The 72,089-nt window shown below is 39.3% G+C and overlaps 1 protein-coding gene and 1 pseudogene across 1 annotated transcript; both read left to right on the top strand.

Moving 5' to 3' along the window:
* Window positions 1-839: 839 nt before the first annotated feature.
* On the top strand, window positions 840-1,740 carry LOC141511387 (ribosome production factor 2 homolog pseudogene; annotated as a pseudogene).
* A 37,759-nt stretch (window positions 1,741-39,499) lies between these two features.
* Window positions 39,500-63,497, top strand: SLC4A1 (solute carrier family 4 member 1 (Diego blood group)). Its single transcript, XM_074224290.1, has 20 exons — window positions 39,500-39,653; window positions 44,683-44,763; window positions 44,924-45,020; window positions 46,415-46,476; window positions 47,977-48,157; window positions 48,549-48,684; window positions 49,654-49,777; window positions 49,967-50,051; window positions 50,323-50,504; window positions 52,492-52,702; window positions 53,229-53,432; window positions 53,576-53,724; window positions 53,876-54,070; window positions 55,475-55,648; window positions 56,274-56,363; window positions 56,839-57,005; window positions 58,831-59,084; window positions 60,841-61,010; window positions 61,155-61,328; window positions 61,827-63,497. Exons 2-20 carry the CDS (start codon window positions 44,749-44,751, stop codon window positions 61,905-61,907), a joined length of 2,751 nt encoding a protein of 916 aa, XP_074080391.1. The 5' UTR covers window positions 39,500-39,653; window positions 44,683-44,748; the 3' UTR covers window positions 61,908-63,497.
* The last annotated feature ends 8,592 nt before the right edge of the window (window positions 63,498-72,089 follow it).

Here is a 72,089-nt window from a genome sequence, read left to right as displayed (position 1 = left end):
CTACTCAGCAGAGTAGTATCACTAGTGCTAGGGCATACAAAGATAAACTAGGATCAACCTTTGTCCCAAAAGCCAAGAAACTCACCATCCAGAAAGCAAATAACTATTAACCAGGAGAATAGAGATGGACCTTAACAAGATAAAGTTGGGAAACATAATGGAGTCAACCTAATACAGAAGAAATAGGCACTGGAGATGACACAATTTTGAAAGACTCTGGGTATCTGATTCTCAAGATATCTGAAATTGAGATGTACTCCCATTAGCGTTTATGATGTCTCCATTAGTTGCAAAGCATTAGGGATAAAAAGACAAAACAAAAAGCAATACCTACCCTCAGGGAGCTTACATTCTAATGAGAGGAAAAAACACAGAAACAAATGAATGGGACCTGTGAATTTATCAACACGAGGAGCTCCATTCCAAAAAGGAAAGGAAAGATCACTTTACTTTACTTCACAAAAAAAGTAATAGAAAAGATATTAACAATTCTGGATCCAAATGACTACTTTTTATTTCTCTGAAGCCTTTATGAGAATGGTCATAGGTATCAGATGAAAAGCTGCAAAGGGAAGCAAAAGGCAATTCTCCACAGCAAATGACTTCTTCCCGGTACACCACTGACTGAGACCAAAGAAAATGAATCTTGCTGTCATCTTTTTTTTTTCTTTTAAAATTCTAAGGAAGCATTGATTCAGTGGAATAAAACATAGTTTGTAAGGTCTTCTAGGGGAGTCGGAGCTGGGAACACTATGGTGGTTTGATTCTCTCCGTTCTGGGCGAACGTGGATGCGGTGTCCAGTTTTTGGAGCGATGGCCGAGTTGGTGGTAGTAAGGTAGTAAAGCCCAAAACAAAACGGGTGAAGAGATTCCTTGAGAAGAGAGAGCCTAAACTTAATGAAAACGTTAAAAATGCCATGCTTATTAAAGGGGGAAATGCAAATGCAATAATTACTCAAGTACTCAGATATGTATGCTTTGAAGAAACCTTACAGTGTTTTATATAAAAAAAAATTACAAGACCTTTTGAGGACCAGACGTCCCTGGAATTTTTTTTCAAAGAAGTCAGACTGCTCCTTATTCATGTTTGGATCTCATAATAAGAAGCGACCAAATAATCTCATAGTAGGTTGCATGTATGATTATCATGTCCTAGATATGATTGACCTAGGTATTGAAAAATTTGTCTCACTTAATGATGTTAAGAACAGCAAGTGCCCTGAGGGGACAAAACCCATGTTGATATTTGCTGGTGATGCTTTTGATGCAAGTGAAGACTATAGAAGATTGAAGTCTTCTTATTGATTTCTTCAGAGGCCCTATGGTACCAAATATTTGTCTTGCTGGTCTAGAGCATGTCTTGCATTTCACTTCACTGGATGGGAAGATTTACTTTCGGACTTATAAATTATTGTTGAAGAAATCTGGTTGTAGAACACCACGAATTGAATTGGAAGAAATGGGACCATCACTGGATCTGACCACGAGGAGAACCTATTTGGCATCAGATGATCTTTATAAATTATCTATGAAATTGCCTAAAGCCCTGAAGCCAAAGAAGAAGAAAAACATCTCCCATGATACTTTTGGTACAACTTATGGAAGAATTCACATGCAGAAACAAGATCTGAGTAAATTGCAAACAAGGAAAATGAAAGGGTTGAGAAAAGATCTGTAGAAAAATTAAATGATAATCAAGAAAATGAATCTAAAAAAATTAAGAGGAGAAAAATTGATTGAATTTAATCCTCAGTTGACTGCTGTTGTGGTTTACAGGAAAGAACTGTCAGATGTAAACAGTTGTAAAAAATTTATTACATGGATCTATTATGTGGTTTGTCTTTTTTTTGTTAAATAGAAAATATATACTTTACTTAATCCTATTGTAAACTCCTTGAGGTAAGAACTATCTTATTTCATCTTTGTATCAAGTGTACTCAGATATACGGGGCAGCTAGGTAGTGCAGTGTATAGAGCACCAGCCCTGGAGTCAGGAGTACCTGAGTTCCAATAAGGCCTCAGAAACTTAATAATTACCTAGCTGTGTGGCTTTGGGCAAGACACTTAACCCCACTGCCTTGCAAAAAAAAAAACACCTGAAAAAGGAGTACTCAGATATAGTGCCTTGTAAACATTAAGTCACTTAATAAATGTTTGCTAAATAAAAAAAAAAGAAAAGAAAGGTCTTCTTAGACTTGGCAGATTTGTTGTCCATGCCCTTCATTTTATAGATGAGGAAACTGAGATACAGAAAATTGAAGTGATTTTCCTCAAATCCTACAGCCAACAAATAGTAGAGCTTTTATTTAGAACCAAGGTCTTTAGACTTCAAATCCAGTGTTCTTCTCAATTTGCTATTGTTATTCAGTAATTTTTCATTCTTGTCTGACTCTCCATGACCCCATTTGGGGTTTTCTTTGCAAAGATTCTGGAGTAGTTTGCCATTTCCTTCTCCAGTTCCTTTTACATATGAAGAAATTGAGACAAATAGGGTTAAGGACTTGTCCAAGTTCACACAGCTAGTAAGTGTCTGAGACCAAATTTGAACTAGGGTATTCCTGACTCCAGGATCAGAGTTTTATCCATTGTACTACATCATGCCATTTTCCCATTAAATTCCTTGACTATATTACTTTAAGATAAAGGTCCTATGTTCTATTGGATAAGGACATTGACAATTTTAAACAGAAGCAAATGTTCACCTAAATCAGTTGACCTCATCATTTTTTTCTAGAAAATGGATTGCCATGTTTAAATTCAGTATAATCCAACAGCCTCTTACTAAGTTCTACTGAGTGCAAGGCACTAAAGACAAAACAAAACAAAACAAAACAAAAACAATTACTATCCTCAGGGAGATTTCATTCTATCACAAGGAACTCACACACAGATAATTGGTATGGATGGATGGGAAACTACTATGTGAAAACTAAATCAATCAATCTTTTTTTATTTTTTATTTTTTCAGGAAATAATATTTTGATTATTTTTTCAACTACATGCAACTGTAGTTTTCAACAATCATCTTTTTTTTGCAAGATTTAGAGTTTTACATTTTTCTCCCTCTTCCCCCAACAGAAAGCAATCTAATATAGGCACTACATGCTAGGTATAACCATTCCAAACATGGTCACAATATTAATCAAATTATAAAGAATCAAGTCCAGGGAGGCTAGGTGTCATAGTTGATAAAACACCGGCCTTGGAGTCAGGTGTACCTGGGTTCAAATCCGGTCTCAGACACTTAATAATTACCTAGCTGTGTGGCCTTGGGCAAGCCACTTAACCCCATTTGCCTTGCAAAAACCTAAAAAAACCCAAAAAACAAAAAAAAAGAATCAAGTCCAACTAGAAGAAAAGAAACAGTAGAGAGAAAAAATTGACATAAGACAATTTTTAAAATATTGAAGATAGTAAGCTTTGGTCTGCATTTAAACTTCTTAGTTCCTTCTCTGGATATGGATGGTATTTTCCATTACAAGTCTTTTAGACTTGTCTTTGATTATTGTGCTGCTGAAATGAATAAGTCCATCATAGTTAATCATTTAATGTTGTTAGTATGTATAATCTTCTAATTTTGCTCACTCCTTTCCGCATCAGTTCATCCAAGTCTTTCCAGGTTATTCTGAAGTCCCATCCCTCATGATTTCTTTTTTTTATTTAAATATTTAATTTATTTATTTTTCTAACTACATGCAATGATAGTTTTCAACAATCATTTTTTTTAAGGTTTTGAGTTTACATTTTTCTCCCTCCCTCATTTCCCTCCCCTCTCCCCTACAAAAAGCAATCTAAAATAGGTTTTACATGTATAGCCATATTAATCATGTGAAAGAAAAATCAAATCCAAACAAAAGAAGAAAAACATTAGTGAGAAAAAAAGACATACTACATAAGATAATCTTTAAAAATTGAAGACAGAAAGCTTTGATCTGCATTTAAACTCCACAGTTCTTTCTCTAGATATGATTGGATATGGATGGTATTTTCCATTTGATTATTGTACTGTTAAGTTATTATTATTAGTGTCTTTATTGTTCTTTAGTTCTGCTCACTTCACTCAGCATCAGTTTCATGCAAGTCTTTCCAGGCTATTTTGAAGTCCCATCCCTCATGATTCCTTATAGAACAGTAAATCAACCTTTTTTTTAAAGGTCAACTATATACAAAGTTATTGAGTCAGTCACTCAGAATACAAATACAAAAATGAAATAATAGCTGCTCTCAAGGAATTTACTGATGGGAGAGATAACAAGAACAATTAGAAGAGAAATAAGAAAAAATATATAAAACAGTTCAATACAAATTAGGAGAGAGGACATTAGCTCTCAAGAAGGGCTTCATGATTGTAGAAGATGTTATTTGAACTGCTGTCTGAAAGGAAAAGAGAGATTTTCTTCCTCTACTGATGGAGATCAGGAACTGTCCCTAATGTTGTCTTAGAGAATCAAGGGTCGTTGAGAAATTAACTTACAAGCCACCTAATTATTACAAGCAGAGACAAGACTGAACTCAAGTCTTGCTGTTGTCAGGGCTAGCCTCCTCTACTATACAGGATTGTTGAATGAAAAAGTGAAAGTTGAGGTTTTTTACTCAGAATTTCCTATTCCTTGGAATTCCTATTCCTTGCCTCACCATTCTCAGGTCTCTGTCTCCTAAAATAGATATAATGTGATACAATATAACATTATGATATATGATATCATATCAATATAATATGATAGGAGCAGGTAACTGCTTGCTGGATCTGGAATCAGGAAGAATCCTCCTCCTAAGTTCAAATTCAGCTTCAGATACTTAACAGCTATGTGACCCTGAGGAAGTCACAATCCTGTTTGCTTCACTTTCTGATCTGTAAAATGAGCTGGAGAAGGAAATGATAAACCATTCCAATCTCTTTGCCAATAAAACTCCAACTGAGATCACAAGAGAGTCAGATATGACTGAAAAATGAACTGGGAACTATGAAACAATGTAATGTGGTGTGATATGTTGTGATGTAAGATATAAGATTTCTCAGAGTAACTGAGGAGTCAGCAAACATTTATCAATGTTTATCAGTTTATCAATAAGAGCCAGAACCTTTGTGAAGCACTGGAAGGGAGGTGATAACACTAATAACCAGGATGATAAGAAAAGATTTCTCTTAGGAACCTTGCAGAAAACCATGAGGGAGTGCATTTCAGATATTAATGACAGACTGTTCAAAGGTACAGAGGTGAGAGATGGAAGAGAGAATTTGGCGGGAATATAAATTGAAGGGTTTGTGTCCTACATCACATACCTCATACCCAGTGACCTTTTCTCAGACTTTTTTCTCCTTGATGTCTCTGGAGTATCTATCACTGTGAACTATTCTCCCTCTTTTCTGGCAACTTTTTCCTCCCTTGATTACCATTGTTTCTTGATTTTACCACACCAATAATAATCTCATTGTTACCTCTATCTTTTTTCACTGGTCCCTCTTCCCCTTCTGGCTCACTTAACTGTTCTTGGTTACCAGACCTTAGTTACCAAACTTCTCTTCACTCTGTCCTTTACTGATTTCTTCTCCTCCCTCAGCTTTAGCTATCACTTCTTTGCAGATGACTCTCAAATGACTATCTCTTGCTCTCAGCTCTCTACAGAACTTGAGGCACCCATGTCCAGTTGTCTACTGGATAAGTCCACCTACATGTCCCACCATTTGTCTTACGTCTCCATAAATGAGATCCTCATTGTCCTCTAAAGATGATCTCCCTCCTATCTTTATTCCCAAGTCACTTAAAATTTTTTATTTCAGACACTTTTTTTGGCTCTTCTGGAATAATTTATAGAAGAATTTTTCATGTTTATATTTGTGCATTTGACTGGTTCATATGATCAATGAACCTGTAGCCTTGGTATCATCATATTTTTATTATTAATAATCATTATTACAGTATGATACAGTGAATAAAGAGGTAGCCTCAAAACAAGGAAGGTTTGGGTTTGAGTTTTGCCTCTGACACATATTGATTATGTGATCCTCTCTCAAACCTCTCTCAGCTGTGTAGGGTTTGGAGTCAGAAAGACCTGAGTTCAAATTCAACCTCAGACATTTATTAACTGTGTGACCCTAGGCAAGTCTGTTAACCCTGTTGGCTTCAGTTTCCCCCATCTATAAAAAGGAGAAGGAAATGGCAGACCATTCCAGTAACTTTGTCAAGAAAATGCCACTTTGGGACAGCTAGGTGGCACAGTGGATAGAGCATCGACCCTGGAGTGAGGAGCATCTGAATTCAAATTTGATCTCAGACCCTTAATAATTACCTATCTGTGTGACCTTGGCATTTAACTCCATTGCCTTGAAAAACAAAAACAAAAAACGAAAAGAAAGTCCCATTTTTTGGCCTTTCCTTGACAACATGACTAATTTGAAAACATGTTTTACATGATTGCCCATCTATTACCTATATCAAATTGCTCACCACTTAGAGAAGGGGGAGGTGAGAGAGGGAGGGAGAAAATTAGAACTCAATTTTTTTTGGATGACTATTAAAATTTGTCTTTACATGTAATTGGAAAAATAAAATTCTATTCAAAAAAAAAAAAAACAACCCCAAAAGGGTGTCATGAAGTCAGACAACTGAAAATTGAGTAATGATCAAAAAATGAGACCAATAATAGTCCCAAAGTCATTGTGAAGATAAAATGAGATATTTGTAAAGTACTTTGCAGAATCTTAAAATGCTACATAAATGTTAGCTACTATTATTAGAGGAATAATAAATGAAGGAACCATCCTTACTTTCTCTCAAGTCCTCAATTTACCAGCACAGAATTCTGCCCCCAGTGGCAATTTGATTCATACTTTATGGTTGTATTCTTTTAAAATTAGCAGATCAGGATCATCTGTGAAAGACTTAATTACTCTGGTTAATACAAAGATCCAAGATAATTCTGAAAGGATCATAATGAAAAACACTACCCATCTTCAGAGAGAGAAATGATGAAATCTGCGTGTGAACTGAAGTACACCATTTTCATTTTATTTTTCTTGTTTTTTGTTTTGCTATGTTTTACATTATTTCTCCTGTATATTTGATATCATATTGTTTCCCTTCTCAATGGGTCTGAGGGTAGGGAAAGGACTGAAGGGAGGGAGAGAACTTGAAATTCAAAATAAAAAAATATTTTAGATAAATAAATAATAGATTTTTTAGAAATTTAATTACTAGGTTCCTTAACATTAACAAACTTTCCCATAGTTAGTTATGTCAATCCGTGAACCACATTGCACCAAGAAAAGACAGAGTTCAGGAAAAGATAGAAACCTCTGGGGCCAAGGATGTTCCACTCTCTAAGGAAGGAAGATGAGGAAAGAAGGAGAACAAACCAAGTGAAGATGAGTGATCAATTCAGGGACCCAGCCAGGTTCTGAACATGGACCTAGTTAGCTGATGCTAACCAGTTGAAATCAGCAATATGGGATCAGATATAAAACCCAGACAAAAAATTTCTTCTTTCTTCTTATTCTTGTTGTTCTTCCTCATTTTCTCCTCCTCCTCCTCCTCTTCCTTCTCTTCCTCCTCCTTCCTCTCCTCCTCCTCCTCCTTTTTCTCCTCTGCCTCCTCCTTCTCCTCCTCCTCCCCCTCTTTCTCCTTCTCTTTCTTCCCTTCCTCTTTCTCCTCCTTCTCTTCCTCCCACTCCTCCTCTTTTTTGTCCTCTTTCTCCTCCTTTTCCTTCTTCTTCTTTGGAAATATTTTTCATTACCTTCCTTCAGAATATTTTAGTCTTTGAGTGAAGTCTATTTTCCAATTCCCAGCTCCCTGAGCAGTCTGTTTTTGTTTTGAGTTTCTCCACCTCTCTATTTCTCTTTGTCTCTGTCTCTATCTCTGTCTTTGTCTCCATCTCTGTCTCTCCTGTCTTTGTGTCTTTCTGTCTCTGGTGCTTTTTTCTTTGTCTCTGTCTTTCTCTGTATATGAGTGTATATGGAACACTTTCTACTGTAATCTTTCCTTTTGTCTACATTTCAGCATCTCTGCCTGTATCTCCTGGAATAATTGCTGCAAATATTTAGCAAGAACAGAACTATAACATTCCCATACATATACATACATGGGGGCAACCTCTCCTCTCTACTACTTTGACCTCTGGGGAGGGTAGATTTAATCAATCAATCAATCAACATTTAATAAGCAGTGCCAGGCACTTAAAGCAGTTTCTGCATAGCATTGGTTCCATCAATTTCGGATCCAAATGTGGCATTCAGAAAAATCCTAGTATTAACTCTGGCTTCCTGACTTATGGTGGCCTCTTCTGACCTTTTGAAGAACATATGATCATAGTTATTTCCAATCCTCATCACCTAAAATCATGAAGGAATGCAAGCAACTGACAGAAGTAACATTAGAGTCTTGGGCACACAGGCCATATGGTCCCCCTGGGGAGATAAAGGAATGAGGTCTTTCCTTTCCCTCCACTGAGGATTTGAGTTCTTGCCTCCTTGTTTGATAATAACCAAGATGGAATGAGGACCAAAAAATTTCCAAAATTTGTAATAATCTCATTTATTATTCCAAATCCTATCCATTCTTCCAGACTCAACTCAAGGTCCACCTTCCTGAAGCCTTTTCTGATTACTTCTGACCACAGGCATCTCTCCTCTGGACACCAGTACACTCACTATGCAAATTTATCCTTTGCATCCCCTTGGTCCACTTCTAGATTCTACTATCCCTTGTTGCTTGTGGTAGTGTCATCTCCCCAGATGTGAATTCTTGGAAGGCAGGCACCATGTACAAAGCCTCTTGGTAACCACAGCACCAAAATAATTTTGTTTATTGACTTCTCAGGTCTGTAACACAGTCTCAAAGCAACATTTTTCCTTGAGGACTCTGAAAACTCCCCTACTTTAGATTCCCTGACATACGACATTTCAGAATGAGATAATCTCAATTATAGAGAAGAGAGGCAAAAACCCTGCCTGACCCAGCTTTGGAAATATTTTTCATTGCCTTTCTTCCTTCTGAATATCTTTGTCTTTGAGTGAAGTCTATTTTCTAATTCCCAGCTCCTTGAGCAATCTGTTTTTATTTTGAGTTTCTCCACCTCTATTTCACTCTGTCCTCTGTCTGTCTCTGTCTCTGTCTCTCTCTCTTTGTGTCTTTCTGTCTCTGTCTCTGTCTTTCTCTGTGTATGTATGAGTGTATGGGACACTATCTCTATATGTAATCTCTCCTTGTGTTTACATCTCAGACTCAGTTTAAGTTGACAGAGACAGCAACCATCTCTTTAAAAGGATCAGGTCAAGGGCACAGCTAGGTGGTGCAGTGGAGAGAGCACCAGCCCTGGAGTCAGGAGGACCCGAGTTCAAATGTGACCTCAGACACTTAATAATTACCTAGCTGTGTGGTCTTGGGCAAGCCACTTAACCCCACTGCCTTGCAAAAAAAAAAAAAAAAAAAACCCTAAAAAAAAGCATCAAGCCTGACTCAGGTTAGTCCAGTGTTTCAGAGCTGAGAGTGGAACTAATGAGATGTTTTCACATCATCCAGTAGTGCACTAAAGAATGTTTATTCAGCCTTAGCATGGAAAGGATATTAGTCTTTCACAGTTGACTATCTTTACAATATTGTTGTTACTATATAAATTGTTCTACAGGGTTCTGCTCACTTCACTTTTCATCAGTTTATACAAGACTTCTCACATTTTTCTGAAACCATTCTTTTCATCATTTCCTTCATGTATCATAACTTATTTGGCCAATTGATAGATATCCTCTCAGTTTCAAATTCTTTGCCACCACTAAAAGATGATGTGTGTGTATGTATACACACACACACACACACACACACACACAAACATATATATATATATTTATAATTTACATCTGGACTCTTCTTTCTTTGATATCTTTAAGATATGTGCCTACTAGCAGTATCAAAGGGTTAGTATAGTCTATTAACAATTTAATAGCTTTTGGGGCATGGTTCCAAATTTCTTTCCAGAATGGTGAAACTAATTCACAACTTCATCAACAATGCATTAATGTGACTGTTTTCCCACATCCCCTCTAGTATTTGTCATTTTCCCTTTATGTCACCTTTGAACCAAACTGATGAGGTGGAACCTCAGACTTGTTTTCATTTGTATTTCTTCCTCTGAAAACTTCCTATTCATAATGACCATTTATCAATTGGGTAATAGTTTTGAATATTTAAATTTTACTCAATTTCTTATGTATTTGAGAAATAAGATTTTTATTAGAGAAATTTGATGCAAAGCTATTTTCTCAGTTTCCTGCTTCCTTTCCCTCCTCATTTTAATTACATTGGTTTTGTTAATAAAAACCTTTTAAAATTTTATGTAATCAAAATTATCCATTTTTTCTTCTCTAACTCTCATTTAATTGTAAACTCTTCCTTTATCTTTTTATGATAATTTCTTCCCTGATCCATAGATCTATAATTTACTTATGATATCACTTGTTATAGCTAAATCATGTGCCTATTTTAAGCTTATCTGGTGTACATATAGTGTGAAATGTTGATCTGCCAGACTACCTATGAGCAGTTAATATTTCTCCAGTTATTTAGCTCTGCCTTTATTTGTGTGAAGAGTGTTTATAATTGAGTTCATAACATTTCTTATTGTACCTTGTGTTGTGCACCAGCCAGCTAATTTATATTTTACTCATAACTTATTACTTGAATCAGTCCAACTGTAGCTAACTTCTCAGCGGAATGTTGAAGAGGCAGGAGCCAAAGATGGTAAATTCTCAGTTTATGTAACTGAATGGAAGAGTTTAAATATCCTTTAATCCCTGGCTTACTCCCAATTCCAGTGGTATTCTTTAAGTAGCCAATCAAACAATGCTTTAGTGATCATGGACAGCTGGTGATAAAAGTTTACTTCCTTAGGCTAGTACTCTCATACAATGTTGCTATCACAGGTTTAGTGTTTATACACAACGTTCCAGGAAGTGCCAAAACGTAAGGAACAGATGAGAAGATGCACAGATGAGAAGATGCGGAGAGTCGACCCAGGTGAGTAGGCCAGGGTGTATGTGGGCAAGAGGACCTTTAAGTCATTCCCAGTCATGCAATGACCTTCCTGTGACCCTCAATAGTCTCTTACAAATCCCCCTTTTTGTTTTTGAGGCGAATTTCCTGTAAACCATCCACAAGAAGGTGGATTATTTTCAGACAATATCGTATGAGAGGCACTATGATCATAAACATTACCATTACTGATTCACCATGCACGGGGAGTTTCCAAATTGTTGATAAACTTGGAAGTTTATCAAACAAGGCAATAATATCTTGACTTTTTATTGGTCATACAAAAAAACCCCATAAAATCTATAATCACATCTCAGTTTTTATTGAAATTCTAACATATCAACTTCATCTCCAATAGTTACAATAGTTTATTTGAAGCATTATCAGTGTCATTTACTATTTTCCCCAACACTGTGCAATTACAAGGTTATGTTACATCCCTCATCTTCCTTCCTTATTGTCACATTGTTTACCCACATAAATGCATAATTACCTCCCAAGCAAGCTCATAACTTTATGGAATTATGCCAATGAATCGATGTTGTCTCTAAAATATCTCCTTTTGCTAATCTCCTTTTTATATCAACCAGTCATTGCTGTGAGTCCATTGCTGTAGTTCAGTTACCTCTTACTACAGCACCTTCAGCACTAACAGTAACATTATTCATTGCAGTAATAGCTTTCCATCCCACCATATAACAATACATTATAACCATCATTATGCCATGACTGAATCACAAAATAATCAACGATCTTATAATAAGTTCTTACATTAGTATAACAATCTAAAAGAGGTGGATAAACATGTTCTTTTCCAATGTCCCATATAACAGGATATGGACAAGGTTTTTGCATTCTGCTCTGAATCCTTCTCATTGTCACATTACATACAGACCCCAATATCCCTGGCATTGACATGGTGAAAGTTCATCTTTTGTATCTGAATACGTGTCTTTTGCTGTTCTGCCAAAACAAATCGGTGGAGTGAATGCCAAACCTGTCCTGCACTTCTTCCTCCTCATGTTGGTTCTCTCTTTCAGTGATAATGCAGACATTCCTTTCAGGAACCCAGATTTTTCCATTACCTGAGGAAATACAAATATATCCTTGTCCTCAGATTATTTTATTTTTTTAAAAAAGATTTGTTTTGAGTTTTAAAATTTTCCCCTTAATCTTACTTCCCTCCCCCCACCCTCCACTGAAGGCAATTTGCCAGTCTTTACATTGTTTCCATGGTATACACTGATCCAAATTGAATGTGATGAGAGAGAAATCATATCCTTAAGGAAGAAACATAAAGTATAAGAGATAGCAAGATTAGACAATAGAGTATTAGTTATCTTTTCTAAATTAAAGGTAATAGTCCTTGGTCTTTGTTCAAACTCCACAGTTCTTTACAGATGGTATTCTCCATTGAAGACAGTCCCTAATTGTTCCTGATTGTTGCACTGATGGAATGAGCAAGTCCATCAAGGTTGATCATCACCCCATGTTGCTGTTAGGATGCAAAGTGTTTTTCTGGTTCTGTTCATCTCATTCAGCATCAATTCATGAAAATCCCTCCAGGTTTCCCTGAATTCCCAGCCCTCCTGGTTTTTAATAGAACAATAGTGTTCCATGACATTTATATACCACAGTTTGCTAAACCATTCCCCAACTGAAGGACAGTTACTTGATTTCCAATTCTTTGCCACCACAAACAAGGCTGCTATGAATATTTTTGTGCAAGTGATGTTTTTATCCTTTTTCATCATCTCTTCAGGATATAGACCCAGTAGTGGTATTGCTGGGTCAAAGGGTATGCACATTTTTGTTGCCCTTTGGGTGTAGTTCCAAATTTCTCTCCAGAAAGGTTGGATGAGTTTGCAGCTTCACCATGTAATAGTGTCCCAGATTTCCCTTCTAACAATGATCATTAACTTTTCTGGCCATATTTGGCCCTCAGATTATTACCTAGTAGAGTCTTATCCATTTTCCTTCCCTATCTTACCATATTACCCTTTTTTGCATAGGGTATTCATACTGACTTTCTTGAAATGCCCTCTTATTCTGTTTGCACTGTTCAATTCCCCAAGATTTCATAATCAAATTTCAAAAAATTTATAATATGGATTGTATAATTCAGTCTTAAATTGTATAATTCAATCTGTTAGGCATATCATATATTCTCCCTTTTTGTTTTTGAAGGAGTGTTTTAATATTCCTATGCTTTCCATAATTCAATTACATGTATTTTCAGATTACTAAAAAAGCCCTCTTTAAAACTACAAGATTTTCTTTATACTTCTCTTAAATTCCAAAAGTCATATCCAAAATAACCTTAAATCATTTTCTTTTCAAAGCCCAGAAGGTTTTATAAGAGCCAGAACTGTAAGCCAGCAAAGTGGCGGAGAGGAACACGAAGATATGTTGCTTTATGAAGTCATACAGACAATATTTTTCCATGAGCCAGGTTCAATGTGTGTGGGAGGTTCCTTTAAAAGAATCCTACCCCAGTTGAGGCAAGGGTCATTCTTTCAAAAAGTCACTTACTCCTTCTGCAGCATTTAACATCAAACTCCATAGGGCTAAATGGCTTCATTGGCATATTGTTTTTCCATTTTAACATACCTGATGCCAGGAAGATGAATTATAAATACATTGTAATATAGCAATTACCTATAACCAAAGCTTCAGGTGGCTTGAGCGCTAAGGAGAACCAAGAGTGTTCCAGGTTGTAATTTGGTATAAGAGATCCAGGGAAAAAAAATTCACAATTCAATTGTTGCTCATGTAGTTAAGGACAGTGCTGTAAATAAAATGCAACAAACAGATCTTGAGACGTGAAAATAATAATCCTAATTCATATATACATATATATATATTTTAAACAAAATCAACTTTTTGCAATGAACCCATTTAGTTATTAATTCTATTTAAAAGAACTAAACATCTTCTTCTGGCTAGGAGGTTGCCCATCATCTCCATACTTTTCACATAACAATTGGCTAGAGATTGTGAGAGAAATCTCAAATCATCATCATGTTACATAGGTGCTTTTCCCTCAGAGATAATAACTACAGTCTAGACATTTCTATACATAAACTTTTAACTACTAACCATCTTCAAAAATACAAATTTTTACTTTCAGAATTCTTAAAAAAATCATTAGAACAACTTAGGTAACCTTAAATTCTCAACATGTGTTATTGATTCCAATTCAATAAAACAATAGTAAGAACAACCAGGCATTAAAGTCAATTAACAACATGAGTTATTATGCATGAATCCACAGATTTATCCCAGAAGAGGGGGGGGTCATAATTTGTGATATTTCCCTTATCACCCCTTCAAAACAATGACATGCTAATTCCAGACTTTAACATCACAATATTCAAATACCTTACATGTTCACAAAAGAACCAAACACTGTTAGTATAATTTCTTTGAAGTTACAAAAGAATATCACATAACTGATAAATACATATACATATATTCCCTTCCATACACATGATGATAGATGATGAGACAAAGATTACAATTTTCTTTTTTTACTAACAAAAGACCTTGTGAGATTGTTGCCACCATATATCAATTTAACATCAAAACAAATCAGATTATAAAATTTAGTACAATATCTCTTCCCCAAAAGAAATCAGTAAATTATGATTCAATATTCCCAAATTCCTTGACATACAATTCATCCCAATTATAGTTTCCTTCTTAATAACATGTAAATTCACAAGACTTGTTACAAAACTGTCAAATACTTTGAAATGTCAAAGGTGCCTAAATTACTCTCTGATTTAGCTCTCTATAGTTTTTCCTTTTTTTTTTTTAAACACAAGGTAGAGGCCTTTTCCCCCCTCCCTCTTTTCAAAGTTTCTTGAGGGCAGGAAGTCTACATTTACTAAACCTTAAAGTCTCAATTAACATAAGTTGAATACAGCTGTCAATCAATATTAGGTTTGCATGCACCAATTAAGATTGCTAAAGAAAAATAACTTTTGGAATCAATCAGGATTTCTTGAGGAACCTCATTTATATTCATGAAAATCTTGAAATAGCCAATCAAAAAACTGAATGCATTCTTTTCCTTTTTTTTTTTAGGTTTTTTTTTTTTTTGCAAGGCAAATGGGTTTAAGTGGCTTGCCCAAGGCCCTGCAGCTAGGTAATTATTAAGTGTCTGAGATTAGATTTGAACCCAGATACTCCTGACTCCAGGGTCGGTGCTTTATCCACTTCACCACCTAGCCGCCCTTCCTTTTTTTTTTTTTAACACTTTAAATATTATTTTGTTTTCCAATTATATACAATAGTAATATATACCCATCATTTTTTGAAAGGCTCTGAATTCTACAATTTCCCCCTTCCCTCCCCCCATGCCATATATTGATGTAAATTGAATGTTATAAGAGTAAATATAAGAATAAACATAAATCCCCTCCCCCCCAAGAAGATGAGAAATAGAGAGAGGAAAAAAAATTAACTTCAGTCTGTGTTCAAATTTCAATGACTCTGTTTCTGGAGTGAGTTGCTTTCTTTATCATAAGTTCACCAGAGAAGTTGCTTCAATATTTTTCCCTCAGTTGCTATTACTAGCTGTACCTCCACTCTATTTCTCCCCACTCTCATTTATTCTATTCTCTCTTTCCTTTCATCCTGGCCCTGTCCAAAAGTGTGTTGAATCTGAATACTCTCTCCCTCCATCTTCCCTCTCTTCTATCACCTATTCCCCCCTTCCCTCCCCCCCATTCCCCCTCATCCCATCTCTTTCCTCCCTTCCTTCTCCAGGGCAAGATAGATTTCCTGACACTATTAAATGTGTATGTCATTTCCTCCCTGAGCCATTTCCATTGAGAATGAAGTCTCACTCATTTCCCCCTTGCCTTCCTCCCTCCACTCCATTGAAAAAGCTTTTTTTTTGACTCATGTGAAATCTATCAGCTTTTTCTTCATCTCCTTTTCCTTCCTTCCAGTACTTTCCCCCATCGCCCATTGACTCCATCCCTTTATCACATCATACCATTATATTCTGCTCCTTCCTATGTCCTGTCTTATATATGCTGCTTCTAATAGCTCTTATAAATGAGAAAGTTCATATAAGTTATCAATATCTTCTTCCCCTGCAGGAATACAAACAGTTCAACATCATCAAGCTCCTCATAGTTAGTCCTTCTCTTCCATTCCCTCTATGGTTCACCAGAATCCTGTACTTGGAGATCAAAATTTCTGTTCCACTCTGGTCTTCTCAATAGGAAAGTTTGAAAGTCCCCTGTTTCATTGAAAGTCCAGGCGCAGTGGATAAAGAACCAGCCCTGGAGTCAGGAGTATCTGGGTTCAAATCTGGTCTCAGACACTTAATTACCTAGCTGTGTGGCCTTGGGCAAGCCACTTAACCCCATTTGCAAAAGCCAAAAAAAAAAAGTCTATCTTTTCTCCTGAAAGAGGATGTTCAGTTTTTCTGGGTAGTTGATTCTCAGTTGTATACCAATGTTTTTTGCCTTCTGGAATATCGTATTCCAATCCCTGTGACCCCTTAATGTAGATGCTGCCAAATCCTGACTATGGAGCCTTGGTAGTTGAATTTTTGTTTCTGGCAGCTTTTAGAATTTTCTCTTTGATTTTGGAGTTCTGAAATTTGACTATAATATTCCTGGAAGTTTTTCTTTTGGGATCTCTTTCAGGAGGTGACTGGTGAATTCTCTCGATTTCTATTTTACCCTCTACTTCTAGTATCTCAGGGCAATTTTGCTGTATTATTTCTTGAAAAAATGAAGTCTAGGCTCTTCTTCTGGTCATGGCTTTCAGATAGCCCAATAATTTTTAAATTATTTCTTCTGGATCTGTTTTCAAGGTCGGTTGTTTTTCCAATGAGATATTTCACATTTTCTTCTAATTTTTGACTTTTTTTTTTGGCAGAGTTTTATTTCCTCCTGATTTCTTGCAAAGTCATCAGCTTCCTTTAGTTCCATTTTGCATTTGAAGGAGTTATTTTCCTCAGAGAGCTTTTTTATCTCCTTTTCCAGCTGGCCAATTCTGCTTTTTAAGGCATTCTTCTCCTCATTTGCCTTTTGTTTTATTTTTTCCATTTGGCCTAGACTGGTTTTGACATATTATTTTCAGTATTTTTTTGTATATCTTTCACCAAGCTGTTGATTTGATTTTCATGATTTTTCTGCATTGCTCTCATTTCTCCTCCCAATTTTTCCTCCACCTCTCTTAATTGCTTTTCAAAGACTTTTTTTGAGATCATCCATAGTTTGAGCCCATTTTCTATTTCTCTTGGAGGTTTTGGATACTGAAGCTTCGATTTTGTCGTCATCTGAATATGTTTTGATATTCCATGGGACTAAAGTAATTCTCTATGGTCAGATTCTTCTTTTTCTGTTGTTTACTCATTTCCTCAGCCCAAGACTAATTTACAACACTCCCAAGGCATTGGGGTTGGGTTTTTTGGGGGGAACACCCCACTAGGACCCTTATTCCTCCAAGACCTTATGTTCTCTAGCCTCTGCTTTGACATGTAGATGGCCCAGTACTTCCCTCTGCCCTAGGGCTATAAGGAGAGATCCAGCTTGGTTATTTAGTATGGAAGTCCAAACTGCAATATATGAGTGTAGGCAAATCCACAGAGTCCTACCCCAGGAAGAGCAGAGAAATTTCTGCAGACTTCTTTTACCGTCTCTGGGGGTGAAGGCTGCTTATTCCCAATTCTCGCTGCAGATTTTGTGGCCGTGCTCCTTACTCCACACTCATCCAGGTGCGAAGAGTTCTCTCCCGGACCCTTCAAGCTGTTGCCAGTGATCTCTGGGCTGTGCTGGGCTGGGCTGTGCCACGGCTTTTTACCAAACCCCAGTTCTGGTGAAACACACCTTTTCTAAGGAACTTCTAAGTTATCTTGGACTAAGAAAATGTATCACTTAGTCTTTCTGTGGGTTCTGCCCCTCTAAATTTTGGCTAGAGTCATCCTTTGTTTTGGGGGGGTTGGGGGTGTCAGAGTTCTCCGGCAATACTGCCTTCACACTGCCATCTTGGTTCCACCCCCTAAAAATTGAATGCATTCTTAAGCAACTTCACAAAATTCAAAGTTAGCTACTCTAGTACAGAGATATTAGCCATAAGCACCAGCTTCATTCAAAAGATGAAATCTTAATTTCCCAGTCCTAGAAAAAAGTCTTGCCCTAATGATACTATCCTAGCCCAAGAAGGGTGCGCAAAAATAAGCCCAGCATTAAGTCCCATTTGTCAAATTCATCTCTTGTCCACAGACAGCTGCACAAGACATAGTGATAAAAGCATCAGTTGAGTCACTTCCAAGGGTCTGCTCCTACCTCTCCTTCTCTGACATTTCGATGGCCTTTGTAATGCTGAAGTTTCTAGTCTAGTCTAGTCTAGTCTAGTTTCACTAGACTTTTGATTTCTTCCACACTTCTTTGTTCTAACTCCCTTAGATTAGGACAAATAGGTGCTATGTGATATATCCTTAGTGTGGAGCCCTTATCTCTATCTTTTTCTCCCCACTCAGGAGATTTTTTTTTCTGTTGGGAGTAGTCTGGGTTTCTACAGCAAAAGACCTATTTTCTGTTAAATTAATAGGAGTTGGACAGCTAGGTGGCACAGTGGATAGAGCACTGGCCCTGAAGTCAGGAGTACCTGAGTCCAAATCTGGCTTCAGATACTTAATAATTACCTAGCTATGTGGCCATGGGCAAGCCACTTAACCCCATTTGCCTTGAAAAAAAACCTTAAAAAACCCATAAATTAATAGGAGTGCTCAAACCCATTTTTATAAGAGTAACTTCTTCATGTTTGCTTCTTTGATATTCTGAAAGCTGTTCCACAAAGATTTTCCATCTATCTAGATGCAGACTCCCTTCATCATGTAACTAAAGGGATACTTTTTCTGCTAACTTCAAAAATTCTCTAATCTTTTTAAGGATTACCAAACACCCTTGTCCTTTTACCCCTAATTTCTGCCTCATGATAACAATGAACTTGTTACCTCTCCAAAGTCTTTTGTTCTGGGATGTCGCCTGGAAGCTTTTCCTCACTTGTATGACACCTCAAAGTCTTTCATGCATGGTTCTGCATGGTCCTTCTCCTGGACTCTGATCAGATGACCCTGAAATCAGCTTGTTTCATGCCTTTGTGCCCCACATTGGGCACCATATGTTGTGTGCTGGCCAGCTAACTTATATTTTACTTATAACCTATTACTTGACTCAGTCCTGCTGTAGTCAAGTTCTCAGGCGAATGTTGAAGAAGCAGGAGACAAAAATGGCAAGTTCTCCTTTTATTTAACCAAATTCAAGAGTTTAAATACCCTTTAATCCCTGGTTTACTCCCAATTCATTGGACATTGTTTAAGTAGCCAATCAAACAATGCTTTTGTGCTAGTGAGCCGCAGGTGATAAAAGTTTACTTCCTCAGGCTAATACTCTCACACAATGTTACTATCACAGACATATTGTTTACACACAATGTTCCAGGAAGTGCTAAAACATAAGGAACAGAAGAGAAACAGACACTAGGAAATATCACTTATATGCATGGTGATTAAATGGTACTGAGATAACTTTGAATGAAACTAAAGAATATCCAGGAAACAGGTTAAGGTCTTCTTGTAATTCTAGTCACTTATATATCATTATCCTGGTTTCATGCCCTTTAAATATTGTCATACTCATCAGTGCATCAAAGTACCTTTAGACTTCATGAATTATACAGAATATTTAATATCTTGTCATAATACCACAAGATATATGCAAGATAGAGGAGCAGTAAATTATCCTCGACTGCAATATATACATGGATCTGGAATAGAGGTTAAAGGGATAGGAAAAACTTGTTGCATTGGTTGGGGGACATACTGTGCAAGGAATGCCTGAATTGGTTAATATTGATATAAGGAATAATATAACTAGTAATATCACTATTAGTGTTAGGGTATGCTTGGGTGAGGAACATGCAATTTTAGTAGAAGGAAAATCTAATATTACATTAACTAAATATTCTGATGGGGTGTTCAATTTAACCTATATAAATTGTTTAGTAAGAACCTGCATAGGCCCTAAATTTGCTGTAGGTAGAAAAGTTTTCATAGAAACATGACCACATTATGCATTTACTATTGTAAAAACAAAAAATTGGTATAGAACACGTAGTGATCATATTTTTGAGACAATTAATGAGAAAATATTATCCTTTCAACAGAGAAACAGAAGATGTATTTATTGTGTTATTTTGGGCATTACATTACTGGTAGAAGCCATTGTGGACTTTACAGCCCTTGCTATGTCAATATCTAATACTCAGAATCAAATAGTTGAAGCACAGGGCTTACAAGAATTAATGTGAAATGTTTTAGTGGGATTTAAACACCAACTTCAGGTAGATGAGCAATTTTATAAAGCATAATATCAATTGCAGAAAGCCACTATGTTTTTGGGAGAAGAAGTACAATATTTGGAATTACAACAAAGGTTACAATGTGATTATAGATATAATCAATATTGTTTGACCAAATCATGATATAGTTTTTGCCATACTATTCTGAAGTTAAATTTAGAGGAAGACACTAGCAACTAGAGATGAGGAACCAGAAAGGCAGTTACAGAAGGGTAGAATTTGAGCTGACTCTTGAAACTGAGCTCCAAAGAGGTGAAAGTTAGGAGTGAGAATATTCCAAGCATAAGAGACAATGAATTCAAAGGAACCAAGATGGAGATGGAGAGTTGTGTGTTAGGAACAGCAAGTAAACCACTAGGGTTGGATTCTAAATTATGTGGAGAAGAATAATGTGTTAGAAGGCTCTAAAGACAGGAAGTATTCAGATTATGAAGAACTTTACATGCTAAACAAGTTTATTTTGATCTTAGAAGTAATAGAAAGCCATTGCTATTTATTATTGTTAAGTCTATACTATAAGAAAATCACTTTGTTAGCTGAGTGGAGGATCATTAGCATATAAAAAAGTTTGAAGCAAGGAATTTGGTTTTTAAATTTTTTTCCAATCTCCAAAAATCTGTCTTCTTTTCCCCTTCTTCCACCTCAATTGAGAAAGAAAACTAAAACCCTAATGACAAGTATGTGTAGTCAAGCAAAACAAAATTTCTATGTTGGTCCTGTCAAAAAATATATATGCATATATATATATATATATATATATATATATATATATATTTACACATGTATATATGCATGCATATATACACAAAAATATCATTGCAGTACTTTACTTCTCCATCAGCAGATGGGTAGCATATTTCAACATTAGTCCTCTGGAATTGCAGTTGGTCATTATGCTGATTATAGTTACTAATCTTTCAAAGTTATTTATTTTTACAGTATTAATGTAATTAAATATATTAGTTCATACAAATCTTCCCAGGTTTCTCTGAAACTGTACCCTTCATCATGCCTTACCTCACAATAGTATTCCATCACATTTATATGACATAACTTGTTTCAACTATTCTCCAATTCATAAGTGCTCCCTCAGATTATCAATCCTGGCCATCTCAAAAAGAGCTATAAATATTTTTGTACATCTTTATTAGTTTATTTTGCTTAAGACTAATTTTTTTCTCAGGGCAACCAAGTAGAGCAGTGGATAGTCCCAGAGTCAGGAGGATCCAAGTTCAAAGATGGCCTGACACTGTGTGACCCTGAGCAAGTCACTTAGCCCTGTTTACCTCAGTTTCCTCATCTATAAAATGAACTGGAAAAGGAATAGCAAATTACTCCAGTATCTTTACCAAGAAATCCTCAAAAATGGGGTCATGAAATGTCAGCCATGACTGAAATGACTCAACAACAACAATCTCTCCTTTAATCTACCTCTCTTTTAATGCTCCTTCTTACTTCTCCCCTTTCCCTCCTATTTCCCTGTTGGGAAGTGTATTTCTGTACCCAAACATGTGTGTGTGTGTGTGTGTGCGCGTGTGTGTGTGTCTGTAATCATCCCTTCAGTTCACATAAGAATGAGATTAAACTATCAACTACTTGACCAAAGGCCACCAAGTTTATTATAAAACCCACAGAATCATTACCAGTGGAGTAATTTCCTGTGTTAGGTTTGTTACATGTTGATTCCATTGAGATTTTAATTGTGTTCTCAGAGTTCCTAACAGGTTCAATTGTATGCAGCCGAAATACTACAGCTATGGATGGTAAAGATTCATTCTATATTACCTATTAATTACCTATTAATTTGCCAATGTTAGTGTTTCCTTGATTGGCCTCTCAAAGTCTCTGCCTCAGTTACAATGGATTCTAGGAAGGACTCCATATGCAGAAGAGTAGCCCTCCCTTAACACTTCCCCCGCAACCCTTGTTTCCTTGTTCCTGCGTGAATATGGGTATGTTTACCTGGTAAAATAATCAGTTGTCCATAACTAAGACATGACTTACAGTCTTGCTAGGGAAGCTTCTTCTAGGGCTTTAAAAAAGGACAGTGCAGTTTAGCCCAAAGGCTTGCTAGTATTATATCTTCCAAGTATGCAACCTAAATGGGCAACGATTTTACTTGTACATATTAGGCATGTTTTTATACTTCTTAGTGATACCTGCTTCCATCTTGGACTAGAAAAATTTATTTTTTCTTACTGCTAGATTCCTTTCTTGACTTATATGTCCCAAGTTATCATATAGGGCTTTGAAACAGAGAATAAGACACTCTGGATAATAAACTAATTAATCAATCAATAATCCAGGTTTCCAGTCTTTGCCACAGTTAAATCATCTAGGCATTTCTAGAGCCACAACCCAGCAAGGTCCAGTGGCAAGTTGGAATGGGAGGTGTGGAGGGATGGGTTATGGGGAGCTAGCAATAGTGCCACCTGTGGAACTGTGGGAACCCCAATATCTGAGAATTGAGAAACCTGAATGGACTCCCACATCCCCAGGATCTGGCTCCCTCTCCCACTGCAGAGAGCTGATTAGGGAGCATTCAAATCAATCCTGGTGCACATCACAGTCTTAACTGCCTACTTTCTCCCTCCTGCAGAGATTTTTTCGATGGCCTGTGCTAGGACTACCATCAACACTGAAAGGAGCCACTGAAAAATCATCTAGTATAGAGGAGAAGCAAGGAAACCAAGAGACCCAGTCTCTCTCACCGTGCCCAGACTCCCCTCCATACCCACTCTGGTTCAAAAAAACTCCATTCCACTACTCACCTTTCATTATTCATTTCAATTTGAACTTTATTTTCTTGAGGAGGAAGTAAATGTGTTTATGTTGGAATTATATTGGAAATATCCATAAATTTTGGACAATATTTCAAGTCCTCAAGATGATCTTATGTCCTTCTGTAGGGCCACATCCTGCTGTTAACCTATTAGCTACCCTTAGTCATCAGCTAGCACCCTAGTCGAATTAGTTGACTGACAGCTAAGAGCAAGAAAAGGATATAGGAAAAGGTCATAGAAAGAGGGAGGTATGTCATGGGGCAGGATGATGTGACTTGAAGGAGATTGAAAGGGTAACTGTCTTCCACCAAATATTTATCCAGCTATGTTGCTCCTGGCCCTAAGCCCAGAGGATCAATCAGTGTGAACAGTGAAACAAGGAAAGCGATGCCATCTCTGGTTGGGGACTCCCAGTCTCTGGCAAAAACAAATTCACTGGACTGGGAATCAGGATACTTGGATTCTAGTCCCAGCTTGGCTACTAATTAGTGTGAACAAGGTGAGTCACTCCCTTTTTGAATTAACTATTTTATTGAAAAGTTAATATTGAATTTCAATACAGCCATTTAAGCTTATTTGGTAACCAATCACTGTTTATTTTATTTCCATGAAAAAAATGTCAACTTTTTTCATGTTGATTAAGAAACCCGCAACTGATCATCCCTACCACTTGCCCCCCAAACCTCAAATGGTTGTATTCTTTTGCCTTCCTTGGGAATGCCTGTCTGATTCTATGCCTCATCCTCTCTCTGCCAAGAAGCAAAAGGTGCATTTTTTCCTGTCTTTTGAACTCATGAATGTCTGCTGAGGTCTATGAGAGCTGTTTCCCTTCATATTATTGTGGTGATCGTCATGTAAATTGTTTTCCCAGTTCTATTAACCTAACCATGCATCAGTTCATATAAATGCTTCAATATTTTTCTAAATGATTCATGTTTGCCATTACTTAAAGTAGGGTACAATAACATTCTATTATCTGCGCACCACAATTTGTTCAGTCTTTTCCTAATGAATGGACACATGTTTTGTTGCCAGTTCATTAGTAAATTAAGAAGTCTTGACCTCAATAATTAGGGCTTTGGGGGTTATTAAGTACAATACTATGCTCAGTTGCTTCTAGGCCTTCTTTGCCTATTCTATTCTATTGATTCCCATGTGTATTTCTTAAATAGTGCCAAATGGTGCTGATGAGTACTAATTTAGAGTATAGTTTAGCACTACTAGGTTCCCTTAATTCCTTCTTTTAAGTCTTTTTTCTCATATCTTTGCAATTACAAAAATAGTGAATAAATATGGATGATGCAATTCCCATATCCAACCCAGGTAACTCAGGAATCATCCAATTTAAAGGAGAGGTTTTTTTTTAACTGATATTTTATTTTTCCAATTTCATGTTATAAAAGTTTTTCAACTTTCATCTACATGCATATTTATAAGTTACACAACTTTCTTCCACCCTCCCTTCACACCCCACTTCCCCTCAGCGGGGAACAGTCTAGTGAACAGTGTAGATATACGTTTGTGTTTAATATGTTTACATATGTTATTTTCTTAATATGGAATTAGGACTAAGGGAAAAGAAAGGAAACCATGGGATAGGAAGGAAAAACAAAAGAGAAACTTTTAAAAATTGAACATAGTGTTCATTCAGAAGTTTATTTTTTCTTTTGCTTTGTTTTGTTTTCTTCATCTGGATGTGGACAGTATTGGCCATAACAGGTCTCCCAGGGATGTCCTGGCTTTCTGAACTGCTGTGAGGAGACTGCATCGAACTGAGTAGATCAACTCACAAAGGTTTTTTTTTGCTTTGTTTTTTTTTGTGAGGCAAGGGGATTAAGTGACTTGACCAAGGTCACACAAAAAGTAAGTATCAGGAGTCTGAGGCTGGATTTGAACTCAGGTTCTCCTGACTCAGGATAGTACTCTATCCACTGCACCATCTAGCTGCCCCACAATTTTACTGTTAATGTATACAATGGTCTCTTGGTTCTGATCCCTTCACTCAGCATCAGTTCTTGTAATGCTTTCCATGCTTCTCTAGAGTTCAGTCATTCATGGTTCCTTATAGAACAGTGGTGCTCCTTAACATTTATATATCATAACTTGTTCAGCCATTCCCAATTGATGGGCATCCTCTCAATTTCCAATTCTTTACCACTACAAAAAGAACTTCTATGTATATTTTGAAACATGTGGGACTTTTACTATTTTTTTATTTCTTCTGGATATAGGCCTAGTATTATATTGCTGGATCAAAGGTTGTGATCAGTTTTATTGCTTTTTTGGGGCATAGGTCCATACAATACATGTATGTCCTAATCCTCCCACAACCTCTCCAACACTGATTGTTTTCCCCTTTTGTCATCTTAACCATTCTGATTGGTGTGAAGTGGTACCTCGTTTTAATTTTCATTTCTCTAATTTGGAGCATTTTTTTATATGATTATATATAGTTTCAATATCTTTGTTTGAAAACTGTTCATATCCTTTGACCGTTTTTAAATTGGGAAATGACCTTATAAATTTGATTCAATTCTCTATATATTTTAGAAATGAGACCTTTATCAGAACCCCTGGCTATGAAAATTATTTCCCAGTTTTCTGTTTTCCCTTCTAATCTAGGCAGCATTGCTTTTATTAGTGCAAAACCTTTTTAATTTAATATAATCAAAATCATCTCTTTTGCAATTTATAATGCATTCTATTTCTTGTTTCGTCAAAAATTTCTCCCCTTTCCATAGATCTGACAGATGAAGTATTTCTTGATCTGTTAATTGGTAATTCTTTTTTGTCCTTCATTCTCAAAGAGGACTATGATATCAGTACTGCCATGAGAAACACATGAATTGGATTTGAGTGAGGGGGTGCTATGTTAAGTCACCAGCCACACTTTTTCTCCAGAGCCATCTGGGTCCAGTGACCAGATATGAATCAGGACAGGAGATGGACCTGGATGTGGGGCATTCAGGATTAAGTGAGTTGCCCGAGGTCACACAGCTAAGTAAGTGTCAAGTGACTGAGGTTGAATTCAAACTTGGGTCTCTTGATACTAAGGTCAGTGCTGTATCCATTGCACCACCTAGCTGCCCCTAGTTAATTGGTCTAAGATATTGTCCTTTTTTATGTTTAAATCCTGTACCCAGTTTGACTTTATTTTGGTATGGAGTGTGAGATGTAGGTCTAAGCCTAATTTTTGCAATACTATTTCCAGTCTTTCCAACAGTTGTCAAATAGTGAGTTCTTAACCCAAAAGATAATGTCTTTGGGTTTGTCAAACAATAGATTACTAAGTCATTTACTACTGTTTCTTTCATATTTAGCCTAATCCACTGGTGCATTACTCTATTTCTTAACCAGTACCAGAAGTTTTGATGACTGCCATTTTATAGCATAGTTTTTGATTTAATAGAGCTAAGTCACCTTCCTTTACATTTTTTTCATCAGCTCTAAAAGGGAGATTTAAATGTAGTTTTTAATATTATATTTGAGCCACACTTAGAGATCTATCTCTTTATAAAATTTGAAAATTTCTTTGAGAGAAATGATTGACCAAGTCTCCTCTCACCAAAAATAAAATAAAATAAAATATCAGTCACTTCATTGGGGAGATTTTGAGGAAAAAACAGTATATTTATTGGAAAGGATTCTTCAGAGAAGAGGATGGGAAAGATGACATTTTTCTCTTCTCCATCTACCATGGTGTTTATAAAGGACTTGCCCAGAGGGAGCTACCCCTATCTAAAAGTTGAAGAAAATTTGAAGAATAATTTAGTGACCAGAGATGAATACTCCAAAAAGGCTCAGATAAAGATATAAGGTCATTAGAAGGAGAAAGCAGATTAGAGAAGCAGGAAAACTTGAAGCAGAAAAAAGAGTTGCCTTGTCAAGATAGGGTTATCCTTGGCAATCAAAACTCAAACTGTGGAAAGGAATAGAGCCTAAGAATCCAATTAAATAACACTCTTAGTAGCTCTATGTAGAGTAAGAAAGAAAGTCTATGTCTATGTAGTTCTGACGCCATGATACATATGACTTACTATTATTGTACTTTCAAGTTTGAGCCCATTCTTCCATGGATTCTTCAGGTATTTATGGAACAGTGTGGCTCAAGTAACAGGGGAGGAGTGTGTGTTGTAGCTATTGTTTTTAGTATGTCATTTTAGGAAATGCCTTTGCTAAGTTCTAATTGTACCTATTGAATGATTGTTAATAAAAGTCACATTGAGTGCAGTCACACATGGTTAACTCTGTAACCCAAGGAAGTTGCTCTTCTGTGACCTAACCACTCAAAGTAGTTGTCAATTGAAGTGGTACAAATATATGTGGTGTACATAGTACTTTTTTTTCTATCTTTGACCTCCTTGGAGTAAATAATAAAGAAAGAAAGGAAGGAAGGAAGGAAGGAAGGAAGGAAGGAAGGAAGGAAGGAAGGAAGGAAGGAAGGAAGGAAGGAAAGAAGGAAGGAAGGAAGGATGGGAGGGAGGAAGGAAGGGAGGGAAGGAGGGAAAGAGGAAGAGAGGAAAGATCCCTTATTATCTCTTACTCCTTATACCCAATCTGTTGCCAAGGCCTGTCAATCTCACCTTTGCAACATCTCTTGGATATCTTTCCTCCAGCACTGTTACCTCTCTGGTAAAGGTCCTTATTATCTCATTTTTGGTCTTCTGGTTGGTCTTCATATCACAAATCTCTCCCTATTTCAGTCCATCCTCTCTCTATTCATCTGCCAAAGTGATTTTTCTAAGGTCTGATTCAACCATGTCACTCCCATACTCAGTAAATTCCAGTGGCTCCCTATTGCCTCTAGGATCAAATAGAAAATCCTCAGTTTGACATTTTAAGTCCTTCATAATCTACATAATTTTACCCACCCACCCTACATTTCCAGTTTTCTTATACCTTACACCCTCCCCTCCCCCACATACTATTCAATCCAATAACATTGATCTTTTTGTTATTCCATGAAAAAGACACTCTATCACTTGATTCTGGGAATTTTCTCTGGTTTTTCCCATGCCTGGAAAGCTATCCTTCCTACTGTCTACCTCCTTGTTTTCCTATCTTCCTTCAAATCCCAACTAAAATCCATCTTCTGCAAGAAGTCTTTTCCAACCTTCTTAATTCCAATGCCTTTCTGTTAATCATGTTCTATGTTTTCTACACATAGTCCTTAAGGACATAGGTGTTTGTATGTTGTCTTCCCCATCAGAGTGTGAGCACCTTGAGATCAAGAACTATCTTTGTATTTCTTTGTATCCCATCATTTAGCAGAGTGCTTGGCCATAATAGGTGGTTAATAAATGCTTATTGAATGACCTACTCATTCAAAGGATATGAACTTTTTGATTATTTATGTTATCAAATTCCAAATAGCTTTTCAGAATGGTTGGAAAAATACACAGCAGCAGGAACTGTGGAAACTAATATCAACAATATATTAGTGTGATTGTATGTGCAGAATATTATTTATGCTGTCAAGTACAAGTACCTTGTTCATTCCTTTTCAGTAACTATTTTTCTTCATTATAAGAGAGGGTTCAATTTTAGGAAAGTATACTACAAAAAGACTAGAATGAAAACAAAAGGCATAAATAAAAGTTTTCAAAAACAAAGTAAATAATTTTTACATCCTGTATGCTAGTGTACCTGTCTTTCTACAATACTTCCAATATCAACTATTCACATCTTTTGTAATCTCTGAAAAAAAAATTATTACATTTAACTGCCTCTGTGAAGGCTTGAGCCTTGGGACTCCATTTTCTGGGGCACAAGTTTCTCATTTAGGAACTGACCTCTTGAGCCCTTTCTCATTTGGTACTAGAGCTTTCATTTTTCACTTCTTTCTAAACCTCCCTCCTCACTGAGTCCCAGAGCCTAGCACTGAGTCACCTCAACCATCCTATATTTTTTAATCTGTATTCATAGATCTTCCCCAACCAATGTATAATCATCTTTCTCCCTTACTCTTCCTCTACTGCCATCTTTTGTTGTCCATCTCCAGAAAAATGCTTCCTTCTTCCCTGTCTTTATTCCAGATCACAATTGTATTTTTAAAACATTTATTGACAAAGGAGTATATAAATTCAAAGAGACTATACAAAGATGATGTACAAAATGAATATACAAAGGGAATGAATACACAGACTCCAAAAACACTATAATACACTATGGCAAATTAATTAGAAGTGCAAATAAAATAAATCTAGCCAGGCACAGACTGAGGAACACCTAATCTGTCTAAACTAATCCTTAATCAAAGTTCCCCAAGCCAAACTTGACCAAAGACTCTCTCCAAGGTCTGCTTAGAAAAGAATGACTTGAACACTGCTGACCAAAAAACCCCCAAAACACATATTTCTTGCTTGCTCACAGCCTGTTGAGAAGTTCCTTGACTACCATAGAGGGGTTTCTGGATATTCCACTTGTACATATTACACAGGTTCTCTCAACCAACTTGATCACTCTCCTTCATCTGCCAAATTGGAGAAGTGAAGAAAAAATATGAATTCACATAGAACCCTTGGCTTTTAATTTGTTTTCTCAATTAATCTTGGGTTCCCTTCTTGACTTAAAGAGGTACAGTACTTCACACTTTTTAAAAGGGATTAGGTGTAGAGATATCCCTACAGTCACTTTAACACCTTATTACCACCTTGCATTCTACAACTTCCCTGACTACATCAATTGTAGCTGTGTGTATTGGGGTGGGAAGGAAGGGGATCCAGTGAGAAATCTCCTCCTCAAAGCCCAATTCAGTGATATCCTTATGCCTAATACTTTTCCTAGTCCTACCCAGATGAGATTACCCCCCCTCCATCTCTCTGTCTCTCTGTCTCTCTCTCCCCCTTTCCCTCTCTCTCCTTCCCTTCTTTCTCAGTGGCAGTATCCTCAAAAAAAATTTTTTAAATTTTTCTCTTTTTGTCTCCAACCCCTATCTCAATGTCTAATATAGAGGAGACATTAAAAAATATTTGTTTAACTGAATTGAATTTTCCTCCATCACTTCAAAAAACATAAGAATTGTCTGATTAGATTCACCAGTCACAAAATTTACAAAAAACCTTTCCACTCTACAAAATATCATTTCATTGGTAGCTCACTCAGAAAAACCACCCTAATTCCTATTATTGAGGGAAGGACTATAGAAACCAAAATGAGAAGCTAGGGAGGAGGCAGTCTATAAAATCTTTACTCTCAATTTAGAACTGAAAGAGTCTGGGAAACCCTGATCTAAACATTCCCTGCTGCTAGATTTTTAACTCAGCTCAACCAATTTCAGATGAGATCAGATCAGCCTAACTCAAATGAATGGACTATAGCAGTGGTTCTCAAAATTTTTGGTCCCAAGACAACTTCATACTCAAAAATATTGAGACCAAAAAATAAAATTTTTGTTAATGCCTTTTAATAGTCACAGAATTAGACATTGCAATGTCTTAGTATCATCATAAAATGATTTTGACTTTGAAACCCCTCTGAAAAGATCTCAGGGACCCCCAGGGATCCCACAGACTACACTTGGGGAGCTGGGTCCTAGAATAAGAACCCAATCCTGTGAACTCTATCAGCCTCTCAATCCCACCTGTGCATCCATGCTCAAGAATAGAAATTTGCTCATTTACTCTTGCATTTACATGCTCAGTCACATAAACAATTGTGTGTGTGTGTGTGTGTGTGTGTGTATTTGAGACATTCAATTCAATTCAATTCAATTCAATTCAAGCTAAGCAGATGTGAGAAATGAAGAGCTTTGCTGGTCTTCACAGGGTGTAGGGGGGCGGCCTTTGAAATCCATTACAAAAGGGGAAAGGCCCTAGTCAATCACAAAACTGGGAGAGCTCTCCTAATCCCATTCCAAAAATGACAAACTTTATTAGAAGAAACTAGTCGTTAACTGGTCAATCGTAACCTAGTCTTGACCTTCTCCTTTGCACAAGCTCAAAAAGATCTATCAGTTCTTGCTCATTAGTATAATGAGCAGGGTGGGGAAATATATAGGAACCAATTTATCAATTAGATTTGCAACCCCAGCCTTTGATTGGCATGAATGGGGCAGGAACAGTCTTTCAAAGTGAGTAAAAGAGCTTGTATGTTAGGATTTCCCTGCCTCTCTCCCACCACGAGAGAGGTGTGCCATTTTAAGATATCTTAATAAAAATCATTTTAATCACTCTGGTCTAAGTATTCTCGAGCCATTTATAACAGCATATCCATGGTCAAGGCACCATACAAGAATCTGGGAATACAGTGAAAAAATTTGTAACAGTTCTTACTTCCTTGGGTAGTCAGGTGGCTCACTGTGTAGAACACTGGGTGTGAAGTCAATGGTTTCAATTGAATCTGATCTTTAATGATTTCATTTTCTTGGCAAAGATACTGTGGTAGTTTGCCATTTCCTTCCCCAGATCATTTTACAGATGAGGAAACCAAGGCAAACAGGTGAAGGGACTTGCCCAGGGTTCCAGAGCTAGTAAGGGTCTAAGGTCAAATTTGACCTCAGGAAGGTGAGTCTCCTTGGCTCCATGCCTGGCACTCTATTCACTAGCTGCCCTTATATTAAACTCTATATAAATATTATTATTACTTTTAACAAGATCTAGATGGGAATCTGGAGGTGGTAATAAAGATAGAGAAAGAAAATTCAAAGGAGAAGAACCAGAAATAAGACCAGACATTTGTCTCCACTACCGCAGTGAAGGAGGTTGAATACAGAGAAGAAGCAATTAGGAGTTCAGTTATATACTTGGGGAGAGAAATTTCAATGGGGTGAATTGAATAGATGATTTTAGAATACAAGAAGTGAGTGGGTGTCAAGAAAGCAGGTTACTCTATAGTAGTTTAGCTAAGAGATTGAAAATAGAGATAAGGGAATTGTCTGGGATTAGTAGGAATATGCAAGGAAGGTTAGAGCATTTCTATAGTCAGAAGGAAAGGAGTCAATAGAGTTTCTGGTTTAGTCGTTGGCGAAGATTTTTTTTTCCTCAAATTTTTTAATACATTGAGAATTTAAATGTTCCACAGATAAGATATTCTATCTCTTAACTCTTGTTATGCCTGGAATGTTTTCCTTTCTCTGTTCTGACTACTGACCTTCTCAGGTTTAAGTCTCAGTGTGTGAGATAAAAAACACTCACAGGAACCAAGAGTCTGGAGTCTGAATTAGGGAGCAGGAAAGGTCTTTATTTCCTCTATGAAAGGACACATCCCATTGCAAAGTAGCACCAGTCCGGGAGTGTGTCAAAAATAAAAACAGATCATTTTTATAGTAATTAATAATCCTACCTCTAAATTTTGTCTTATCCCACCATTGGTGTGAGACAAGCTCAAAATCTTCTTACTAATATTACCCAACCAGTTCAAAGCAAATTCATTCCTCATTTTCCTAATTATTCATAATATCTTTATCTTATTAAAAAGTTATTTTTCAATGTAAAGACTATCAGACTGCCTTCTTTCAGGGGGTGGGGGAGGGAAGAGAGATTGGGGGAAAATTGTAAAATTAAAAATAAATAAATAAATAAAAACAAAAAAGTTATAGTTTTCAAAACCTTATTACCATAATTATTCATAGCTTAATCTATACCCTATTAAAGTGAGATTCTGCAAAATCTAATCATGCATTTCCTTTGACCAAATTTGGAGCTATCCAATCAGAAAAAAAAGTCAATTTAATTCTTCTTAAAACTGCATCATTTTCAAGAATAGGAAAACCAGACAGTATTTTTCTCTCCCAATGGACAACACTGAAAAGGGATATAATAATGTATTCATGAGGAAGTTTCATTGAAGGTCATTCTCACCACCTGTGTACAAGAATGTTTTCTTTCTATATATGAACAACAAAACCCAAAGGCAAGAGATAGAGAGAGAAATTCCATTTTAAAGTAATTGTAGACAGCATTAAATCTTTGGGAATCTATCTCCCAAGGCAAAATCTAGAAACTGCATGAGAAAAGTTTTCATAAGGAAATTTCACAGGAGACCATCTCTCACACTAATTACTAAAATTTTGTCTTCTATGGAAACCTTCCCCAATACCTCTTAATTCCAGTGCCTTTCTTCTAATTATTTCCTATTCATGCTGAATATAGATTGCTTTGTATATATTTGTTTTCATGTTATCTCCCTCATTAGACTGTAAGCTCCATTTAGGGCAGGAACTATCTTTTGCCTCTTACACAATCTTAACACAACACCTAGCACATTGTAGACACAGTAAATGTTGATAGATTGATTTCCAATTCCAAATTCTCTTCCTCTCCTATCATCTTCTTAACCCTTTGAGGAAGAAATATAAAACCCTTTACACAAATGAAATCATGTAAAACAGATTTACACATTAGTTCCATGGATTAGGGGGGAAAAAAAGAGGGGAAAAAATATACCTCCATCTACACTCTATCAGTTCTCTGGAATTGTATAGAATGTTTCATCTTATGTCCTTTGGAAATATAGTCATTGTGTTGCTCAATTATTAAGTCTTGCATAGTTGATTATCTTTGCAATATTTCTTTCTATTATTGTAATCCTGGTTCTGCACACTTCATTTTGCAATAGTTCATACAAGTCTTCACAGGTTTTTCTAAAACCATCCCCTTTATCATTTCTTATAGCACAAAAGTATTCCATCACTTTCATACACCATCATTTGATCAGTCATTCTCCAACTGATGGGCATATCCTCAGTTTCCAATTCTTTGTCACCACAAAAAGAGCTACTATAAATTTTTTTTGTACATACGGATCCCTTCCTCTTTCTTTGATCTCTTGAAGATCTCTTTGTGGTATTGAAGAGGAAATGGACTTCAGGAAAAGGAATCTAAAGATGGATCTACAGGGGTTATTTGGGGGTGAAGAAACCAATCTCTGACTCCAGAGGGTAAGAAAAGGCACAGACTAATTCACAGATTTCTTGAGAGTTTACAAGTTATTATATAAAAGATCACAGGTTAAGTTCTTTGGAGAAACAGCAAGACAGTGGGTTTCTTGAAGGACAGGCTAACAAGCAGAAGTTGAGGTTAAAAAGGTTAAAGTACTTAAAAAGGGGGAAAGAAAAGAAAAGAAGCTTAGCTCAACAAAGATCCAGCAGCAAGAAGCTAGGGCCATATTAGTAGCTACAAGCTTAGAAAGGAGTAATCAAGGGAAAAGGGAAAAGGGGAAAGAAAAGAAGTTTAAATCAACATAGCTCCAGCTGCATGGGGCTTGGACCATATTGGTAGTTACAGGCTGGGAAAGAAGTACTCAAGTTAAAGGGGAAAAGGGAAAAGAAAAGAAACTTAGAGAAGAGAAATACAGCAGACCAGGAGTCCAGAAGAAAAACAGAACTCCATCCTGGTAGATTTTTTTGCTTAAATGTGTTTTTGTGATGGATGGGACAAGGATGTTTGAAGAGTGGTTTAGCACCAAGGGCAGCTAGGAGTCAAGAGGACCTGAGTTCAAATGTAACCTCAGACACCTGACTCTTACTAGCTGTGTGACCTTGGGCAAGTAACTTAACCCTGACTGCCTCACATCCAGGACCATCTTTAGTCACCTTTATCCATTTCTGGCCACTAGACCCAGATGGCTCTGGAGGAGAAAGTGAGGCTGGTGACTTGGCACAGCACCTCCTCATTCAAACTCAATTCACTTGCTTGTCATGGCATCACCTCTTTGATGTCATGGTCTTCTTCAAGGACAAGCAACCTGGTTCCAAGTATTCTCCCCTGTGCATGCCATAGTCCCCAAGGAGTGGCTATGACAGCACTCACTGCATCTGTCCACTTACTGTATCTTTTCTTGTCCCAAAGGGCATGCCCAAAAAGTAATGAAGTTTGAACAGTACAGCTCTATGTCCAGAGTTCCCCTGCTACATATAGACCTAGTAGTGGTGGTATAGCTGGGTGAAAAGGTATGTTTAATAGTTTTTTGGGCAAAGTTCCAAATTGCCTTCCAGAATAATTGGGCTAGTTCACAGCTTCACCAAAGTACTGTACCTATTTTCCCACATCCCTACAACATATGTAGCTTTTTCTTTTTTGGTTAATCTGGTGGATGTAAATTGGTACCTCAGAGTTGTTTTAATTTGTATTTTTCTATTTATTAGTGATTTGAAACATTTTATTTATATACTGAACTTGATTTTTTCCTCTGAAAACTACCTAGTCACATCTTTTGACCAATTATCAATTGAAGAATTGGCTCCCATTCTTAAAATTTAGTTGAGTTTCTTACATAGAGACCTTTATCAAAGAAACTTGATGTAAAGATTATTTCCCTTGAGAAGATTTGACAGTGAGAGAGAAGGAATATTATTGATGGATTAAACTTGTGATAGGATATAGATTAGGTCCTTTTCTTAAAAGTCAAGGGAGCTATACTCAAGATTTGATTGGCACAAGTGGACCTAAGGTTTAAGCAAGATGGCAATTGAAGCAACTTCCTGATGGCCTCAGGTCATGTCCTCATCAAGAGATGCTCACACTTGTGAAGTTGGGACTATTCAGTCTTGGTAAGTGCCCTAAAATGGAGGAAAAAGGAGTCCAGTTGACCAGACACTACCCATGTTAAGTGCTATAACCTTGTTGAGTATTCCTTCTTATGCTGGGCTAAGTAAATCTTCTATTGAATGATCTATGAGTATCTTAGTTCATCCCAATATCAGACCTAGACTACTAGAGAACTAACTTGAATCAGATCCAGGTCACAAAAAAAAAAATCTAGATTAAATTTTGAAAAAAATAAGTTTAAAGATACAAGTTGAAATTACTCTTGGCAAGGAGAGGGTCGTGTCCTTCTCTGAAACTTTGAGGAAAGAGAAGATGAGTAAAAACAAGAAAATATTCTGAGATATAGTAGAGAGTTGATGAGGGAGATCATCTACATAATGACCTCAGTCTTTTTAATTAAACAAGGTGGGAGACAAGTTCATCTGATGAAAGAGGTGGGTATAATGGAATTGAGAACTTGAGAAAAGAAAAATTTTGAAACGGTCATTGTGGAGAATGTTAGTTCCTTGAAGGCAGGAACTATTTAATTTTTTTCTTTGTAGCCCTCTAATACAATGTTTGGTATAAAGAAGAAATTCCTATGCTAGAGTCAACTGGGACCAAGATGGTTTAGGGAGAGTACGTCTCTAGACATTGGAGGAAAATGTTGTTTAACTTTTAGTCTTACTATATCATCTCAATAAATGTCCCTTTGTAAAAGCTCATTGATGTTAATTAATTAAATGATACTAGGGTGCTAATCATTGAGGAAAGCAATAATATAAAGAAGATACTAATTGTAAGTGGTGATTGATATTGGGGAGAATACACCAGAACAGGAATTAGAGGTAATAAAATTAGAAGATACTCCATAAGCATCTCAGAATTACCCTCGACATTTGAGGGAAAGATATAGCTAATCAGTCTTACTCTGAGGGACCCAACTTGTCAGTGCAAGTGGTAATTAGGATAAGAACTTCCAGAGTTTATACAAGCCAGGGAGGATGAGCTCATACTTAAACCATTTGCTACAAAGTATTTGCCCCATCAAGTTCACGTCCAAATGACATGGTCAAATAGATGAATTTGATTCCAAGGTATTAATAGGACAAAGTAGCCTAGATCAACTATCAATTGACTGTGTCAAGTAGATTCTTCACTACTTCCCCAGTGCCTCATCTGACTTGGCTGCTGAAAATTGGAGTTTGGAATCTAATTCCTGGATCCCTGAAGGTTCTCCCAATGTTTTGAAGCTCCTAGTCAAAACCTGAGACTACTCCATCTCTCATACACCTTCATCTGATAGCAGAAAATGACAAAGGCAAAGAGACAAAGAATAGAAGGGGCATCCTGGCATCTTAGGTGAGGGAAAAAGCAACTTACAGAAAGAGGCTACCACCTTCAACTGATACCATCTTTCTCCCCACCCAGAAGCTAACACAGTTCTGGCTCATTAAGCAGCTAAAGATGCCTCTCTCCACATTGTAGCAAGTGAATAGGAAATATTCAGAGAATATCTGTGCATCATAAGGACTGGCTTTCATTGGCCATTTTCCTGTTTGAGTCAATCAGAAATGAATGGAAGTATTGTCATCAAAACATTAAAATAAACTTTTCCAGGAGAAATAAAGTCATTAAGGACAGAGACCATTTCTTTCTTTCTTTCTTTCTTTCTTTCTTTCTTTCTTTCTTTTTTTGTTTTTTTTTTTAATCTTTGTATCTCCAGTACCAAGCACACAGTTGGGCTTTTTGTTGTTATTGTTCCTGTATATAATAGATAGTTATTTAATAAGTGTTTTTTAACTTCATAGAGCAGTTTTTAAAAATTTTTATTTCACTCTACAAAAAGTAGACAAGCATTTTCTTACTTCTATTCCCACCTCATTGAAAAACAAAACCCCTGTAACAAATACACATAATCAAACCAAGCAAATTATTTTTTTAGCCATGTCCAAAATACTAAGGATTTTACATATTTTATTTCATTTAATCTTCACAATACTCCTGTGAAGGTAGGCTTAGTGGATTATTGTGTCCATTTGACAGATGAGGAAACTAATGGTCCAAAAGATTAGTAGAGAGTCTCACAACTAATGAGGAATTTAGGCACGATTTGAATTAAAGTTTTTGACTCTGAGTCTATCACACCTTGTATGAAATCACATTGCTTTGTGCCTGTCTAGAGGACATGATGTTTAAACAGATCTTTTCCCCTGACTCCAAAATTTAGTCTGACTATCAGGGAATAGAAAAGTTCTTTAGAAAGCTTGGAGATTTCCTTTGGGCTAGAATTTTCTTCATTATTCCCATCTCCTAGTTTGAATAAAATCATGTTACTACTCTCATGGCTGACCAAAAGATAGAAGTCACTTTCACTAACATTTAAAGTGTGGGTGGGTGGGTAAGGAAGTTTCTCTAGGGATCATCTCATCCAACCCCTGCCCCTAAGCAAGATTAAACCAACCCAGTGAGTAATCTTTAAGTCAATGACCCAGGGCCTTCAACCTAGATAGTGGTTGAAGTCCACCCTATAACTGGGTCTCCTCTTTCTCTTCCATTTCTGTTTCTTGGTAGGTTGGTTGCTTTCTACATGTGCTTCTCTGCGTGTGTGTGGGGGGTATGTGGGTGTGGGTTTGCTTGCTTGTCCATCTCCTCTTTGAGTCCCTACCTTGCTAACCATACCTTTCTCTCCACTGTCTTCTCTGTTTCTGAGTGTTCACTTCAGAACTTCTCTCTGGATTTTGCATTTCTTTGTCCATGTTCCTTTTTGTGAATAAAATCAGAGACAAAACTAACTCCTCTGTCTCCAACTCTAACTCTCTGCCTCCCTCTGTGTTTCTTTCTCTGGATCTGCCAGTACTTCTCTGGGAGACTGTGGGGGTGGAGGTAAACACTAGGTGAAACTAGGGAAGACGGAGATTCCCTATCATAGCCATGTCCTTCCCAAAGGACAGAAGTGAACTTTAGACACCAAGCAGAGGATAAAGAAATGTATAACATATATAGTTATATTCAAATGATTATGCAGATGTTATGTTAAAGTTGTTGGGGGGAGGGCTGCATTGGCCTTTGGATAAAGTGGGAACACCAGGAATGCCAGCCTGCCTGTTTGCCCCGGGAGACTGGGATGGGGAGACAGTGACAATATATCTGACAGTGGAGGCCTGTCCCACACAGACATAGCTGGCATTGTCAGCCAGTTGGTATTGGGATGTGGTTACTGTTTTTTATTGTTTCTCGAGTTGACTTAATGCCAACCATGCCCTAGGTGCACTCAGAGACCAACTGAGCTCCCAGGGTTTGAAGACTAAGAACCTTTAAAAGGAGCAAAAGGGATTAAGAAAAAGTAGAATTGCTTCCCAGGCTCTTGGATCTCCAACATCCAGAGGCAAGAACCTCATGAGAAGGGTCAGAATTATTGCAAAAAGAGCTAAAGGAAAAGTCTATGGAAGAGGGAAGGATAACAAATGAATTAATAGTGACAAGGGCATAACACACAGGATATAACCTAGAAGAGGGAAGGTGAGATGATCAAGGCGATATGGAGATTCACATAGGGTTTGTAGAAAGGCCCATTAGACTGATGGAGGGAGTCTGTGGTTTTAGAACCAAAGCACCACCTTAAGAGGGAGATCCAGGAAACAGAATGTCATAGGGAACCCAGGATGGAGGAAGGAGTGATCAGTCATAGGGGCTGGAGGAACCAAGGGTGGGGTAGACAGCAGTCCAGATGTGTGTCCATGATAACTTTGTTTACTGGGCATTGGGCTGAAGTGGGGCGGAGTAGGGGGGTGGAGAAAAGGGGCACCCAAGATCCATGGGGTGGGAAGATTAGAAGGCGGGGGCATGAGTCAGGGGTTTGTGAGCTGCCCCAGGGGGAGGGACAGAAGGCCAGGTACTGTCAGAGAGGGTGTGAAATTCAGCTAGTCTGAACGGACACCTGGCACCCCAAGATCTCACCAAGGGAATCTAGCCAGCAAAAATAGCAGGTAAGTAAAGTGGGGAAGGAGGTGGGAAAGGCAATGGGATAGGGGTACCATGTCATCATGGGTCCCAAAGGGTTCCTGATGGCTCCAAGTCAGAATCTATGTCTTGGAATGTCTGGCTTGATTTCTAACAAGCAAAAGAATGGCCCTCCAGAGAGACATGGGGGAGAAATTAAGCCATCGATGGCAATGTTAACTCTTTGCCTGAATATTTGCATAAATTTGAAATGGTGGTACTAGCCAAAAGGACAATTAGAAGATGCATATACAGCATTGAAATTGTGGGGTCAATATATAAGAAGAGGGTGCTATGAGAACACTCCAAATTTGCTATCTCCCCTCACCCTAGGACAGGGCAACCCTACTTCTGACCTCATTCAATAGTCTCTCTGTCTCCAATAATAATTCTGCAAAGGTGGCAGTTGTGTCCGCACACCCTCTCTCCTCTAGTATTTCTCTCTCAAGAGAACACCAGTCTCTTCAATAGACTTTGGAAATCACAGATCACCTCTAGTCAGCTCTAAATGTCTTCTCACATGCAACTGCTTCTGGGTGGGTGGGGGGAGTGGTTAGCACTATTCTTGAAAAAGTCATTGACTGGTACTGTCTCCATCCTTATACTCATCTAGGGAGGGAACCTGGAGTCCCTCACATCCCCCAGGGGAAAGGAGTTATGAAGGGAATGGTTCCTCTTAGCAGCCCCCAAGTATGATCTCAAGTCATTTTGTTCAGATAACTATAATGGGAATTGGGGCGGCTAGGTGGTGCAGTGGGGGTGGCTAGGTGCACAGTGGATAAAGCACCAGCCCGGGAGTCAGGAGTACCTGGGCTCAAATCCAGTCTCAAGCACTTAATAATTACCTAGCTGTGTAGCCTTGGGCAAGCCACTTAACTCCATTTGCCTTGCAAAAACCTAAAAAAAAAAAAAACTATAATGGGAATGGGTCAGTGAAATGAGATGAGGTTTTCAGCAGGACCAAGTCTGGGGTTGAGATGTTGGAGCATCTCTCAGTGTTCAAAGTAGATTTCTCTGGAAAAAATCACCACAACATCATAAGATCAGAAGTTTGAAATTGGAAGGAACCTTAAAAACTATTCTTATTTTACAAAGAAAGATATTTAGGCCTTTGGGAGGTAAATAACTTGCCCAGGGTTACACAGTATCCAAGACAGGATCTAAATTTTCATTACCCTATCTACTCTACTGGGGGGGGTCTTAAATTAGGATCCATTCATTTTGATTTGAAAAATATTTTGATAATTGTATTTTGGGGTTTTTGTCTTTTTATAATTGTATTTTAATATAAATGGTTTTCTTTGCAATCTTATGTATTTTATTATATATGATTGAAAAAATATTCTTTTGAAAAGAGATCATAGGTTTCATCAGCTTTCCAAATGAGTCAAGAACATACAAAAAAGATTAAGAACTCCTGTGGAGATGGAAGATGTATTATAGGTTATCTAATTTATCTCCCTACATTCTACTTTATGGATGAAGAAACAGACCAGATAGGTTAAGCAATTTACTAAAGGTCACAAAGGTAGCATTAGATTTGAACCCAGAGTTTGTGACTCTAAATGTAGTACTTTTTCCATTGTGCCACAATGCCTTCCCTAGGAAAGAGGATCCCTTATTATCCATCTCCCCTCTTCATTGTGGACATCTGCTAGACCACTTCCCACCCTTGGCCAGAGAGGTAGCCGGATAAATGTCAAAAGCCTTCCTTCTCCAAAATCCTCAGGCTCATCCTCTTATCTGGTTTGCCCCTGTGGCTCTGACTATCTAGGTGAAGGGAGGTGGGGTAGGGGTATTAACAGGAATAGGGCAATGATAGGAGCTGGGAGGTAGCTTATCTCCATAAGAACAATAGCTGGGGCCCCATGGCCTGTGGCATAGAGGGGAGATGGAAAGGAGAAGCTATCTTCAGGAGGATGGAGGGCTGCTCAGCTGAGCCCAAGACCAGATCTGGGGAGGAGTTCCCCTTCTCCTCTCTTCTTCCTCAGCTTCTCACAGACTCATAGAATAGAGGAGCTAGAAAGAATCTTAGTCATCATTTCATCTAACCAAGCTCCTTGTGTTAGAAAGGAGGAAAATAAGACCATAAGAATGAAAAGATTCAGCTGCAAGCACACCCAGAATTAAAATTCAAGTCTTCTTATCCCACTTCCAGAAATCTTTCCACTCATCACATCCCTCTGATTTATCTGGTGGGACCCTAAACATGTGGGGGGGGGGGAGAAGGTGGAAGTAATAGGTGGACATTTATGGAGGAATGGTGCCACTTTGGGAAGTTTCTTGGGGGTCCAAGACCATGACAGGGGAAAATTATCAGAATAAAAAAGATATACCCAGATGCAAGGTCAGTCCTTCAAGATCATCACTGTTCAGGTCATCATCAACTCTGTGCCCAACATCTGGATAGAGGAGATTGGTTATAGCTCATTCTTCCACTCTCCAAAAATAATTGCTAACTTTTATATAGTTAGCACTTTAAGGATTTCAGAGTTATATATAATAGCTCATTTGATCTTATGCCTATGAAGTAGGTGCTATCCCCATTTTACACAGAAGGAAACAGGCTTGCTTAGAGGGGATAGTAAGTGTCTGAGGATTAAGATTCAAACCATGTCTTCCTGACTCCAAAATTCAGTGCTTTCTCTATTGTGCTACCTCTAAACAAAAAAACAGCCAGTGGAAAGAGCATAGGGCTTGGTGTCAGAAAACATGGGTTTGATTCCTATTTAAAGGCAGCATGACCTTATGAAATCATTTCATCTCCTTAGGCCTCAGTTTCCTCCTTCACAAGGGAGTTGTGGAGAAAATACTTTGTTAACCAAGAAGTAATTTTTTTTTGGTCAGTTCCTATAATTTCATCTGGGTAATGGAACTCCTGGGGTAGAAACTCATTCTAGTGATATGTCACCAATTCTCATCAACTCAGTATTTATGGGTAATTGTCTGTAATTTATTATATAGAGGCATCAAAAATTTCAATGAGAAGCCCATAATCATAGAGCTTATATATGTGAAACAAGACTTGAACCTGGATTTTCCTGACGTCAAAGTAGTCAGGCTGCTATCAACTCTCCCATGCCACACATGTCCCAGTTGCAGATAAGTGTAATTACTGTTATCATCCTTCCACCATCCTTAGGAGATCAGTAAGACAAGGTGGCAATTGTCCCTGTATTACAGATTTGAAAAATAGTGTAGAAAAATACAAAGTGACTTACTAAAGGTCACATAGCACCCTTAGGATGGAGTTACACAACAATCCAGATGTCCAGCCCTCTAGGTGACTAGTGATCTACCCAGAGGTAGTAAACTAATAGAGAATGTAAAAAAAAAAAGAAGGGAGAAGGAAAAGAAGTTGGAGAATGGTGGAAAGGGAGGTGATAGAAAAAGTAAAAGAATTAAAAGAAAAAGAGATAGGGAAGAAAAGAGAAAGAAAGAAGTTTGTTTTGTGATACCTTAAGTTATTTGGGAAAGTCCATACTGAGGACATATGAATTATACAGGACATTACACCAATTTCCCTGCAGAGGATACCCTAATGAGAGAAGCCCCAAGGGGATTTACAAAATATAGTCCTAAATCAGCTGTTTCTCAGATTTAGGATCTTCCTATAATCATCCTGTCTTCTAGTTTCCTCAGCACAAATTGGGAGAGCACACAAAGGGGAGACTGTATTATCAACTCATGGGGCGGCTAGGTGGTGCAGTGGATAAAGCACCAGCCCTGGAGTCAGGAGGACCTGGGTTCAAATCTCGTCTCAGACACTTACTAATTACCTAGCTGTGTGACCTTGGGCAAGCCACTTAACCCCATTTGCCTTGCAAAAAAACCTAATATATATATACATATATATTTACATAAAGTTGTGTATTATCAACCCTACCATTTCTTCTTCTCAATTCAGAAAATAAGCTTCTCCTGAATTCTTCATTTATTCATTATTTTCCCTCTACTGACATGGTCTTGAGCCTAGTTTGATGTTTTCCCATTTCCACACTTTTGCTCCCTAAGTTTGTACTTCCATAAGGAATATCTTTCCCCAGATTTACTCAATTTTTTTTCCCAGACCAGAGAGATACAGTTTTCTCTCTCTGTTGTCCACTTGGTACTTGATCCCATACTGAACTTCTTATATTATTGTTTTGAAAATTCTTAAACATTTTATTGTTAGTTTATGTCCTATCTTTCTAAAGAGTTCTTTGTGGGCAGGAACCATATATCTGCTTTAGCTTTTCCATTATACCCAGAACTCATGCCTATCTCTTAATTTACACTAAATATATATCTGTGAATCTGATATGAAATAGCCTAACTGTAATCTATAATGCTTCACTAATTTCAATATGTTTCCTTTGATCTTATCTTTAGGGGTAGCCAGACAAAAGCTAGTTCTGCTGACCCCAGTATTTTGCTATTCTCCTCATGCCTAGTATTTCCCCAAGTTGATATCTATTCACCAGCTTCTAGGATTCTCTTATCCATTCTTAGTCATACAAATAGAAAGGTTTCTTTTCACATCAGTGCTCCTTCCCAGTTTCCCAAGAATAAGGAAACTAAGGTCTGTAACTTGGCAGAGTCAAGCTCTGGACTCATTTTGTAGTTCTGGCTTGAGCAATAAAGTGCTATGAATTTGGATACCACTTGGACCTCAGTTTTCTCCTCTGTGAAATTAGGAGTTTAAGAGTTTAGATAATCTAAAATCCTTTCCATCTCTGATGCTATATGGGTTTATGTCCATGGTGATATGGACCCTGAAATAATGGCATCAAGTCCTGTAGTCTTAGGGCTTGTGTGGTTACTACCAAGGACCCTAGTACCACAACATCCTCCCCCATCCTTAGGGACATGGGAAATAGGTCTCTTTGAAAGCTTGGGACATACTACCTTTGACCCCAAGATTCCCTTGCATTATGCAATCACTTTTTTGATCAAGGGTAAGGGGAGAAAAATAGAAACATCTCTAGGGTCCCTTTCATGATCCTCTCAACCTTGAAACTATTTCCTTTAAAATAGGTACCCTTGGAAGGGGTATGCTGAGGCCAAAGTGACACTAAAGACTTGAACACCTAGAAGCACACCATGGAAGAACCACAGGTAAGTCCCTTCTACCCATCCATTCATCCCCCCCAGATCTTATGCCCCTACCAGGTTCAGAAAACTTTTGACTGGACCCTAGATTTCTATGGTGGGGGTTTGGGGGAGGCACCACAAAGAAAGTGATATTCACCACATTCCCCCAAACTCCTACTGGCAGTTGGACTATGAAATAGAGATGGAGGAAAGGCTAGAGATGGAGGGCTATGATGACCCTGGAGCCCCACCTCCCCAGGAGATTATGGAGGAACAACCAGGTGAGTCACCTCTGTGCTTGAATTCCTGACCCCCCCTCCAATTCCTATTGCTACTCACTCTCTGCTCCTTCTGCTCATTGCAACTCAATACTGTGGTAACACAACATAAGAGGAATATGCTTCTTATCCCACCTCCTCCCCTATCCTCCTTCCCCTAACCTTCAGGTTCTCACACACACACACACACACACTCACACACACTCCACTCCCGATTGAGATTGATTGAAGGATAAACAGAACTTTGTTTGCAATGACCACAGGTATGGGGGAAGGAAGTCAGGGGAATATTGGAGAGAGGGTCAGTCACCCGTGGGCTTTTAGGTGTGTGAGAGGGCAGCCCCAGGTATGCAATACCCTCTTTCTTACAGAAGGTGAGCAGGTATGATAGCCTCACGGCGGGGAGGGGGGTTAAGGAACATGTATATGAGGTTGCCTTCCATCTTTTCCTGTCCAGTGAAGACTTCCAGCCTGGGTACTGAAGCCTGAAGAAATTGGGAGTCCAGAAATTCTAACATCTGCCTCTTAGGGGTGTCATCAGGGTGGGAGACTGGAAAGGAGAGAAGGTTAGGGTAGTTCCCCCTTATGTTCATTAGAAGGAATAATTTGCCCCATACTCTTGCCACCCCACCAACCCTTAATGGGATGGAGGGAAAGGGGAAAACTGTCAAGGACATAGAGAGCCAGCATCCTCAACCACACCCTCTGCTTAGCCAAGGTTCCAACTGGGGAGGGCAAGGCAGGTTCCTGTTTACTGTCAATATAACTCAAGTGCCAGCAATTTTTAGTAAAGACAAGGGGCCCCCAGTAAGTAAATGGGGTCCTTGGGAGGGAGGGGCAAATGGAATTAGATAAAAGCAACTGGTCCAGTGGTTCCCACAGCTTGGTGCAGAAAGTGGTAAGAGGTAGATGCTGGGTGAGAGGTAGGATGAAAATAGGGATAAAAAGAATGGAAGTATATGTGTAAGGAAGACTTAGCATCTGGTCAAATCCCAAGAAAGGGGTGGTGTGGGCCTACAGCAGAAGTCACTCTGATAGTGAATATTCAGTGATCTCTAAGCACCTTAATTACTTGCCTCTTCAGTCAAAAAGCAGAATTCAGATACTCTGGTCTGAGAACCAGGTATCCCCAATGGATGTACTCATAAATATCTGTTTGGCAACATATGAGGACTTAAATATTAGAATAAGAGGGTAGAATGACAGTCCTGGGCTCCTGGACAAAATTTATCAGGTGGGCATGGTGGTGGGATAATGGGGAAGGCCTTTTCTGAAGTCTTCAGTTGCTGGGGAGAGCAACAGAGTGAAGGATCCAGAGGGCATCCTCTAAGTGTTAGAAGACTGGGACCATCTGCAAGACTTGGTAAGCAAAATCCACTTACCCTTGTTGTCTTTAGATCACGTCCAGGAACAAACAGTCACAGACTACCAGATCCCATCAGCTCCAGGCCCCCACGAGGTGAGCAATCCAAGACTGAGGGTTTTCTGAGCCCCTTCTGAAGAACTCCACACATCCTCTTCCCCATTATGGGAATGGAGATGAGAGGTGATAAAGGAGGGGACAAGAAAACCTGGTTTCCTCTCCTATCTCAGAAAAGCAGAAAAGGAAAATTATGAGAGGGAACATGGGAATGGAGGGTGAAGATGAGAAATCCCCAAGAAGAGAAGGCCCTTCAGAGACAAGGGGAAGAAAAAAGGGGGAGGAAAGGAGAGGAGATAAAAGAGAGGAAAGGACAAAAGAGAGAAGAGAGAAAGGAGAGGAGAAGAGAAGAGAGGGAGGGGCAGAGACAGAGCAGTGAGAGGAAACAAACACATTCATTATCTCCTCTCCTTCTCTCAAGGGGTTGACAGAGGAAGAGAGGGAACCCCAGAGAATGGAGAATAGGCTCTGGTCTCCTAGACCAGCAAGCCCAGAGCACCTTCAGACATAGGAAGCTTCCATACTGCCTCTGATTAGGATTGAAGGGCTTCCTTCCTCTCCCTGGTCAGAATCAAACTGCACTTCCCTGGGGCCAGAACAGGAGTGGGCCAACTAGGAGAATTTTGTCCCAAATCACCCACTTGTTACCAGATTTTACCTTCTCCCTTTCTCAGTTGAGAAAGCTGTTTCTTCCCTTTGGACCCCAGCTCTGTTGGGCTCCCCCAACACTCAGTTTGGGGGTACCCAGGGAAAGATAGCTCAAGGAAGGGAAGGGAGATATAGAACTATTGTGTTCTGAACCACATGTGTGTGAAACACACACACACACACACACACACACACACACACACAGAGAGTCAGATACACAGGACTGCATACATACATTTTCACTCTTGTTGGGTCCCTCACAGTTTGATGCATGGATGACATTCTACTGGCAGACTTGGACTTGGCAGCAGGGAATGAGGCCCCGACCTCTTACTTCCAATCTTTTATTCCAGGCCTAATTTTCCCAGTCTAGGTTCTCTTTCACCTATTCTTAGTTCTTTCTCTTATCCTCCTCCAGGCTCCCTTGTCAATATTATTCTTTTTAAAAATTTAAATGCAATTTTGTCACCCAATTTTATTCTTGATAAAACCTCAATGCTCCTCTGGCTTAGGCTAGGAAGAAGATATGGTAAAAACCTTTTTGCCACAAGGATCTTTGAGTACCTTCAGTGATAAGAGAAAGGGCCAGACTTACTGCTTGATTGGGTGATCTTGAGAATAGAGAGATGAACAGAACCAAGGGTCTAGGCTCCCTCTCCTGATATTTCTCCTATTTCATTCTTTCCTCTTCACCCCTCCCCATTTCTAGCCTTCTCCTTTACTTGTGTTTCTTATTTATTTTTAATGCCCACCGCCCTTCATGCCTGCCCTCCCTAGCTCTAGGACCCAGGTTACCTCCAATTTTCATTTATTCCCTACCATGAGCCCCAAACCTGCCATAACCCCATTTTTGCTCTCCTTAACCTACCTACTACCCCCGGTCCCTATTAGGTTTATGTGGAGCTGCAAGAACTGGTGATGGATGGGAAGAACCAGGAGCTTCAGTGGATGGAGGCTGCCCGTTGGGTTCGACTGGAAGAGAACAGGGCTGAGGCAGGAGGATGGGGTCGCCCCCACCTTTCTTGCTTAACCTTCTGGAGTCTCCTAGAACTACAGAAAATTTTTAAAAGGGGTGAGAAACAGTGCTGGGTTCTGATTTCACTTGTGCTCACCTTGTAAATCCCATTGTAATCAGTTGTCCTAGGAATATTGATTGTCCTTTTGACTATCAAGGTGGTGCTTTGTGATCTCCATGGAGGGATGTTGATGAGGAGATGAACGCAGGATAGATTTTATTTATTTATTTTTGTTTTTTTTTAGCATTCTTTTGCTGTTTTGAGTTCCAAATTCTCTTCCTCTCTCTAATCTATTTAAAAGGGTAATATGATACCAATATGATACCCATTAGTGAAATCAGGGCAGATATTTTCTTAACCCCTAAGCAGAGGAAGGAGAGACCATGGAGAGTTTGACGCCTGACCCTGCCCTTCCCCACACACTGATCCTGCCACACTGTTCTCTAGGCACTGTGATGCTGGACCTGTCTGAGATCACTATGCCTGGGATTGTTAACCAACTTCTAGACCAATTCATTTATGAAGGTCAAGTCCGACCCCAGGACCGAGATGAGCTGCTCAGGGCCTTGCTACTCAAACACAGGTAATCTTACCTCTCCCTATCACATACTTATTTACACATGCATTTCCTGGCTCTTGAACCTGAGCTGTAATTAGGGTGGCTCCACCAGAGCTCTGCCCCAGGTTGAAAAAATAGGAATGCCCTGATAATACCCTCAAAGGATATTTTTCTCAACCCTAGTTCCTCTCTTGCTTACCCAGTCACTGAATAGAAGCCTCAACCCAGAGAGTACTTCCTCCCACTTCTAGCATGGAAATTTTATTTTATTTTTTGTTTGTTTGCTTGTTAGGAGGAAATTGAAATTAAGTTGATTTAACTGATGCACCTATTGTGTCTGATTCAGATTTGATTTCAGGTCCTCCTGACTCCAAGGCCAGTGTTCTACCCTCTATACTACATAGCTAGCCCTAGAACAGCAATTTTAGAGGGTGCAGGCAGTACTATTCAAAATTTTCTCTAGAGTTAGCTGGGACCTCAAAAAGTTTTTCATCCATTCCTCTGCCTCCAGGCAGTACTGTCTCCATCATTTCAGATCGATTACTATCTCCCTGAATCTCAAACTTAATGGTAAAATAATCTGTGCCCCCTCTTCAAATCATAGGCTTCAGAGCTACAGATTATATGGCCTCAGAGGTCATATAATCACCCACACATATCTACCCTCATTTTATAGAGGAAAAAACTAAGACCCAGAGAAATGGACTTGCCTGAGTAAGTTATAAATAAAAGAGCCAGAATCTGAAACCAGATTTTCTGATTCTTCTAATTTTTTTTCTACTGTATCAAATGCACTGCTCTGATTTGATCACCAGGATATCCTATGCCAGGGTTGCCCCTGCAAATCCTCTTAACACAATGCCTGGAGTGGAGTCTATAATAAATGCTTTATCATTTATTCATTCATTGATTCATTCATTCATTCTGGAAACCCCAGGGAATGGGACTGTCCCTTGGTCCCCTTTTAGCTCCTCACCCACTTTGTCTTCTTAGGCATGAGGGAGAATTGGAGGCTCTGGGAGGTGTGAAGCCAGCTGTGCTAAACCGCTCTGGAGAGCCTTCTGAGCCTCTGCTAGTCCAACATCCCTCTCTGGAGACCCAGATCTACTGTGAGCAGGTAAGGCCAGGAGGAAAGACAGAGAGAGTTGGAGAACCAAGGAGGAAGATTACAAGTTCATATGTCTTAGGTCCAGGGTATCCAAGTGACACAACAATTTGAGGAGGGTGAGGTAGTGAGAAGGTTTTAAATGGATAAGACAATGAATATAATCAGAGCCCCTAATCATTATCTCTTTCCTCTTGGCAGGGAGAGGGTTCCTCAGGTCACCAGGAGCCATCTAACATCCTGGAGAAGATCCCTCCTGATTCAGAGGCCACATTGGTATTAGTAGGTAAGTAGCTTGTGCCTCCCCCACACCAGATTCCTTTCCTTATCCTGTCACCCCACCTCCAGGTCCCATATCCAGCCTTCCTCTCTCTGCCAGCTACTTATATGTCTTCTTCCTACCTCCTCCCCATTGACTTTTACTTTCCTTCTCACAAGCCCTCCTCTGTCCCTAAACCCTTTCTCCGGTGTTTCTTCTGTGTACCTTCCTTCCCACAGTTCAGACTAACTACTGCCCCATCTGGCTTCCTAACTCCTCCTCTCCTTTCATCCTTCAGGTCGTGCCTCCTTCTTGGAGCATCCCATCCTGGGTTTTGTGAGGCTTAAAGAAGCAGCCCAGCTGGAAGCAGTAGAACTCCCATTGTCTGTCCGATTCCTCTTGGTGCTCTTAGGGCCTGAGAACCCCCATGTGGACTACACTCAACTTGGCCGGGCTGCTGCCACCTTAATGTCTGAGAGGGTAGGTATGTGTTCCTGGAGAACACAATGAGGGGTAGGAGGAGAGTTTGATGGGAACATTAAAACCAAGGATCAGGTATAATCATTAGTCTGACTGGGTTTATTTAATCCCATCTTTCCCAGTTAGATCTCATTTAATCAAAATTGACCCATTCAATCCAATTTAATCTATTTCATCCTAATTTGGTTTCATTTGGCCTGGTCTGGTTTATTCTGCTTTGGCCTGGTTCAATAAACCAACCAACCAAGCAAGCAATCAATAAGTATATATAATACATATATATGTATACACACATAAATCATTTCAGTTGTATCTGACTGTTCATGACTCCATTTGGGGGTTTCTTGGCAAATATACAGGAATGACTTACTATTTCCTCCTCTAGTTCCTTTTTTTAACAGATAAAGAAACCAAGGCAAACAGGTTAGGTGACTTATTTAGGGTCACACACTAAGCTTTTGAGGCCATATTTAAATTCAAATGATTCTTCCTTAAGGTCTGGCACTCTATCCATTGCACAACCTAGCTGTTCTAAGTATACATACATACATATATAAATATATATAGCACAGATATAACTATATATATATAAAACTGTATCTATAAATAATATGTAAATATAGTTTAACTCTATATACTCCACATATAACTATAGCTCTACATTTATGTATGCATGTGTATATAAATATGCATGTGCATACACACATAGACATACACACACTCCTTCTATGCTAGACATTGTACAAAGCACAAGAAATAGAGAGACAAAGATGAAATGGTCCATGTCCAAGAAGTTTTTATTCTGTGAGGGAGGCATCATGTCCCATAGAGGTACATGTAAAGAAAATGGAGAAAGGAGGAATCAAGAAAAGATCTTATGTAGCAGGTGGTTTTGGAGATGATTTTTGAGGGGAGCTAGGGTTCTGTTTGAAAAATGTATACATTCCAGACAATGGGAAGCAGATAGCTTGGTTTGACTCAGATTGACTTGGTTCAGTCCAGATTAATGTGGTTTGGCCTGATCTAGCCTACTTTAGTCTGGGTTAAGTTAGATCAGCTTGGTTCAGTTGCTTTGAACCCCACATCCTGATTTAATCCTCAGTAGGTTTCAACCTTTTTTTGTTCCATTCACTATTCTCCTTGGTCCTGAAAAGAGGCCATTGAAGGGGTAGGAAGGGCAAGACATGAAGGGGAATGGAAAGCCCCCTCGCCATGGTGTCAATGGATCTGAAATGAAATCCCAGTTCCATTATTTATCTGCTGTGCGAACCTGGGCAAATCATAGCCTCTCTGGCTCTTCCTCATCTTTTTTGTTTTTTAATTTATTTTAATTTCAATTTAGGAAACAAAACAGCATTCCCATAGTACAATAAAAAAAAGATGATTGTACATGAAACTGCAGATCTGCCATGTACAACTTGTTATTCCCTCCAAAAATACAAGAGTGATCATGTAAATTTCCTTTTTTTCTTCCCTTGTCCCCCACCCCCTGCCTAGAGATGTTTACCATAAGACACGAATATGCATATGTATGTAAAATTATGCTGTACATGGGGTGACTAGGTGGGGCAGTGGATAAAGCACCAGCCCTGGAGTCAGGAGTTCAAATCCAGTCTCAGACACTTAATAATTACCTAACTGTGTGGCCTGGGCAAGCCACTTAACCCCATTTGCCTTGCAAAATCCTAAAAAGAAAATTATTCTATACATATCACTACTTATCAATTTTTTCCACTGGATACAGATGGCATCTCTTTATATGTCCATTATTTTCTAGGTCTTCCTTAAATAGAAAATGAGCTTAGACCAGATGGCCTTTAATGTCCTATTCACTCCAGATATATAAGCCTAAAAATGTGGGAGAAAGCCTGCTCCTAGGGGCCAAGATGGAAGTTAACAAAAAGAGTTCTGAGTTACCAGCTCAGGACTTGGAACTGCTTGGTAGCAGTGGGGCTATGCCATTCACTTCTCTTTCCCTCCTCCCCAGGTGTTCCGAATGGATGCCTACCTGGCCCAGGACCGCAAGGAGTTAGTTCAGTCTCTTGAGGGGTTCTTGGATTGTAGTGTGGTTCTGCCTCCCACAGATGCACCCTCAGAGTCAGCCTTACGCACTCTGGTCCCCATGCAGCAAGAACTGCTTCGAAGACGCTACAAGCTTAGCCCCTCTAAGCCTGATCCTGACTTCTTCAAGGGATTAGGTATGCTCTGGGAGATCTTGTTCATACTCCTAACTTCCCCCTTCAATCTTTCTGCTAAATACCACTGTCCTTCTATCCCTCACCTGAAAAATTGACTTGGGGATTCAAGAACCCAGGATTGAGATCCTGACTCTGTCATGAATTCTCTGTGTGACCTAGGACAAGTCACTTTCTGCTGTAGTCATTCATATAATCTCCCTCTATAAAGTGGGTCTGATCTGGATGCTTACTTTCTTTGAGTTTCTTAATCCCATGAACCTCCCTCCCCACTTTTTACTTTCCTCCTTCTCTCCAAGGCCCCTCCTACATCTTGCTAGACAATTTATTCCACGATTTCCCACTTTCTTCAGCCCCTGGACCTCTCGCCTTACCCCAACCAATCCCATCACCTTCACCACTTCCAATCTTTCTCGGGCCCATCTTCTCCTTTATCCCCAGCCTTCCAGGATGCCAGAAAAGGGAGAATAGGAGTCAGGTAAGGAGGGCAGTATCTCTGAATGAGGTTCTCTCTCCCCTCTCCCTTCAGACTTGAATGGGGCTCCAATGAGCCAGGATGATCCCTTACGACGAACAGGCTACTTCTTTGGGGGTGTGACTCGGGATGCTCTACGCCGTTACCCCAAATACCTGAGTGACATCACAGATGCCCTTAGCCCTCAGGTCCTCGCTGCTGTGGTCTTCATCTACTTCGCTGCCCTCTCACCTGCGATCACCTTTGGCGGCCTCCTAGGTCAGTGCCACCCATCCCCAGGCTTCCTGCATCCAGGGATGCTCAATAACGACACTCCCATCAGGGTTCAGCAACTCTGGGACTCTTTGGGCTGCTGTCCTCTGACCCAGTTCTTACTTCTGACTTCTGATTTTGCCCCTCAGGAGACAAAACTCAGAACATGATGGGAGTGTCAGAATTACTTATCTCAACAGCAGTACAGGGCGTCCTCTTTGCCCTGCTGGGTGCCCAACCTCTGCTTGTGCTTGGTTTTTCGGGACCCCTGCTTGTCTTTGAAGAAGCCTTCTTCGGGGTAAGAAAACTTTTTCATCTTACCCCTTCACAGTAAGAAAACCCAGCCCCAGCCCCCTTCTGTGTCACCCCTCCTCTCTCTCTGATGGAGCCTGCTTCTTTCAACCACAGGCTCTCAGCTCTTCTGCCCCCTCTCTGCCTCTCCCCCACAGTTCTGTGAGAGCAACGGCTTTGAATATATCGTGGGCCGGGTGTGGATTGGCTTCTGGCTGGTGCTGCTGGTGGTCCTGGTGGTAGCCTTTGAGGGGAGCTTCCTGGTGCGTTACATCTCTCGTTACACTCAGGAGATCTTCTCCATCCTCATCTCTCTCATCTTCATCTATGAAACCTTCTACAAGCTCATCAAGGTCAGAGCCGTTTGTGTGTGTGTGTGTGTGTGTGTGTGTGTGTGTGTGTGTGTGTGTGTGACTGCTAGCACAACTGTTCTTGCAGCAAGTTGTGGGATGCCACATGCCCTTGGGTGAGCTGTGGCCAGACTGCACGTTCTCTATATGTGTGTGTGTGTGGTTTGACTGCTCCTGTTCTTGGTGACCAAGTGTCTATCTTTGTATTAATACCCAATCCATGTTCCAGCTCAAACCCAACCTTCTGCAAGATTCCCACTGGCATCATCTCTTCTAAGATCACCTCCCATTTATATTGTATAGATCTTATATGAACATAGATATAGTCCTCCCCATTAGAATGCAAACTCCCTGAGGGCAGAGGTCAAGTTTTTGTCTTTCTTAATGTCCCCATGTCTACTTTTTACTTAAGGCTGCTACAAAGTAATGTTTATTGATTGACACTTTTTGTTGTTCAGTCATATCCAACTCTTTGTGATCCCATGGAACATAGTACACCAGGCCCTTTTATCCTCCACTATCTCTCAGAGTCTGTCCAATTCATGTTCATGGTTTCCATGACACTATCACTCCATTTCATTTTCTGCCTTCCCCTTTTCCTTTTGCCTTCAATCTTTCCCAAATTCAAGGTCTTTTCCAATGAGTCCCCAGAACTGAAGCTGAAGCAAAAATACTTTGGTCATTATATTCATTCTTCCCATGAATAGCCTGAATTAATTTAAGTATTGACAGATTTGATTTCTTTAATGCCCAAGGGACTCTCAGAAGTCTTTTCCTGGGTAGATAACAGCAAAAGCTTGGGGTTGGGATGGGGACTTGAGAGTATTTTCAAGGGTTTTAGATCTCTACCTCCCTTTATTGCGTTTTCCTTCTCTCCCATTTTCTTTGCTCTTCTCAGTTAGGGTTGTGACGTATGGAGTGTCTGTTTGCCTCTATCTCCACTCCCCAGCATGCTGTCTAGAGAATGGGATTGCATGTCAAGGTGTCTCTGCTGCTGTCTGAATACTCCCTTTGAGTGGGGTGGGCTCTTTCTGTTGCTCAGTCTTCTCTTGATCCCTCCTGTTGTCACATCCCCCATCTTTCATCTTCACAGGCTTTCACCCTCTCTCCAGACTCAACAATTTAACAATGAGGGGGAAGGGAAGTGGGGTCCAGGATGTCCCCAATCCTATCTTCATCCATATCCTCCCCCTTCCTAAAACTGAGCTGTGAAATCAGGAAACCCACTCTGTTACCATGGTGACCAAAGAAGGAAGCAAGGGATGGATGTGGGGAGAGAAGCTCAGCAGAGAAGAACTGGAAGCAGCCCAGGGCAGGCATGGAAGCTGAAGTGGGGGGTTGGGCAATGGGGGGGGTGACATAATGAACTAAGGTTCTCTTTTTTCCCCCTCACCCTCCTCACTCTAGATTTTCCAAGAACATCCACTGCAGAGAACCTATGTCTACAATGTTAGCTGGGATCCCAAGCCTGAGGAACCCTTGCCCAACACTGCCCTCCTCTCCCTTGTGCTCATGTTTGGGACATTTTATTCTGCCATCACGTTTCGCAAGTTCAAGAACAGCTCTTACTTCCCTGGAAAGGTCTGCCCCTCCTTCAGCCTCCTCACCATCTATCAGCTGTCATTCCTTTCCCAAAGCTCCCCTCCTGTTCTCCCCTCTTTTTAACTAGATTTGTTCCTCCATTTCCATCACTTTCTCCATTTTTTTGCTTCTTATTCTCCACTAATCACTCCCAATGGGGTCTGCCTGGATTTCCCTGCCCTTACCCCCATCCTTTTGGGATCCCATGCCCTTCAGATCTGTCTTACCACTGTTGGGGTTTCTAGGCCTCTAGAACCAGGATAGGGGAAGCAGGAAGAAAATCTTAGAGAGGAAAAAAATATTTTGTGGAGGAAGAGAGAGTTGGGGCTTCTGTTGGAAAAGGGGGTGGGAGGATGTTAAGGACTATCTGAATCCCTACAAATAGCAGGAACCTATGAAAACAGCTAATTATCAGGGGAGATACTGTGAGTGATACATAGAGGGAGGGAGGGAGGGAGGGAGGGAGGGAGAGAGAGAGAGAGAGAGAGAGAGAGAGAGAGAGAGAGAGAAGAAGGAGGAGGAGAGAACAAAGAAATCTCCACAAAGACATAAAATGGGGAAGATTAGGGCCTCTGAGCCTGGAAGGGCAGGGTTCTGAAATATGTCTATCCATATATCCCCATAGCTACGCAGAGTAATTGGAGACTTTGGTGTTCCCATTTCCATCTTCCTTATGGTCCTGGTGGATATATTCATTAAAGACACCTATACCCAGGTAAGCCCTTTACCCCACTATTCTCCCAATTCTCCCCAAGAATTTATCTTCTTCAGATGACCCTCACTAAAAAATCTCTTCATTGCACTAGAATTTAAGGATTCTTTATTGGATACTCCCCACAAACTACATCTCTGTTGCCTCTTCCACCTCTTCAGGATTCCTCTCTTTAGGATACCAATCTTCCTCAATCCAAGAATATCCAGGGACCCCCCCCCAAAAAAAAACATACACCCTTTTTGCTAGATTTCCCCTCTTGTCTTCTCAGTGTCTCCTGCAACCTCCTTCTTAACATCTCCAATAGTGCAGTTCTAGAGCATTTTTGCCCAAGGACTACCACCTGCTTTGTGGATCCCCAAGGTCTGGTTTCTCTTCCCCTTCAGAAGATAACAAATTCCTAACACTTTTTAGTTGTAGAGGAGCTGAGTTAGAAAATCTCAGCAATCATGATTTCCCACTTTCCCTCTTTCCATAGAAACTCAAAGTGCCTGACGGCTTTACAATCTCTAACCCAACTGCCAGAGACTGGTTCATCCATCCTCTGGGCTTGTATAAAACTTTCCCTCTCTGGATGAAGTTTGCTTCTGCTGTGCCAGCTCTGCTTGTCTTCATCCTCATCTTCTTGGAGACACAGATTACCACGTAAGAACAAGAGCCAGGAGCAAAGGGGTTGGGGTTGGGGCAGAAACAGGAATGAGGCCTAGAGGCTGAGACCAGGGGTGTAGACAGGAGCTAGGGGCTAAAGGCTGGAGTAGGGGCAGAAGCAGGGGCTGGACCTAGGGCAGGGTGGGGAACCTTTTTTCTGCTAAGAGTCATTTGGATATTTATAACTTCACTAGCAGGACATACAAATTATCATTTTAAAAAATCCTAATCCCACAAAGCTCCTAGATTTATTGAGTTTTGAATCTCATCTGCAGTTATCTTGACAATGCCAGACCAAATGATTTTATAGGCTTTTTAACAGTGTGGGCCAGAGGTTTCCTGCCCCTGTGTAGGGGCTGAGCCTAGGGCTGGGGCAGGGCTTGGGCCTGGGGCAGAGGTCAGGGGCAGAGACTAGGCTAGGGACATGGGTTTAGGACTGAGATAGGGTCTTAGACTGACCTCTAGCAGGGAAGCTAAAGAAAGGAGGACATGTGGACAGAGTAAAGGGGAAAGAAAAGAAACAAAGATGGATTCTTAAGAAACCTGGACCAAGAATCAAGAAATCTGGGTACTAGACTTACAGCTTCTGCCACTAGCTTATTCTATTACATTGGCAAATCATTTTTCTTATATCAATCATTTAATAGGTTCCTCCATTTCCTCAACTGTAAAATGAAGGGAAGGGAAAATGGACTAGAGGGCTAAGAGTATAAGGTCTATTCCACATTTGGAGCTATGAGAATAACTAAATAGCTAACAACTTTACAGTGTTTCAAGAATTTCAAAGCACTTTATGCATAATCTCTCATGTGAGCCTCACAATAACAAGGAGGTAAGGCTATTATTATGCCCATTTTACAGAAGAGGAAGCTGAGGTTAAGTGATTTGCTCAGTCACCCAGCTAGTGATGAATCTGTGAGGCTGAATTCAAGTGACAACTTATCAACTCCAATATGCCATCTAGTGGCCTCTAATCCTATGAAGCTTCAATTTTCCTCTAAAATGAAGACATGGGCATTTCTTCACAGAGAGGAGAGAGCTTGAAGGGGAAAAATGAGACATATTTTTTAATAGGGCCAATAAAGGACTTTGTCTCATTTGGTTATGCATATTGGTAACTAGGATTTTGGTTTTTTACAAGAGGGTGAAAGAAATTTTTTGTTAATTGAAAAAAGACAGGGGCAGTTAGGTGGCACAGTGGACAGAGCACGGGTCCTGGAGTCAGGAGGACCTGACTTCAGATCTGACCTCAGACACTTAATAATTACCTAGCTGTGTGATCTTGGGCAAATCACTTAAACCCATTGCCTTGCAAAAACTTTTTTTAAAAAAAAGATACTTTTTTTTAAAATGAACGTATTGGACTATAATCAATTAGAGTAATTAGATTGGACTATAACCATTAGAGGTGAGCTCTAAAGTCTTTACTTTCTTCACTTCTAAAAAGTTAAAGCTAAGGAAATAGGGAGAGAAATATGGGTGACAGAGAGTAAAAAATGAAGAGGAGGCCTGGTTAGGGATAGAAAAAAAAAAAGGAGAGTCTGAAAGACTTGCAATGTGATTCAGGAGAAAGTAGTAGAGAGAGATAACATGGAGACAGAGACACACACAGAGAAGAGAAAGATGGACCCAGAAGGATCAGAAAGGAAGACAGAGAGATACAAAGATAGAGAGTCAAGAAAGAAGGAAGGAGAGGGTGCAGGAAGATAAAGAAATTAGTGATGAGAGAGAGGGAAGAGGCAGGTTTAGAAGGGGTTAGCAGAGCTATAGGGAGAGGCTCACAGACTCCACTCATTCATTCATTCCCTGATCCCCTTCTCAGGCTCATTGTCAGTAAGCCAGAGCGGAAGCTGATCAAAGGCTCGGGTTTCCACTTGGACCTGCTGCTGATCGTGGGCATGGGTGGTTTGGGGGCCCTGTTTGGGATGCCCTGGCTCAGTGCCACCACTGTGAGAAGTGTGACCCATGCCAATGCCCTCACCATCATGAGCAAGGCCAGTGCTCCTGGCGATCGGGCTCAAGTCCAAGAAGTAAAGGAGCAAAGACTCAGTGGACTCCTGGTCTCAGTGCTTGTTGGTGAGCAATAAGTCCAAGGGCAACTTCCTCCTAAGATCTCGACCTTTATCCTACTATTCCTTTGTCCTCTACTCTCCATCCGGTTCCCTGCACCTCTTCCCACCTCTAATATCATTCCACCCATTCAAGAATTCCTACAGCTCCTGCTCTGTTAAGTAGCCTGCCTGAAACTATGGAATTTGCCTTTCTTTGTAACTCAAACCCTTAGTACAGTGCCAAGAACTTAGTAAACGCTTAATATCTCTTTGCTGACTGAGTTACTGACTATGCATCGTGAAACCTAGCTTCCAACTCTGATTCTGATACTTACTCAGACTAATCATTTCCACTTTCTGAGCTCAGTGTCTTCAACTGTAAATCACCTGTAAAAAGATTAAATAATACTTAGCAAAATATTTAGTAACATATTACTAAATACTTTATTATTTTATTAAATCAAATAATTATTAATAAGATTAAATCACATTATTAAACTGTTATATTTTATTAAATCTCATTAAATAAGAATTATTTAATATATATTTAGTAATGTATTAGCTGTTATTATCTAGTTCAACCCCTAACTGATTCATATAGAATGCATTTAATGTTCAAAAAACACTTTACATATATTATCTTATTTAAACTTCATCACCATCTTCAAAACACTAAGGGTACTCTGAGTGTCAGAAGCAAAATTCAAAACCAAGTCTTCATGATTCTAAGGGATGCTAACCACTGCACCAGACTGCTTTTCTGAGCCTTTTGACTCACTTCTTTGTTTCTGTCTGGTCTCTTGACACAGCATTGACTCAAACCTTGCAAATTATCAGATGGGGTTCCTGACCACAGGGAGATTAGGAAGATAGAATGGGCCCACATAAAAAGTCAGCTAATTATATGGGGTGTTATGTTATTGGATACTAAAAGGATAGTACAGATAGTAAGGGCTATGATAAACTCAGAAGAGGGAGAAAGCATTGAGGATGAGGGAGATTAAGGAAGAGGAGAGTGAAGGACAAATATTTATGAAGTCCATATATTGTGCCAGACACCAGGGATGCAAAGATAGACAAAAACAGCCACTATCCTTAAGAAGCTTACATTCCAGGGGCAGCTAGGTGGCATAGTGGATAGAGTACAGGCCCTGGAGTCAGGAGGACCTGAGTTCAAATGCAGCCTCAGATGCATAATAATTGCCTAGCTGTGTGGCCTTGGGCAAGTCACTTAATCCCATTGCCTTAAATAGATAAATAAATAAAAAGTCATTAAAAAAAAGCTTACCTTCTAAAGAGGAATACAACACTACCTATCTCAGTATTTTCAAGATGTTAAAAGGGTAGATGGAACATAAGCTCAGAGAAGAAATAGGGGATAGTCCAGGGAAAATGGCCTCTGAACTGTCTTGAAGGTAAGCACCAGATCTGGAATCAGAAGATTCATCTTTCTGAGTTCATATCCAGCCCTAGACACTTACTAGCTATGTGAAACTAGGAAAGTCACTTAACCCTGCTTGCCTCAGTTTCTTCATTTAAGGAAATGGCAAATCACTCCAAGAAAATCCCCAAATAGGGTCACAAAAGGTTGGACATGACTGAAAAATGACTGAATAATAATAATAATGGGGAAGCTAATGGGAGGAGGCTGAGAGGACAGTCTAGGCATAGAGAATAACCATTAGAAAAGTTTGGTATATAATATCAAGACCATGAACCATAAAACTGTGCAATTCTCCTGGTCAATAGATCTTTTCTCCCATTCTTTCATCCCTCTTCAGGTATCTCCATCTTCATGGAACCCATTCTGTCAAAGATCCCCCTGGCTGTTCTTTTTGGTATTTTCCTCTATATGGGAGTCACATCATTAAGTGGCATCCAGCTTTTTGACCGAATTCTACTCCTGCTGAAGCCTCCCAAATACCATCCTGATGAGCCCTACGTTAAGCGAGTATGAATGGGGAAAGATGACAGATGACAATCTGCAGGGCGGGAGAAGGGGAGGAGGGCATGAGGAAAGATACTGAGTGTCTTTGGGAAGAGGATCTCCAGGACCCTGAATAAGCTGTTCTCTTGCCTTACCAAATCCTTCCAGGTGAAGACTTGGCGGATGCACCTGTTCACTGGCATCCAGATTATCTGCTTGGTGGTGCTTTGGGTGGTAAAATCAACGCCTGCCTCCCTGGCATTGCCCTTTATCCTAATTCTCACCGTGCCCCTGCGCCGATTTCTGCTGCCCCTCATCTTTCGAAACTTGGAGCTCCAATGTGTAAGTAAGACTGTGGGTTAGGATGAAAGGTTAGTCTTCAGATTTCTTCTGCTGATCCTGGTGAGCTAAGGGGAGGAATGAACGAGAGGAGAGTCAGATCAAATTTGTGAGAGTTGGAGGTAAGAGTTGAAGAGGAAAGAATTTCCTTCCTTCCTAAGGTAGTATAGTCTAGTGAACAATGTTGGTTTTAGAATCCTGAGACCTGGGTTCAAATTCCACTTCCAATATTTACCAGCTTTGCTGCCATGGATAAGTCATCCTTCTGGACCTCCATTACCACTATAAAATGAAGATAATATTTTTTTCACTTACCTATCACAATGAATTGTTGTGAGAAAAAAATTTGCAAAGTACTATAGATGTGTATATTATTATTTCTGAGAATGGATGGGTGTTACCATGGGAAGGGGGCTAAAGTATGGTAGAGAGAATAAGGACCCTAGTTTCCTGCTACTCTTCAGAGAGTTTTTTCCCCTCTCTCATCTCCTTTGACTCCAGCTTGATGCTGATGATGCTGAGGTCACCTTTGATGAAGAAGAAGGCAGAGATGTGTATGATGAAGTACCTATGCCTATGTGAGCCAGGCAGATGAAGCTGGATCCAAGACTGCCCCCAACATTCTCCCATATTCTCTCAGAACATGGACATTTCATTGTCTCCGGTGTTAGGGAAGTCCACACCTACTCTGAATGGTAAATGGAAATTCTGAACTGGCAAGGCATTCCCCTGGGCCTAGGACCACTACCCATTGTTAGAGTAGGCAGTTGAAGGTGTGGGAGGGGGTAAGGAGGAACCATTAGGAAAAACTATTATTTATAGGTTTGTTTTGTAACTTGTATTATATTGTGCCTCAAGGAATTAAGAGCAATAGGAACCTTTCTGGCCCTCAGTTTCCCCATCTGTAACAAAGGGGTATCAGACTAGATAACCTCTCAGATTCCTTCCAGCTCTTAGTCCTGGGATCTTCAGTTTGTGTCACATACACACATGTATATCACTATCACACAGACACATACACACACACACACAGATCTACATTCTCTCACACATTCATATCATTATAAAAATATGGACTATTAGAACTGGAAGGGACCTTAGATATTATTTCATTGAATTCTCTAATTTTTTAGAGGAGGAAACTGAGCCCAGAAAGAAGTACTAATAGCTAGTTAATGGAAGAACCAGACCAGAACTTTGTCCACTATAATTGCCAGACTCCAATTGTACACTGTGGAACGTCTTCACAATCTACCACCAATCTCTCTGTGACCTGGGACCAGATAGGAGTTGGGTAAAAGGGAAATCTTGGACTGCCTGTATCCTCATTCCCCAATCCTATGCATCCCTTCCCACCGACTAGAGATCTCCTGGCTGTCCATCCCATCTGATGAACTTGATGCTAAAAATGCTTTGCCCTGTGTCTGGGGATGGGGAAGATAGGAGGAGCGATCAGGGCAGGAATTTAGAATGATTTTATCACTTACCTGAACACACTCCAACAAAAATCAACTGAGCCTCTTCTAAATAGCCTTAGTTTTAAAACATGTGTGTTTGTGTGTGTGTGTGTGTGTGTGTGTGTGTGTGTGTGTGTGTGTGTGTGTGTGTTGTGGGTAGGAGTGGGGGGATAGGAAGAGGAGGATTCAAGGTACAAAGATTTGATCTTTGGAATGAAAGAACATTTTGGCCAGAAATAGGGAATAAATGATCAGAAAGAACAGTAAAGGGCAGAAGTAGGGTTTGTAATTTATTGCATATTTTCTAAGAAAAAATTTAATCACATTTTAGTTTTAGTACCCAGGTAATCGGGGATTTATTCCATTTTTCTCAGCACAGACTCTGAGGAGACAAAGAATTGGGTGCTGAGAGGGTAGGAATGCCCCCAAGAAGTAGGATGGGACAAGTCTATTTTTTTTTTTACAAAACAAAAATATAAAAAGAATCAGAAGAACCTGTAATTGGGGGGAAGGGCCACTCCAAAAAAAAAAAAAAGACATGATGACCTGGGAATGAGGATGATCCATTTGGCTCCCATTCCTGGAAATTGAGTTTTCCTTCTTTTTCCCTTTCCCTGCTACTTCTAGGAAAAGGTAATGAAAGGACCCCCCCCAAAAAAAAGCTATTCTCATTGTTTGTGAATTTGTTTTGACAATAAATCCATTTTTAACTGCTTCTTAGGTGCCAATGCAGGCAGCACTAGCTGCTTGGGACATGGGGCTTTGGGACTGAGGTTGGACTCTGCTTCCACTGTTGAGGAAGGCATAGAGCAAATGTAGGACAGAGTCCCTTGAAAACGGGGAGAGTGAGAAAGGAAGCTGGAGCAGAGATCTAAATGAGACCCAGTTGAAAGAAGCCAAGATGCAACTAACACCACCATGTCTCCAGCTTCAATACCCTAATCTCTTTTTAATCAGATTCCTCCTTTTCCTTAAACCAGATTTCACAAAATGTGAAAGAGAGGAAGGGCATTAAAGACTATAGTCTAGTCCATCTCTTTCATTTTACATATAGGAAAGCTGAGGTCCAAAAAAAGGAAAATGACCAGCTTGAGGTTGTTTTGTTTTTAGGTTTTTGCAAGGCAAATGGGATTAAGTGGCTTGCCCAAGACCACACAAGCTAGATAATTTTTAAGTGTCTGAGGTCGGATTTGAACTCAAGTACACCTGACTCCAAGGCTGGTGCTCTGTCCACTGTGCCATCTAGCTGCCACTTGAGGTTGTTTACAGAGTAAGGCACTGTCAGATCTGGGAATCGAACCCTGGTCTCTTGACTCTTGCTCCAGGATTCTTTCCATGTCATGTCACTGTGGATTCTAATAAGGGAAGGTGCCTATACCTCTGGCTAGCAAACAGAATTCCCAAGAGCAGTTAGACTCTGCGTAGTCCTGTTCTCCTGAATGAGAGAGCAGGGACACCAGTTTAATATCCTCCCCACCCAATCCTCCTTCCCCCTGCACCAACCCTCCCCTCCCTTCCTGCAGAAAAACCCAGGACAAGGCTGTGGCTGCTTGGCTTCCTTTCCTCCCATCTATATTTACCAGCTGTTTTTGTCCCCAACTGACCCCTCCCTAGCTAGGGCCTTCTGCCAAGGGGTCTGGGAGAGCCAGATGCAGCTTGCAAGACTATAGTTCTCTGGCTTCTCTCTGCTCCTGCAGCTGCTCCTTCCCATCTGGACCTGCATTCGCCTCCCCCTGCCCCCCCCCCCCCCAGTCACACACTTAAGTATAATTCCATCCAGCTCTGCTAGGACGGACAACAGAGTGTCCATCAAGGGCTTCAGGTCATTATGATCCCCATCCTCCTCCCCTATCACTTCCTCTGTCGGAATCTCAGTTTCCTTATCTATAACATAAGAAACTTGAATAGACAATCTCTAAGGCTTCTTCTATTTCTAAGATAATATGAATCCATGAAAGAGCACAGATACCTTCAAGAATCAGGCCCTGTGGATACCTAGGAAGGTCGGGTAGGTGGCTTTCTTGGGAAACAAACTCCCCATCCCCCTACCCTTTCCCAGTTCTCCTAGCCAAAGTCCCATAGCAAAGCAGAGCAAAATGATAATTCTGAATTTCATGGGCTTCAGGCCATTACTTCAGAATATATTATAACTTGTTTAGACAAGTTGTTGCATCTCTATGGGCTCCATTTTTTTTTCATTTGTAAAATAAAGAAGTTGAACACCTCAGAAGTTCTTAACCTTTTATTTACATGCTGGAACTCTGTGACAATCTGGTGGAAATATATGGACCCCTTCTCAGAAGAATGTTGGTAAGTACATAAAATACATAGGATTCCAAAAGAAAACCAGAGAGGTTGAAATATGATTATCAAAAAAATTATTTTAATTCACAATCTCCTGCTTAAGAATTCTCATTAGACTGTTTCTAAGGTCTCTTCTAGCCCTAAATTCAAATCAATTAAACAATTTCCATCCAAGCAGTTTCCATCTATTCTATGTACTGTGAACAGAAATTTTCCCAAGGCAAGGTATTTGGCAAGATCTTACTGACTCCAAAATGAAAATGATTTTGTGGAACAAAAGGTGATCAGTATACCACATATTGTTCTGTTTATACATCTTAGTCATGTGTCTTTTCCTATTTATTTAAATGGCTGACTAATTTATCCTAATACCCTTCTCAGAAGAATGTTGGTAGATGCATAAAATAAAATGCATAGGATTCCAAAAGAAAATCAGAGATGTTGAAAAATTTAGTTTTCATAAAAATGTTTTAAATTCACAATCTCCTGTTTAAGAGCTCCTCAACAAGGGCAGTTAGGTGGTGCAGTGGATAAAGCACCGGCCCTGGAGTCAGGAGTACCTGGGTTCAAATCCAGTCTCAGACACTTAATAATTACCTAGCTGTGTGGCCTTGGGCAAGTCATTTGCCTTGCAAAAACCTAAAAAAAACTCCTCAAACACAACTTCTAAGGTCTCTTCCAGTCCTAAGTTCAAGTCAATTAAACAAATATTTGTTATGAGTAAGGGGAAAAAAGCCCACTTTTTCCCAACCTGGGAGAAACTCATGTTTCCTTATAACTCAAAGACAGGCTTTCCTGTCTTTGCCTGGTGAGAGAGGGATAGAAGACATTTCTTCGAGCATTTGTAAGGCTGTCCTATAGAAGAGGACCCCAAAAGAAATAACCAGGAGTAGTGTGAATAAAGGGGATTATGAAGGGAAAAACTGAAGAGACTAAGCCCTCAGATGTCTCCCTGAACCATTTGTTCACAGTACAAACCCCAAAGAGCTAGGAATCCAGGTTGGAGGAGGAAATGAGAACCATATGAACTTAAGCTACTTTTCAAGCTTTAGTTATCATCTCAACTACCCTTCCTTATAGTCAGATTGGAATATTTGCTATACCTGATACAAACTCCTCACTTTCTTATCTTTGCTGACTTTGCTTTTTCTGGGACATCTTTCCCACCTTCCCTGCCTGGCAAATTCTTCCTTACCCTTTCAGGATCCTGTAGCTTGGTATTCATCTAAGAGCACTTGCTCTGACAGGAGAGTCAAGGAACTTGTATTCAAATCTTGCCTCTATCATTGACTGTGTAACTATGGGCAGATCACTTAGCTTCCAGGGTCTCAGATTCCTCATTTGTAAAATAAAGAGATTAGTGTAGATAGTTTCCAAGGGCCCTTCTCACTGCTCCAGTCCCTGGCTTCCTTAAGTCCCAACTAAAAGCTCACCTTCTACAAGGTCTTCCCAACAACTCTTAATTCCAGTGCATTTCCTGTTTTAATTATTTTCTATTTGTCCTCTATTTTTGTATATATTTGTTTGCATGTTGTCTCCCCTTAAGACTGTAAGCTCTTTAAAGATAGGGAATGTCTTTTGCCTCTTTTTCTATTCCCAGTGCTTAGCATAGTGACTAACAAATACTAGACACTTAATAAATTATTGATTGACTGGTGATACCATGATTTTACAATGAGAATCCTTCCCAGTAGAATATAAGCTCCTTAAGGGCAGAAACTTTATTTTTATGGCAAGGGCTGTCCCCAACATGTAGCATGGTGGTGTCATTGTGTGGCTTGGAGGGAGGTAGAATAGATATCTTTAGCCTCTTCTCTCCTGATCTTTCTCCAAGGGGGATGAATTCTTGCCAGAAGTGGAAGCAGGAGGTTAGGGCTAGAAGTTACACTTCTCTCCTCAGAGAGGAAGTACCAGGCTAGAATTATATCCATCTACTCCCTTAAATAGTCTAGAAAATGTAATTTTTCAGATTCAAGTTAATTTCTGATCATTGTTTCTTAATGGGAAGCAGGACCCCAAGATTTATATCCAAGGTTTTATTCTATTCCCACCAAATACCAGTTCTACAGTGAACATATATAGCAGTTATCAAAGAAACCTGTTTATTTCCTTTGATAGCAAAACAGAAATTATATACATAGTATACATAGGAGAATATACCAAACAATAGAGAATAATAATCTCTGCCATTGGAAGCAGGGTAACTCAGCTGAACCAAAGGACAGAGTCTTGGATCTCAACCAAGAGGAAATTCCCCAAAATCTCTGGGGTAGCAAGCTGGGGATAAGGACATGATGGAGAATGTCAGCTTCTCTCATGTCAGCTTCTTCCTGGAGTCTTTTCCCTCAATTACCTGAAGTGGGATTGGCATTCTTCCATTTTTATTTCAAAGTTGGAAGCCAGAAGTGCACTAAATACGAAAAGACGCAATGATTAAAAAACTTAAAAAAAAAAAAAAGACTGAAGAGCTCTCTTTCTCCTACTCTTGCCAATTCTGTCCAAGCCCCCATGCAAGTTTGGAGCATGGGCCTCCACCAATAATGGACTTTGGGTTTGGGTTCAATTTTAAATTGTATCTCCAGTGCTGGCCACAGTTTCTGATACATGAAAGGGGTATAATAAATGTTTACTGAATTGAATGGAGTGCTATCACTTCCATGAAGCTTTCTTGGACTGCCCACCTTAAAGGGATTGCTTCTTTTCCTGAACCTCTCTCCCTGTGGTCTGATTTCTCCTATGCACTTATCACAGCCTAGCTGGCAGAATATCTGGCTACATCTACACACATCCCATCCCCCTACTAGTTTAAGGGAAAAAACTCTGCCTCTCTTACCCTTTCGCTTTTGCATCCCCTATCATGACTCGTGTTCCATTCAATTCAACATGTATTAAGGCCTAAGAAGGGTTTGTTGAATTGAATTATTTAATCACCAAAACTGACCTCTGGAAGTTAGTACTTATAGGGAATCACTGAATCTGAGGGCCAGGAGGGTCCCCAAGGACCACTTTGTCTAACTCCTCTCTAAACAGGTTTCTTCTCTAAAACATCCTTGACAAGCAGTCTCTCAATTCTGCTTGAAGTTATTCAGCGATAGGGTGTCCACTCCTTCCTGGGGCAGTGGATTTTGGATTGATGGATAATTCTAATTATTAGTTGTTTTTTTCTTTTGCCTGGTAAAAATTGACTCCCCTGAAATGGGCATTGATTGGCCCCTGGTTCTGCTCTTTGGGACCAAGAAATACATATCTAGTCATCAAAGAAACAAGTGTTTTATTCAGCACTTCCAAAACCTGTTAAGCACTGAAAATACAAATAGAAGCAAAAGGAAAGACAGCCCCTGCCCTCAGAAACTTATATTCTTATGGGGGAGAATAATACAGAAAAGGAAGTGGGGAGAGGTAAAGTACCCTAGGTAAGGGAAATGGTGTCAAAGTTCAGAGAACCAGGAGGGAAATGAAACTTGGTCAATGTGAACCTTTCTCCAAAATAGAGGTCCCTCCTTAATTCTGAACATTCTTCTTTTCTTAAAGTAGCCCAAGATCTAAAACCCTTTTTGATTTTGCATCTTTATTTTGGGTCATACTCCTTTATATAATTGTCATTTTGTCTTATCTGCTCTGATTAGAGTATAAAGATCTTGGAAGGATAAGACAATTTGTCCTAGGAATAGTTATCTGTATGATCTATGGAGAAGGGAGGAGTTTATAACCAGAGATAGAGAATATTATAAAATGAAAATTGGATAATTTTGATTACATTAAATTAAAAATGTTTTGCACAAATGCAACCAAGATTAGAAGGAACACAGAAAGCTGGGAAACAATTTTCAAGGCTAGCATTTCTGATAAAGGACTCATTTCTAAAATATAGAGAGCTGAGTCAAATTCATAAGAATACAATTGTATTCTCAATTGATAAATGATCAAATGATATGAGCAAGCAGTTTTCAAATAAAGAAATTAAAGTTAACTATAGTCATATAAAAATGCTCTTAATTTTCAAAGTAACCTCAGACAATATAAAATATTTGGGAGTCTATTTGCCAAGACAGACTCACAATCTTTTTGAAAACAATTATAAAACACTACTCACACAAATTAAATTAGATTTAAATAACTGGGCAAATATCAACTGCTCATGGATAGGTAGAGCTAATATAATAAAAATGACAATTCTACCAAAACTAAACTATCTGTTTAGTTCCTTACCAATCAAAATTCCAAAAAATTACTTTAATGAGTTAGAAAAAATTGTAAGTAAATTCATATGGAGAAATAAAAAGTCAAGAATTGCCAGGAGCTTAATGAAAAAAAGTGCAAAAGAAGGTGGCTTAGACCTACCCGATCTAAAATTATATTATAAAGCATCAGTCATCAAAACTGTTTGGTATTGGTTAAGAAATAGAGTGGTGGACCAGTGGAATAGACTAGGTGTAAAAGCAGGAGATGATTATAGTAAGCTGCTGTTTGATAAACCCAAAGAGTCTGGCCATTGGGATAAAAACTCCCTCTTTGATAAAAATTGCTGGGAAAATTGGAAATTAGTAACTTAAATTAGACCAACACCTCACACCCTTTACCAAGATAAGATCCAAATGGTTACAGGACATAGACATAAAAAACAATACCATAAGCAAATTAGAAGATCAAGGACTAGTCTACCTGTCAGATCTATGGAAAGGGGAACAGTTTATGACTAAGGAAGAGTTGGAGAACATCACCAAAATCCAATTAGATGATTTCGATTATATTAAATTAAAAAGTTTTTGCACAGATAAAACCAATGTAACCAAGATCAAAAGAAATGTAGTAAATTGGGAAACAATCTTTACAACTAATGATTCTGAAAAAGGACTCATTTCTAAAATATACAGAGAACTGCGCCATATTTTTAAAACAAAAAGCCATTCCCCAATTGACAAATGGTCAAAGGATATGCGAAGGCAATTTACACATGAGGAGATCAAAGTAATCTATAGCCATATGAAAAAATGCTCTAAATCATTAATTATTAGAGAAATGCAAATTAAAGCTTCTCTGAGGTACCACCTCACACCTCTCGGATTGGCCAGTATGACCAGGAAGGATAATGATCATTGTTGGAAGGGATGTGGGAAATCTGGGACACTATGACACTGTTGGTGGAGCTGTGAACTCATCCAACCCTTCTGGAGAGCTATTTGGAACTATGCCCAAAGGGCAACAAAAATGTGCATACCCTTTGACCCAGAAATACCACTACTGGGTCTATACCCTGAAGAGATGAGGAAAAAGGGTAAAAACATTACTTGTACAAAAATATTTATAGCAGCCCTGTTTGTGGTGGCAAAGAATTGGAAATCCAGTAAATGTCCTTCAACTGGGGAATGGCTTAGCAAACTGTGGTATATGTATGTCATGGAACACTATTGTTCTATTAGAAACCAGGAGGGATGGGATTTCAGGGAAACCTGGAGGGATTTGCAGGAACTGATGCTGAGTGAGATGAGCAGAACCAGAAAAACACCGTACACCCTAACAGCAACATGGGAGTGATGCTCAAACTTGAAGGACTTGCTCATTCCATCAGGGCAACAATCAGGAACAATTTTGGGCAGTCTGCAAAGGAGAGTACCATCTGTATCCAGATAAGAAGCTGTGGAGTTTGAACAAAGTGCAAGGACTATTCCCTTTAATTTAGAAAAAAAAAAGATAGCTTATTGTCTGATCTTGTTACCTCTTAGACTTCTCTTCTCTTTAAGGATATGATTTCTCTCTCATCATACCCAATTTGGATCAAGGTACAACATGGAAACAAAGTAAAGACTGACAGAGTGCTCTCTGTGGCGGGGGGGGAGGGAAGCAAGATTGGGGGAAAATGTAAAACTCAAATAATATCTTTAATAAAAATAAATTTAAATTAAAAAAAATAAATGATGCTGTAGCAAAAAAATGCTCTTAATTATTGATTAGAGAAAGGCAATTAAAGCAATTCTGAGATACCACATCATATCTATCAGAATGATTAAAATAAACAAAAAAGGAAAATGATCAATGTTGAAGGAGATATGAGAAATTGGGACACTAATACATGGTTGAGTTGGGAACTAATCTCACCTTTCTGAGAAGAAATTGTGTATAAGACATAACAAAGGGAAAAAGACTCACATGTACAAAAACATTTATAGCAGCTCTTTTTGTAGTGGCAAAGAACTAACCTAATGTTTGTCCTTCATTTTCTTTTTATTTTTTTTAAGGTTTTTGCAAGGCAAATGGGATTAAAGTGGCTGCCCAAGGCTACACAGCTAGGTAATTATTAAGTGTCTGAGATCAGATTTGAACTCAGATACTCCTGACTCCAGAGCTGTTGCTCTATCCACTGTGCCACCTAGCCACCCTGTCCTTTTTTTTTATTTTATTTTATTTTTAGGTTTCTTTGCAAGGCAAATGGGGTTAAGTGGCTTGCCCAAGGCCACACAGCTAGGTAAGTATTAAGTGTCTGAGACCGGATTTGAACCCAGGTACTCCTGACTCCAAGGCCAGTGCTTTATCCACTACGCCACCTAGCCGCCCCCTGTCCTTTATTTTCAAAGAAAATGACTCCAGGGAAGTGATGTCATGACAAGCACATAAATTGGATTTGAGCAAGGGGGTGCTATACTAAGTCATCAGTCTCACTTTTGCCTCCAGAGCCATCTGAGTCAGGGACCAGATATGAATCAGGATGACTGGAGTTGGCCCTGTATGTGAGGCAATCAGGGTTAAGTGACTTGTCCAAGGTCATACAGCTAGTAAGTGGCAAGTGTCTGAGGCTGGATTCAAACTCCCATCTTCCCAAATCCAAAGTCAGTGCTCTATCCACTGCACCACCTGGAAATTAGGGGAATGCTCATCAATTAGAGAATAGTTGAACAAACTGTTATATGAATGTGATGGAGTACTATTGTTCTACAAGAAATCATGAATGAGGGGAAGCTATGGGGCCCTGGAATCAGGAGTACCAGAGTTCAAATTCTCTGACACT

The sequence above is a fragment of the Macrotis lagotis genome, chromosome 2 (genome assembly GCF_037893015.1).
Source record: "Macrotis lagotis isolate mMagLag1 chromosome 2, bilby.v1.9.chrom.fasta, whole genome shotgun sequence".
Taxonomy (NCBI): Eukaryota; Metazoa; Chordata; class Mammalia; order Peramelemorphia; family Peramelidae; genus Macrotis; species Macrotis lagotis.
This window is presented reverse-complemented; position numbering and strand designations above follow the sequence as displayed.

What these genes read in the sequence shown, in the direction of transcription:
- SLC4A1 (XM_074224290.1), top strand. An exon ending in TTGAAGAAGCCTTCTTCGGG is followed by an intron (nt 53,725 to 53,875) that starts GTAAGAAAACTT and finishes TCTCCCCCACAG; the next exon opens with TTCTGTGAGAGCAACGGCTT. An exon ending in GCTCTTACTTCCCTGGAAAG is followed by an intron (nt 55,649 to 56,273) that starts GTCTGCCCCTCC and finishes ATATCCCCATAG; the next exon opens with CTACGCAGAGTAATTGGAGA.